Source organism: Lissotriton vulgaris, chromosome 10 (genome assembly GCF_964263255.1).
Source record: "Lissotriton vulgaris chromosome 10, aLisVul1.2, whole genome shotgun sequence".
NCBI classification, from domain to species: Eukaryota; Metazoa; Chordata; class Amphibia; order Caudata; family Salamandridae; genus Lissotriton; species Lissotriton vulgaris.
Window position 1 is genome coordinate 820,179,703 of NC_141698.1, and position 72,089 is coordinate 820,251,791.

Genomic DNA, 72,089 nt, shown 5'->3' on the forward strand with positions numbered 1-72,089 from the left:
TCTGGGGAGACTGGTGTTCTCGAGTCGGAGTTCTTTCCCTCTGTCGAGGAGACCTTCCTCTGGGCTGGAAAGCTTTTTCCTTGGGAGTGGATTGTTTATTTCCATCCCAGCTCATTTTAGGAGTGTTTGAATTATTTTTAATAAATAATTTTACGAACTCTCTATATGCTTTTGTTAATTCTCTTATGTTAACTAAGAGTTCTTCACTTGACATTTTTTCAATGTCCGGATGTGGTGTGTAGCTGGATAGAACCGGCCACGTTGCTCCTGGTCTACCTAGTGGACCGAGCCTGGTAATATGATCATTATGTTTTAGGGCGCCTTTAAACCAAAGTAAATGTTCTTGGTATTTTAATGGGATTTCAATCTCCTCGAAAGGAGCGTATTCATCCGGTGGAACTCCTACTACATAGTAGTGGAACTCATTTGTTGCGGCGTTTGCCGCTGGAAATTTTATCCATGAATAGAATACCTCTGTCTGCCGATATTCGTGTGCCTCTATCACGAAGACGACTGTGCCACCTTGTGTGGTCAGTCCATTTTCTATAAGTTTTAACGTTATAGATTTTCTTAACTGTGCCGGGATAATTATTGCACCCGGTTCAGTAGTCCCATCGGGACCTTGCTGAGTCGCATCTGCTGCGGCATCAGTTCCGTTTTCTAACACTGACATTTTATAAATGCAGGTTTTGCAGAGTAGGTCTCCAAGGAGACAAAGATTAGGTGCACAATATTTTGGAACACTGTATCCTTCAACGTTGAATAAACCAGAGCTTTACATAGGAATCTCTTCCTACTGAGTTTGGGCGGATTTTAACCTTTCACCCACTCCAGACGTCTATTGGAGTATTTTATGGGAGAAAGGGGTCTGTGTGAAAAATGCACAACTGAGTGACTCTAACGTCGTGCGTTAGTTTATCGCCTTACCAAACGTTTGGGCGCCATGTAGTGTAGTTCCTATTTTCCCAATAGGCCTTGCGCATTGGAATAACATAAACAGTAGTATCGACGCAGAAGTGCGGATCTTCCAGGCCTCCACTGACTATGCTAAACTTAATTGGGTTTGTTACCAACTAGCTCAGAGGCCACTGGAAACTTTCTTGACTGAATAGGAAGTGATCAGCTTCCCTGGCACAGACAAGAAGGGATTCAGTTTTCCAACAACTGTGCAACATGACAACTTTGCTCCTCAGATAAGAGTTAATCTCTAGAGTTGTGTGAACAATAGACAGTTATTTTACTCAGTCAGTTGTTGTGCAGATTACTTTCACAATATGTAGAGAATAGAGAGACGGGCGTTTTTTCAATAAATGGTAACATTTATTGAACATTCTTTCTTCTCGTACAAGAGAAATGAATTGCCACAATTGCAAGACTTGTTATTATAAAAAGTACGTACAGTTAGATGAGTATTGCGAAATAATACTGTAAAAGCATTGATATGGTTTCTTATTATTTATTTATTTTTTTAATATATTTTTTATTGTTAGCAGGCTGACGAAGAGAACAACAAACAAAGAGCAAATCCAGAAAAAAGAAATGATAGTACGTAAAACACAATACATATGTATAATGACTATCATACACAACGTATACACGATTAGGTTGGTACTGCAATTGAAAGCAAAAGAAGGGCGAAAAGGAAATAAGGGCAGAAACAATGAAGAAAGGAGAAATTTCTTGTTAACAATCTCAAAACACAATAGTAGTTATCAGATAACATAGTTTTTCATAAGTATAACATCAACGTTCGATGAAAGTTCCACATTTTTTTCATATTTTTTCATTGCCTTTATGCCCCTAATGTTTGCTAAAGCAAGCTCCATTGAGTGTACTTCAGTTACCAATGGCCACCAATCCCAAATTTTTGGTGTTTCTGGACTGATCCAGGCTCTTGCCACAGTTAGTTTAACACAAGATATTAATATTGTAATCAAGGCGGCATGTGGGAGTGGAGCTGGATAGATATCTAATAAAACAGACGCGGCTGTTAGCGCTGGTATCTGAATCTGCTTCATATACAAGACTTTTTCAATTTCGCACCAGAAAGTTTTCAAATTCGGGCATGAGAACAGCATATGTATCAGGTCTGCTGCTTCAGTAGAACATTTAGGGCATTTAGTACGATCACTATAGGTATTGTTGGAGGACCATTTAGAGATTCTTTCGGGGGTGTAGTATAGCATACATGTTGTTCTGAATTGTTGAAGTCTTAAGCTGGATGATCGTACTCGTTTGTTAACATTCGTCAAGGAGCTTGTTATCTGTTTAGAAGTTATATTTGATCCCAATATTCTGCTCCATTTATCAGCAAGCTTACTGCAATCGTTAGATTTGACAGCAGTAAGAGTTCTATATGTCTCACTTATAACAGATTTGTTTTTTGATGAATGTAAGCAAATCCAGATGTCACATTCAGGAGCTTCCAAAACTTGTTTTTTGTTAATCAGATAATCATGTATCTGTAGGAATTTGTATCTCATATTTTCAGATAGATTGTATAATTGCTTAAGGGTGTTGAAATCCATGAAGCCCTGTGTGTTGTATAAGTCCCCTAGAGTAATAATGCCTAATCTGGACCATCCGTGGACAGTGTTATCATTGAAGATATTTGGGAGACCAGGATTTCCCCATAGTGGTAAATTTGAATGGAAAAAGTTAGTATCACAAAAAGATAAAATATTTCCCCATATCTTTGTTATATCTCTAGCTGTCTTAAATTTGACTCTTTTGTAATAATTGGGATCATTAGTTCTAAATAAAAATACATTTGAATCAGATTTTAACATAAAATAATGAAAAAATAAAACCCTTCCTTCGTTGAGTAGGGAACGTAAACGGTTAATGAAAGCAGACCAAAAGTATAGTTTAAAATCCGGAAAATTAGGCCCACCTTCATGTGTATCATTTTTCATAAGGTTTAATGATCTTCTCGCCTTTTTATACCCCCATATAAAACTGCTAAATATTCCATTCAGTTTCTTAAAAAATTGATTGTTTAATGCTAATGGTATAGATCGAAATAGGTAACATATTTAGGTAATACCTTCATTTTTATCAGATTAATTCTGCCAATTATATTAAGAGGTAGCCTATGCCATTTTTTAATAGTAAACTGGTAGATTTGAATAATTCATCATAATTTATTTTGTTAATGTCTTGTACTTTGGCTGTTATTCTTATTCCCAGATAAGTGGCTATTTTGCATATCTCAGGCACTATCACAGGTGGGGCATAGTTAACTATTATTTGCGTTTTTTGTAGATTTAATTTATAGCCCGCTACCTTGCCGTATTTCTCTGCTTCTAAAATTATTCCTTTTTGGGCCTCTACAACATCTTCCGTGTAAACCGCTATGTCATCAGCGTATGCTGTTATTTTTAATTCTTGGTGTCCTGATTTAAACGGTATGATCTGGGTTTGAGATTGAAGGGCTAATAAAAAAGGTTCTAAAGAAAGTGCAAATAAAAGAGGTAAAAGAGGGCAGCCCTGTCGAGTTCCTCGTAAAATCCTGAAATCTGAAGATACCAGCCCCCCATAGCTAGTAAAAGCAGTTGGTTTGTCATACAATGCTTTAATACATTTCAGAAATTCCCCCCAAACCCTAATTTGGACAGTACGCACCAAAGAAAATCCCACCCCACTCGGTCAAAAGCTTTTTCAGCATCTAACAAGATCATACTGAGTGGGGTGGCATCCGTCTCTGCAACGTCGAATGCTGTTATGGCCGTATTAACATGCGTGGTGGTGTCTCTCCCAGTAATGAAGCCATGTTGCTGTGGATGGGTAATCATGGGCATAATGGGGGCCAGTCTTAGAGCTAGAATTTTGGCAAAAATTTTCACATCAGTATTTATCAGCGAGATGGGGCGATAAGACCCTCTTTTTTTTCGGTTTGTCCTTCTTCAGAAAAATTATTATTTTAGCCCTCTTCCAAGATTGTGGTGTTTTTCCTTCAAGGCCTACAGATTGGATTACTTTCAGCAAGGGTTGTTCAAGCTCTTTTAAACATATTTTATATATTTCTAATGGTATAGTGTCTTCCCCTGCTGCTTTTCCTGAGGGTAATGAAGCAATAGCTTGATGTAGTTCTAGCATTGTTATCTCATCAGACAACGAGTCTATCTCTATGATATTTTGAGTATCTATGGTGTAATTTTCAATATATTTCTGTATGTCATCTATGCCAGGGGTCGTTTCTGGGGTGTATAAATTCTTATAATATTCAGCAAATTGTTCTAAAATGTCTTGAGGTTTATTGTAGATTTTGTTCCCTCTCCCCCGTATATTTGTGATTGTAGCATTTGCTCTGTCTTCAGCAGTTTTATAGGCCAGAATTTTCCCAATTTTATCCCCACCTTCGTATTGATTTATTTTAAATTTATGTAGGCTGTTTATGCTTTTTTTGATAAATTTGGACTTTATTTCATTTTTCAGTGACGTGAGTTTAAGTCCTATTTCTATGCTCGTTGGCAAGTTAGACTGGAGAGATGATGACAATAGTTCCTCTTGGATAGTTATTTTTGACTCAAAGTATCATTCTTTTTTTTTATTCTATGTTTTGTCTAATCACGTAAGTTTGAGTATAGCCTCTAATACTAGCTTTACAAGCATCCCAAACTATTGCTGGTGATGCTGAGTTTGAGTTTATATTTATGAATTCTGTAAGATGTAATTTTAGCTGTGTTATATAATCTGTATCCGATATTAAATGTCTTGGGAAAGAAAAAGGCCTAGGCGTGGTTCTAATATTTGTTGTTTTAAATGATAAAATTATAGCATTGTGGTGAGAAGAAATGCATGGACATAGGATCATAGAGCTTGTATTCAATAAGTTGTCGCTTATAAGTGCCATATCAATCCTTGAGCATAATTTATGGGGTGCAGAGTAGTAGGTATATCCTGGCTTACTAGTATATAGATTTCGCCAAGCATCTTTTAAATTATGTATACGGCATATGTCAGATATAGAAGCCCTTGTCTTATGCATTCTTTGATGTCCCCAGATCTAGTTGTATCTATTCTATAATCCATGATGCAATTAAAATCACCCATAATAATAAGTTCTCCAGTCCAATCTAATAGCTTAATATTCAATTCGTCAAAGATAGTAGGGTCATCTATATTGCATCCATATACCACGCATAAAACATAATTGGCATTCTCAAACCGTATCTGAGCAATAGCCCATCTACCATTTTTATCACAAGATGTTTGTATTATCTCAGCCTTAAATCGTTTATCTTTAAGTATAGCAACTCCCCTAACAGATTGACCATAGGTTGAGCTGATGATGACATCGTATCCTAGATGATTGAGAAGTTTTCTATCCTTCCCTGCGATATGTGTTTCAGATAGAAGAACAACATGAGAGTTATGCACTTTTAGTTCTTCTTTTATCAAAATTCGTTTATTCTTGCTATTTAGCCCAGCAACATTCCAGGCTAGGCATTTTATTTCATACATCTATAAAGCAGTTTAAAAAAGTAAAAAAGGGACAGAATTAAAGCTGTGCTCTCGAAGCTTATCTTATATTGATCAGAGTATTGCCCGTAATAGTAACTTAATCTCATGTATTGCGTTCTACGAGTACGTTTAATGTACAAAAAAATTCCAATATCATTGTTTAAGTCCACCACCTCAGCCTGCAAACTGTTTTCTTTATTTTTACCTCCCCCACCCTCAACCCCCCAGAGTGCGGAGAACACCCTCCCACCACCCCCCTCCCCCCTAGCTCTCACCCCAGCCGGAGTAGAGCCATCCCTCCGCATCTGCTGCCGCTGGATGGGCAGCTGGTTGGCAGGTCAGCACTGGAGCCCCCCACCCTCTCTTCCATTAAGCAGTCCATAGATCCATAAGTCCACTGAAAAGAAGATAAGTTTGATATTGGTCTAGCATATTATGATGCACATAACCTAAATGAAATTAAAGAGTTAGACAGTTGAAACTAGATTTGTTTATGAATAAGTTCTTAATAGAGAACAAAAGATTCTTTTTACAATGTCTCCGTTTATGTTAGTTCTTAATTCTTAATTTTTGGAGTTAGTCTTGCTCGAGCCAGCAGTGGTGTCGGCTAAATATGCTTCTGCTTCTTTTATGTCCGTAAAAAAATAGGTACGGCCCCCTTTTATTACCTTTAGGCGTGCTGGTTCTTGGAGAAAAACTTGTGCGCCACTTGATTTAATTGGATCTATCAGCTTACGTAGCAACCACCGTCTGTCCATAGTTTCCTTACTAAGGTCAGAGCGGGCAAAAATCGAGATCGCATCAATGATTACCGGGGTGTTAGGGCGGGCTCTCTGCCAGATAGCCTGACGAAGTAAACAATTGCCAAAAAAAACCAAGAAGGGACGCGGAAACTGGCCCCCTCTGTTTCTCTGTGTTAGAGGAAGGCGGTGTGCTCTCTGAATTTGTGAGTCCCAATCCCAGTCCGCTAAATCAGGGTAAGGTTTCTGAAGTAGCCCCACTAAGTAGGCCCTCGGATCAGATCCTTCTCAGTCAGTTGTTGTGCAGATTACTTTCACAATATGTAGAGAATAGAGAGACGGGCGTTTTCAATAAAAGGTAACATTTATTGAACAGTCTTTCTTCTCGTACAAGAGAAATGAATTGCCACAATTGCAAGACTTGTTAATATAAAAAGTACGTACAGTAAGATGAGTATTGCGAAATAATACTGTAAAAGCATTGATATGGTTTCTTAGCCATACAATGGTTTAAAATGAATAAAACATATATACATTCATATATACATTAGGCTAAAATACTCAACTGGTGCTTCTAACTACGCCTACCCCAGTGTACCTGACCTAAGCCTAATACTTGGGAGGGGAGTAAGTAAGTAGCTTTAAGTTAAGTTGGTTTTGCCAAGGTTTGCTTCAAGAATTCTCTGTAAGGGTTTAGTCAACACCATACCTCTGGAATAGAATGATGGAGGTCTGGTATCTCCTTCAGGGAACTCGATATCCCAGTCACTCGCAAGAGTAGGCCGGAAACGCCGGAGCTGGATTTCTTTGCAGGAGAAAAGACAGCGTCTCTCTCAGCGTGTCGAGGAGAAGGAGGAGGGGCAGCGTCCGCGGGCAGCTTGCATCTGCTGGGCTCTTGCAGGGGGATGGCTGTTCAGCTCCTAAGTTCACCACACCATCGTTCGCTCGTTAGCAGCGATAGCAGTAGCAATAGTGTCAGCATTAGCTTGACAGCGATAGCTTCAGCATAACAGCAGCAACTTCAGCGTTTGCTTAAGGCAACGTTGGTAATATTTATACCTGAAAGGTGCCTTGTTTGACGTAAGTTTTTGGACATAAGACGTCAATAAAGATGTCACTAGGAAGTGATCGTCTATCAGTGCTCATTAGAGTTCTATTACTAATCAAAACATAGCAAGCGGGGCTTTCCAAGGTTGCTGAGTTTTTATCTTGTTGAAGAACTCGGAGTGTTAATCTAGGAATCTTAGATAGTAACTTCTGCTATGTCATTGCACTAATTAGGTGCAAAGGAAGTTGCAGAGGAAGCGATTCTGAAATGTGGCTCTGTTCGTGTGAGGCAGGAGACGAGTTTCTGAATATTGCATTTGATCGGTTATGCCAATATAGGGAATAAATGGATTTATAGCCGTATAGGGGCATAAGGTCACAGTATCGATCAGGGTCCTAGATTAGAACGCGACAGGACCGGGTGCTAAAGCGGAGAAAAGAAGAGCAGTGACGGTGGGTGCTGGAGAGTTGCAACAGCGCTGGTCAAGGGCCATGCTGGAGATTCGCAAAGGACGGCGGATGACGTCAAGGATTCCCTTCTGGGGAGAGGAGGTGGAGACTACCTCGGCAAGCAAAAGGAGTTGAAAGGTAACCTGCGAGCATTGTCTGCTTAGCAACAGGCTACAAAGGAAACAGGCATGAATACAAGTGGGGGCGGAGAGACCGCAAAGACCGGTTCAAGGAAGTGCTGAAGCCGAGAAGAGCAGGAGGAAAAGTGAGGTTAGTCAGGCTGGTTTGGGGAGAGCGGAGATAAAGGCTTCTGCAGATATTCATTGAAGAGTACAAAGAGGGGAAAATACTTGTTGGGACAGGGAACGGAATGGGAGAAGCTGCTGAAATGAGGAGTTGGGGAGGAGGGAGCAGAAAAAATAGTCCCCACAGTGAAAAAACTACTAAAAAATGCAGCGAGAAAAGAATAGACAAAAGTAAGAGCAAGGCGGATCAGAAAATTAAGTTTAAGCCTTCTCCTAGAAACTTCTTCAAAGTGCTTCCAAGAACCTTGGTTTTAAGTAAAGTAGACATGTCGGGCAAGGGAGAATAGAGGAAGGTGGATGATTAGGTACAGTCATAACACCTAGGAGAGATAGGTGTAACCGGCTGGGAGAAAGATTGCAGTCCTAACAGATTCCAGGCGCTGCCAATGGATGAGCTGGCTGTATCAGAAGCAGGTTCAGACAAGCAGCTGTCAGCAAGGTTAGGTGCTGGTGAGGCCCCCTCAGAGTGGACTAGGAGAAGAAGTTACTCTCACGCCTAAATTGGTATCTGGGAGGCAGCAGCCCATAGAGAGGAGAGATTTTGAACCACTAGAAAGAAGGGATAACACCATGAGTAATGAGGGACCATCAGTAAAGGAGTTAATCATAGCTTTCTCCTTAGAGAATAAGGGTAGGTTCGGAACCCCAGAAGGTAATCAGAGGACGGTCTGTGAGAGCTTAGAAAAAAAGATTGATGATCTCGCAGACAGAACCACTGTGTTGGAGGAAACTGTAGAAGAGCTCAGGAATACGGTGCAAACTGATAAAGAAGATATCAAGGTCCTAAGAATGAAAGATCAGGGACAACTGGAGTGGGTGGAGAGAATGGAAAATATTCAGAGAGTGCACAGAGACCCTTATAGACCAAATTAAAATAGAAGCAAGCCAAGGAAAATTCTGATAAACTTTCAAAATACTTACAAAATACTAATAAAAGCTCTAAGAACAAAAACAGTGAAGGTTGATGGGGTCTCATACGATATCAGGTCAGATATCTCTCACATCGCGTCCAACAGGCAATGTGAATAGGGAAAGAGGACTGACCCGCTAAAGAAACTGGGTTCAACAGTTCAGATGAAGTTCCCAGCATTACTGAAAGTAATGTTGAATAATAAAATGCTTAGTGTCCGATTGGCAAGTGAAGTGAATGATTTCATAGATAATTTGGAGAGGGCATTATGGGTCGGTGACGTGACAAAATAAAATTTTAGGCATAGTCCTTTTATGAAACATATGTTATTCAAGATAGACACAATAGGAGAGCCAACCATAAGGCTGAAGCCAAGGTGAGAAGGGGCAGGGGGGGGGGGGGCTCCGGGTGGGGAGCATGTGGGAAACAAAAAAAGAACGAAACCTCAGGCACTTCAGATTCTCTGGATACAAAAGAGAATGGCTGAAGATCAGAGGACTGAGTTAAGATCCTGTCTTGAAATGTAAATGGGTGAAGAGTAAGAGGAAGGAGGCAACGGCTATTGCAGTATATTCAGGATTATGCAGCCCAGGTTATAATACTACAGGAGACACACTTAGCGGAAAAAGAGTGTATGGAAGTATTCAAGTCAAGAAGATGGGTGAAGCAAATGGTGTGCCCAAAACAGATATCAGTGACAAAGGGAGTAGCTATCCTGCTAAAACAGGTTGCTAAGATCATGATCACAGATAGCATCTCAGACAGTTCAGGAAGGTGGATTATTGCAAAATAGAGGGTGGGTGGTCAAGGATTTACATTGGCAGGGTATTATGGGCCTAATAAATATGAAATAACTGCTCTAAAGGAAATGTTAGCAGAACTACCAAATTTCCCTGATCCTATCATTATCGCTGGAGATTGCAATGCATTTTTAGATAGTGTCTTAGACAGATCAACCCAAACCAGAACAGTAGTTAATCTAAAGATGGCGGCACAGAAAAAGCAGATAATGGAACAAATGGGTGTGTGTGATATATGGAGACAGAGACCGGGGGCTAGAAGAGGTTACATCTACAATAATAATAAATATATAAATATCGACACCGGTCCAGGATTGACTACTTCTTAATAGATATAGGCTTAAAAGATCGCGCACATGATATTAAACATATTGGGGCCTACTTATCAGATCATTAAGCCAATCTATTACATATAGCCCTATCAGAGAAGAACACACAAAACAGGTGAACAATGGACCGGACTCTGCTATTAGACCAAAATTTGGTGGAAGGCGGACACAGTACAATTATTACAGTTTAAGCAAAGTTTTCCCTCAGTAGGACCAGTGTGGGATTCATTCAATGCGTACGTTAGGGAAAAGATAGGTAGCTTGTCAGCTGCTAGGAGAAGAGCATATCGGAAGGAAGTTTTGAACTTAGAAAAAAGGATGAGGATAATGGAAGAAGAAATAGTTTTACTAAATCCAAGACAGAAAGAGATAGAGCCCCTACATTCAGAGTTTTCGGATCTGAAAAGAAAGCTAATTTCCATTATCGAGGATAGGGTTAGAAAAGGATGGGAGGTTAGCAAGTTAGCACATTTCGAATATGGGGAAAACTGCTGCAAATTATTAGCGTGGCAAACTAAAAAAGATCAGGTTAGGAACTTCTTGAAAGAAATTAAATGTAAGGACACCTCGGAGCAGGAAGGAGATCGAGGGAGCTTTCTGCAGCTATTTCGGAAGTTTTTATAAAGAAGATTTCAAGATTTCAGAAGAAGAGCTGGAAAGCTGGCTGAGTCTGGATCATGTAGATGTGTTAAGTGAAGAAAAAAGGTTTGCCCTAAATGGGCAAATAGCCACCTGGGAAGTGGAACAAATGCTTAAGACTGGGAAGCAGGGGAAATCCCCTGGCCTGGATGGATTGCCGCATGAAATCCACAGAGCCTTAGATGGTGTTCTAGCCCCAATCCTAACAGATTTATTCAATGACGTTTTTGTAAACAGAGCACCCATACCAGAGTCTTGAAGGAAGGCCACCATTACTCAAAATTTGAAACCTGGGAAGGATGCAAGGAGTTGTGACTCATAGAAGCCGGCGTCACTCTTAAATTGTGATTACAAGATTTTTGCTAGAGTCTTGACGGAGAGACTTTATGGGGTTATGGGTGATCTTGTTCACGAAGACCAGAAAGGTTTTATATGAGGGCATTCACTAGATGAGCTCACATATGCTCTAAAAGGTTTGATAGATCTGGCAACGGTTCATAACTCCCCTTTGGCAGTCATAGCTCTGGATGTGACAAAAGCATTTGACTAGGTAAGTTGAATATTTCTGCAGACAGCAATGAAATATCTAAACATAGGGGGTAGGTTCTGCAAGGTACTTGCCGGAATTTACAATTCACCAAGGGCAAAAGTACTTGTGAATGGAATACTGACAACATCCTTTATATGGCTGAGATACCCGCCACCCCCTCTCAACACAAATCCCCAAGGATGGGAAGACGGAAACGGTTCTGAACTTTTGGAAGGCGGGAGGGAGTTACCCTTCCCGGCCGTATTTATTAAAATATGAAACAAAATTAAAACATTAAAATAACAGTTTCATATCATGTACAATTTCATTTATACATTACGATGTTCTTGGCTGACCTTAACACATCTCTAATACAAAGGTTCTCCTAGCCGATACTAAACATCCTACAAATGCATTTCTGAACATTGAAATTGTACATCCTAACGTTACGGGCCAACGGCAAGGTCGTAACCGGTGTCAGATCCCCAATACCAATTCCCCCCTCACTTGTGAGGGGCGGTCGCACAGGGTCTGTACCTCTGTGCCTACTTCCAATTTCCCTTGTCTTAGCGGGGGCCCCCTGTTAACTCGACGCCACCTTAGTGGTCGTCCGAGGACTCGTGTGAGGTGTCTAGAAGGTAGCGTAGACCCCCCTCCCACCCCACACAACTTACCACACCTGCCGTCGCAGATGTCCGGGCCCCGGGAAATTCCGAGGAGGGGTCCGTAGCCCCTCCTCCCCAGGGAGGGGCCTATGGCCGCCTTCCCTTTCGGCGTCCCCATCCTTAGAGGGGACCGCCTCCCGTTTGAGGGGCCAATGGCCGCCTCCCCCCGGGCGCTCCCATCCGTAATGGGTGACGCCCAAACCTCTAGGGATCTTCCAATTACTGCTCACCGATCATGACCTTACCGCCACAGGCCCGGATAGTTGACCGGCTATCCGGACCCCCCACAAAACTCCTACTTAAGGGTCATGTCTACAAATTCCTCAACCAGGCTAAGAAGTCTCCTATGAGTAAAGCATTCCCCACCCGGGACAAATGAACCCCGTCCTCCAGATACATCTGATCCCCCCTGATACACCCATGCGGAATAGAATGCAATGTATTTGTACGAAACAATCTACCAAGTTTGTTATTCACTTTCTTCACAGACTGATTTAAAGCAGACACAGAATTCGCCCCCCGCCACACCTTCCGTGGGATCATGTGGGACCATGCAATTGTGCACCCCGGGACCCTTTTCGCCAACCAACTTACAGTGGATAATATCACCTCGAGAAGTACTCGCCGACCAATGGTCACCAAATCATTGCCCCCAAGATGCACTATGAGTATAGATGGCAGTGACCTCGTCCGCCCTAACAAACCCTCCATAAAATCATGAAACTGGTCAATACAGAGCCCGCCCCTTCCGTAGAAGGTCACCCTGTACCCGTATTCCCCAGCCATGTGAATCATGTCACCTGCTTTGAATACGTCTGCGGCACGCCTCACGTATGAGTGTCCCACGACCCACACCACTCTTTCCACAGCCGGTGTCCTTTGACCGCTGGTCCCCAGGTGTCGGGTCAACTGCACAGTCTGCCCCGCCTCGTAAGCTTGCGAAACTGTAAACCAAACAAAAAACAAGAATCGTGAGTTCATGACATTAGCTTCACAACATGTGCAACCGCACGTACCGTTTATAACAGTTCGAGGACCAACGCCCCAACTGTTTTACTTTATCGACACTCAGACCCCTGGCTGTGGCCTCAGTAGCAGCCCCTATCCGGAAGGAATGGGTCCCAAACTCGCACGGGTTCAAGCCTGCGGCTGCAATTGCCATCGCAAGCACCCGTTGGAACTGAAACCTCGTCAGTGGGGTGGCGTCGGCGTGCCTCAGTAAGCTTCCCCCCCATGTTGCTGCCCTCTGCGCCAAATATTCCTCAACGCATGCCACCGGGCACATGGGCGATCCGGGAATCCGGTGGACTACTACACAGTCCCCGTTCGCTCCCTGATCAGTCTTGGACCTAGCAAATGAGACTACCATTGTCTCCCCTTTAATCTGGATGTGCTCTCGGCACAGTCCTTCCCCCGTATCCTGCTTGTTCCTTGCCACCAGCTCGCTTACCCGCATAGCCCCATGAAATGCTAATGAAAAAGCGGCTCTAAATAGTACTGTCTCAGATTGAGATGAACATGTTGCAGGGAGTACGGACATCAACAGGGCCAACCTTTCCAGACCTATCGGGTGCCTGTCGTCCACTCTGCGACCCTCAAGGCGTTGCCACCCTCGCAGCGCCTTCTGTACCACAAAAGACACTGTGGGGTCCTGGATACCATGCGCCCGTGCCATTAAAGAAATGGCGGCCCGGTGCCTCTGTGCCGTGGCTACTGACTTCCCTGCCTGATGTAAGGATAACAGAAACTTCAGGACATACTCCTCCTGTCCCCAAAGCTCCCCCCCAGCAGAACCCAAAAAGGACCAATAGGAACGGAACGCCCCTTCGTATGCCTTCCTTGTCCTGGGCGCTAAACTCTCTCCCACGAGGTCTTGTAGTCCGGGGCACCGAGAGACCAGAGAGCTTCGGGAAATGGTGCCGCCACTGGGTCCGCTGAGGGTAGGAAACCCCAGAAGGCCTGCATACGGGAACGAGAAAGTGCGTCAGCTGCCTGATTCAACACCCCTGGCACATGTCTTGCCCTAAAGTGGACGTTCAGCCTCATACACAGCAGTACAATTTCCTTCAGCAATCTCAAGATCCATCTGCAGCGGGCAGCCTGATTATTGATACACTCAACAACGGTCATATTATCCGACCAAAATACTACAGAGCGATCACGAAACCCCTCAGGCCATGTAGTCAGGGCCACCAGAATAGGGAACAGCTCTAGAAACCCAATGTTCCCTGTGAGCCCATTCACGTGCCACCATACCGGCCAGGTTTGTGCTGACCAATGATTACCAAAAATCGCGCCAAATCCCACACTTCCTGCCGAGTCCGTCCACAACCCCAGTTCCTCAGAGGAAACCGCGGGTTTGCTCCACACCACTCGACCGTTGAAATCCGCCAGGAATGCCAACCATATCGCCATGTCCTGACAAACCTCTGCCGAGAGCCTTGTGCGGTGGTGGCCTTCCTTAAGGCCAACCATGGCCTGAGCAATAGAGCGGGAAAATGGGCGCGCCATTGGGATCACTCTCAGGGCAAAATTTAGTTGACCCACAACCTGCTGTAACTGATGTAATCTCACTTTCGTCTCGCTAATACATGTTTTAAGCGATGCCTCAAATTTCGTCACCTTTTCCTTGGGCAAGCGGAAGCATCCCTCTTCGGAATCAAGCTCTATTCCAAGAAACTCGAGCGAAGTAGACGGCCCCACTGTCTTACCGGGTGCCAATGGCACGCCAAAGCGTCTCATGAGATCACAAAATTTGTTCAAAGCTTGTGCACACTCTATGTCCCCGGCTGCCCCCAGGAACAGAAAATCATCAAGATAATGCATCACATGTGTAAACCCTGTTGTTCTTGTGAAAGCCCATTGCAAAAAACAACTGAATCTCTCAAAATATGCACAAGAGATGGAGCAACCCATTGGCATACATTTATCCATGTAATAGCGACCCTGAAACATGAAACCAAGGAGACGCTGATCCTCTGGGTGTACCGGGAGCAACCGGAACGCTGACTCAATATCTGATTTAGCCATCAGCGCTCCGGGCCCTAGGCGATTCAAAATGGCAACGGCCTCATCGAAAGATGCGTAGCGCACAGAACAAACTCCCGGGTAAATCGCCTCGTTCACCGAAAGACCCCTAGGAGCTGACAAGTTATGTATCAACCTGAACTCCCCCGGGTCTTTTTTGGGGACTACACCCAGGGGTGAACAAACAAAATTAGCAACCGGCGGGATGTCATATGGTCCAGCAACCCGACCTCGGGCCACCTCTTTACCAATCTTTTCTTGTACCACCGCCGCGTTCTGCTGCACCGATAGTTGATTCTTACAATGTGCTGCACCCTGAAAATCCCCCGCCGGGATGCGGAAACCATATGAGAAACCATCTCGCAACACCCCAGCGGAGACATGATCTGGGTATTCGTTTAGCCAAGGGATCATTGCCATGATATCAACCGGGGTCGGTAGAGGCGCCCCCTGGACTATTTCAGACCTGTTTGGCGCTTCCTCTACTCCCCGTATCACTAGCCTTGGCTCTGCACATATTCTCAGGATGGGAGGACTGCCCACACCCCGAACATTCGTGCCTGAACTTACAAGAACCCTGTGGCCTAGTACATTTCCCTCTGTTAAAGCCCCAACAGACCCCTTTTTTCCCTGCGCTGCCACTATTCCGTGAGTTCCGGTCATTGCTGGAACCTGCCCGAAAGGGCGCCCCTGACGAATGGCGGGAATACTCGGCCACCTCACCCCCCAATGCTGGTGACCTCCCCACGCCTGGCTTTTCCATGTTTTGCCATGAAATGGAGTCAAAACAATCCCATGTCAGGGATGAATCATGTTCCTTGGATTTACGAAATGTATTATCATAAGCAAACCATTGATTCCCCCCATGAGTTTCATAAAACCCCATGATACGTGTCTGATATACGGCCAATTCCCCCAACAAATCGGGCCTACGTTCCCCCATAATTGCACTGAACATTCCGAACGCTCTGCCCCAATTTCCTATCGATTCATCGACTCTAAAACCGGCCATCCTGGCTCGCCATACACTTGGATGTAGAAACTCTTTTTGATTTTTTACATGCTCGATTTCGTAGTGATCGGTCAACAAGGAAAACATGTTTACATATTTGTCTGCCCATATCCTCTCTTTCACCTCCATCGGGATATGCTGCACAATTTTTTCCCTCCTTGAAGGTACCGATCCCTCCCCAACCATCGGCAATGGCTGCTTACCTGCACCTGCCGCCGTAACTGTCGACCCCGCTGTACCAACGCCCGATCCTGGTTGACCCACGGGAGCCTGCGGGGAAACAAAAGGACAAGGTGCTTTTGCGGCATCTCGGGATTGCCGCAACTGCCTTATTAATTGCTTGGCCTCCTCGGCCGTGTCCCCTGGAGCAACGGAACCCTTATTGTTTCTGCCCAACCATGCCGCCAGCTGGGCGGCCAACTCCGGGGGCATATCCCCCTCGTCCACAGGGGTAACTACAACAGGGATCGGCTGCCCTGCGTCAGGAACCGGCACAGGAGCCTCCACCGGTCTGGGAGGGCTCGCCGGGGGAGCCTCTGGAACTGGAACCTCGTCTCCATTTGCCCCGTTCCTGGCCCTCTTTCCTCTCCCGGCAGGGACCGCCCCTGGGATGATTCTTTTAGGCCGTCCTGTACCGTCCCTGGCCGCCATTTTCCTCTTCATCTCCGCCATGTCTTTCACCAGCATACGGAGCATTTGGTTGGTGCTAACCTTCTTTGCGACCCTTTTGCCCGGCATTTTCTCACGTAGATGAAAGGTCCTGGACAAGACTTGTAGCGCTAGAAGAGAAAAAAGAGAAATTACAAATTTCAAAATTGGCTCTTCGTTCCGTCTCGAGCTCACGTGCAACGAGGAGGTGCAGCTTCAGAGCACAGGAACAAGAGGATGCTTCCTTGGCTTGTCGCTCCTTTTATCCTTCTTCAGGCGGGCGTAGACCCTCCTCCAATCCGCCTCCCGGGCGTGGCTGGCGGTGTCGGTGTCTAGGACAACCCCATCTTGGGCGGGAAAAGGCGCGCCCCCAGCTACGCCGCTACGGGCATACCAGCCGGGACACGCCCCCGCCCAAAATGGTTTCCCGGGGAGATCGGGGTACTCCACCATACGTTCGGGGGACCGAGTGGTCGCCCCTTTCCAGGATCACTAGAGGGACGAGAAAAGGGAGTCCTTTGTCACCACAATTTTTGATCTGTATATCGAACCGTTGGCCAGAAGATTTAGGAGGGAACCAGGGATCCCCCCTCTTAAAATCAATGGTTGGGAGAAAAAGCTAGCATTGTATGCTGACAACCTCATGATTTATACGGCTGATCTGCAAGCCACAATGCTGCATGTTGTTAAAATGGCCAAAGACTTTAGTAAGATTTCAGGTTACCAGATAAATAGAGGGAAGTGGGAGATAATGGTTTGGGATGTAGAAAGGCGAACTGAGAAGATTAAAAAAGAGATGAGATACTTGGGAGTCAGGATAACACGGGACATTACGAAACTCCCGGAAGTACATTTCAACAGAGTCAAGAAAGAGATGTGCTATCTGATGGCAAGCTGAGCACATCTACTGTTGACCATTTTTGGAAGGGGTAATCTGGTAAAAATGGTTAGTCTTCTGAAACGCACCTTTTTTATTCAATACAATACTTTTACCTTTTAAGGGTGAAAGGTTTGAAAAGTTGCAGGGCCAATTTAGTAGTTTTATTTGGGCATCTAAAGGGTGTCAAATCACATGGAAGAAATTAAGGAGAAAAAAGGAGAGGGGGGGTTTAGCCCTTCCGGACTTACAATTTTACCCTTGGTTGTTTTTGCTTAAGAATGGGAAAATACGCCTACAGAGACCCCTCAGAATTAGGTAGGCTATTTTAAGTAATGTCAAAGTAAGTGAAAGGAGGTAATATTGGATATATGCAAATGTTTGCGTATCCCAAATATTTTAAAAAGTGAGGCTGAAAATCCTACAGGGCATGGCGGAAACATGGTACTGTATTAAAAAGAACATAAAGCTACCATATCACAGTAATTTGGCTCTGAGTTAGGACTCTCCTGACTCCCCTGAATGGGCAAAAGACAAGCTTGCATTTCCTTTGTAAGAAGCTGGTATTTTGAGATGGGAAGATCATATGGACGGAGGACAATTGATAACATGGGAGGACTGTCGAGAGAGAACAAACAACACAGTGTCAAGATTTTAATTTTAACAATGTCAAAGTTGGCAACAGTCCCCTAACATGAAGGTTGGTGGTCACAACAAACTGGAGGAGAAACTGATACTGGACACACCAAAGAAATCTCAAGTTGTATTGGTTGATGATTGAGCAGTCAGATGGGAAGTTTACGTTGTCGCAAGAGCTGTTAGGAGGACTCTTGCTGGAGCCCTCGCTGGAAAGTTTATGGCAAGTATCTCTGTCTATGCTAGATCAAGTGATTACTTTCCAGGCCCTGGATGCCTGTAGTGCCACTTTACTAGGGACTTACAAGTATATTAAACATGCCATTTGGGTGTAAGCCAATTTTACCACTTCTTAGTAGTGATAAATTGTGCAGAGTCTGTAGTGTAGTTCCTAGTTTCCCACTAGGCCCTGCGCATTGGAATAACATAAACAGTAGTATCGACGTGGAACTGGCTATATTCCAGGCCTCCACTGACTATGCTAAACTTAATTGGGTTGTGTTACCAACTAGCTCAGAGGTCACTGGAAACTTTCTTCTCTGCATAGGAAGTGATCAGCTTCCTTGGCACAGACAAGAAGGGATTCAGTTTTCCAACAACCGTGCAACATGACAACTTTGCTCCTCAGATCAAGAGTCGATCTCTAGGGTCGTGTGAAACAATAGACATAGATTTCACTCAGTCAGTCTGGTGCAGTTTACTTTCACGAGATGTAGAGAATAGAGAGACGGGCGTGTATCAATAAAGGTTAACATTTATTGAACAGTCTTTCTTCTCATACAAGAGAAATGTATTGCCACAATTGCAATAACTGTTATTATAAAAAGTACGTACAGTAAGATAAGAATTGCGAAATAGAACTGTAAAAGCATTGATATGGTTTCTTAGCCATACAATGGTTTAAAAGTAATAAAACATATATACAGTCATATATACATTTAGGCTAACATACTCAACTGGTGCTTCTAACTAAGCCTACCCCAGTGTGCCTGACCTAAGCCTAACACGTGAAAAGGGGAGTAAGTAAGTAGCTTAAGTTAAGTTGGTTTTGCCAAGGTTTGTTTCAAGAATTCTCGTCTAAGGGTTTAGTCAACACCATACCTCTGAATAGAATGATGGAGGATTGGTATCTCCTTCAGGGGTCTCTCTCGATATCCCAGTCACCCGCGAGGGTAAACCGGAAGCGCCGGGACTGGATTTCTCTGCACGAGAAAGGCAGCGGCTTCTCTCAGCGCGTCGAGGAAGGAGGGGTGACAGCGTCCGCGGGCAGCTGGGCTGGATGTCTTCGCAGAGGACGGCTGCACGGCTCCTCAAGCGTACTGCACCATAGGTCGCGCTTTAGCGGCGATAATGGTAATCAGTAGCTTCACCACCACAGGATAGCAGGCTGCAGCGACAGAGTGCTAGTTTTTACCAACACGGGGTCATGCAGGCAGCTGGCATCAGCAACATGTTCGCTCATTGCTTAAGGCAACGTTGGTAATAGTTATACCTGACAGGTGCCGGGTTTGACGCAAGTTTGCTGGACATAAGACGTCAATTAAAGATGTCACTAGGAAGTGACAGTTATCAGTTGCTCATTAGAGTTCCATTACTAATCAAAACATAGCAAGCGGGGATTTCCAGGTTTGCTAAGTTTTTATCTTGTTGAAGAACTCGGAGTGTTATCTAGGAATATCAGATAGTGACTGCTGCTCTGTCATTGCACTAATTGGTTGCAAAGGAAGTAGCAGAGAGTCATGCTGGAATGTGGCTCTGTTCGTGTGAGGCCAGAGATGACTTTACAGAAAATCGCACTTGAACGGTTATGCCAATATAGGGAATAAAGTGATTTATAGCCGAATAGGGGCATAAGGTCACAGTATCGATCAGGAACCTAGATAAGCACGCAACACCCACTCCACGGGTAATGTCCATCCAAATTACTAAAACTAAGCAATTAGATGCATGTGTAACATTGTGTAACATAGCCCACCCCAAAATACATAAATGCATTCGAAAATAGGCGTACTTGTAATACATGGAATTTAGGTACTGTACGTTTTTAAAGCATAGTAATCATTCAAAACTTATTGCATATGAAATCAATGAACGATTATGCAAAAAGAATTACACATGAAGTATCTCTGACAGAAGAAATGCGAGATAAATCATCACATAAAAATGCATTGTAATTATATGTGTGCTAGAGGCTGGTGTTATGTTGTTATGTCTCTAGATGTGTTTAGAAATAGAAGTGTGAAGCTTCTGTTCTCTAAGAATAGTTTTTACGTTAAGCAAAGAATTGTTCGTGCCAAAAAAGGTCAATATTGGAAAAAATTGTCCAATTCAAAGAAAATAGATTCTCAAAGCTCCTGGCAGTTTTTGTTGATCAAAACTGAAGGCCGAATTCAGAGTTCATGGGAACGCTGTGTGTCGGAAAGCTTCTCAAAAGTTTAAAAAGTTATTGTTTCTCTATGGGAGAGAACATCGTATCAGACAGGCTCGCAAAGAATTGGTCTACAAAATCAGGTGATAGTTCAACCAAATTAGATAGCGCTGTAACTTGGCAGGTGTGAGAATGATTGCTGTCATCGAAGGCAGGACCAGCAATGCTCACAGCACGTTGTACCTGGGTGATGTTGCTTTTGTCACTCGCTCCACTGTTACCACTTGGCTGTAGTACAGGAGTCTCCACGAATGCCGTCATCAGGATTGGTAGCCGCTGGGGACAACACAATGCGTGAGCCGTTATTGGACTGAGCAAAGTATCGACGTCCATTGGTACTGCTGATGGAAGTGAAAGACAGATGTCCAACACGCATTCCTCGCCGCAAAGCATACACCTTAGCACAGGTAAAATGCAATTTTGCCATATTGGTCTGAATGAAAGGAACCAGGTCATGTTTAGATCTCTCAGCCTGGCCAATCCAAGGACGTTAGTTATCCTGTCCCTGTAGCGCATTGCTAGGATTGTCTCTTCCATTCCCATGGGAGCTATGTCTGAGCCGAGGCTTGCCATAACGTAGCAGGATGGTCAAAAATAGAATCCCTGCGATGAGTCCCAAAAATAGTGGAATACCACCAAAAATGGAGTGCACAAAATTAGGAAAGATTCCCAAAATTGCCTGGAAGGGTGTTAGCAGTCCCGTAAAGACTGTCTTAAATATGCCTGGGATGCTTGTTGCACTAGACATGTTAAGGAGTTGACTGCACATTTCTACGAAATGCACGGGGCAATTTGTTGATAAAAGGTCATGGACCTCAGTAGCCGTCCTTGCGACTAGAAGATCATACGTCTCTTTAGATGAAGTTATAGGCACTGTTGTCTGTAAAAGCACAGATTTCACTTTGCTTAATGTATCAATTCGTATAGAATAGAGATTCAGACGAGGCCAGAGGGGAGTCACTATGTCTGGAGGCCTGCTCGGGAACAATGCTTGCATACAGCATTTGACCGTGGATGTTACTTGTACTAGATAACTTGTCCCTGGAGCGAGGCCACAGCACCTGTGATCCGTTCTTAGAATGTAACTCCCGTTTGCGAGTTGCATAAAGAAGGGCTCTATCTGAGTTGCAGGTGTGACTAGCTGGTGGCATGAAAGGTTGTTTGAATTCCCATCACATGCTCCGTGTAAATTAATACCCTGACACAAAAGTATACCACTTAGTGAGTGTTTACAGTTGTCACCACTAAGAAATACATTTTTGTCGCTGTCACTATAGCAAGAATGAGTGTATGGTAATTTCCATTCGGATTTTAAGTATCCTTTACCCAATTGTTCATATTGGCCAGCAGGTATGTACTCAAGGCACTTTTTAAATCGGAAAGTTGTTATCGGAATTGTGATAATTCCGTGTATTATCCATTCAATGACAGGACTCTCTGACATTGTCAATGGTAATCTCTCGAGTTTTTCGATGCTCAGGATTGTATAGTCTGCTCCTTTCTGTGCCAAACTGATCTGTTTATCAGTAAGGTTAAAACTGGAAAATAATGACGTTGTGTTGATTAAACGCCAAGGCACATAGCCTGAACGAAGATTTTGCAGCGTCCAGCCTAGTTCTATAATAGAGCGTAATTGAGACTGGCCCTGTTGTAACATAAGCAAATCTCTGTCTATCACATCAAAGGCAGAGGATACAATATTGTCCAACGAATATATTCTGGAAGACAGAGTCATTAACCCATTGTCTACTACAGAAAGTGTTTTTTCCAAATTAATACGATCAATTTCTCGTATCTTTTCAGCAGTTTCAATTTGCTTTACTTTCCAAGCCTCGTTGTAAGCAGCATAGATGCTGGTCGCTATGAAACGCTTTTGACGCTGTTTGCGTGGTCCAAGAATGAAATCGCGCAAATCAGCACCATCTTTTAATAAAGACAAGTGTTGCTTAATTTCAGCCAGTGTGGATGTAGTTAGCCATTCAAGGCAGAGTTTCCCTACACTGTATGTTGTTATTATTCCTGGATGTTGTCTCTGGGAATATCTTGGGTCTAATCTGGTCATTTTTAAACCCTGTGTTTTATTCAGGAACCTATCTTGACAGCTATTTGTGTCTGTAGGCCAGATTAACCACTTTTTCCAATCAGGATGTGTTCTGTTGAAATGTAAAATGTGTGACACGTCTAACTCATTATCTGCAGTTGCATTCTCAGCTATTGGCTTTGGTATAGACGGTGTTTTAAGGTCTTTGTTCTTAGCTAGGCCAAGACAAGATGTTTGGTGTACAGTGTCATTTAAAAATAACATTTGTTCTGGTATCATGCAGGTTCTAAATAGTGCTTCAATGCCTTGCACCTGCCAATCTTTTGTACCCCAAATTGTTTTCGTTTCAATATTATTTTTCCAATAATCAAAACCAAATGTCATCATTTTGTCATAAAATGCTTCTGAATATATCAATTTAGAATTTGTCAGCATTGTTTTCATTCCTGTTTTATCTAACAGTTTGTAATAAAACGTTTCTGCATCACTGGTGTTAAACCCTGAAAAATATTTGAATTTCTCAAAAAATGCTTTAGAACTGCTTTTAGGTGGTGTAGAACAATGTTCCCATTGATTATACATAAAAACATTTCTAGGCTGTGCAGATTTATGCAAGTAATGATCCCCATAGTGGGTGTAACAGAATAACTGCTCATAACTAGATGAACCTTGTAAATAATCATGATCTGTGAATCTAGCTGACATCACTAAATCAGACATCATGTCATTAATACTGTTAAAGTCCCAATCATCAGAGAATGTACTAGGTGTAACAAAGTCACTTAAGGAAACCTTTAGTTGATGAGGATACTTCAGGATTTCGACCGGACCATAGATCTCATAGTCTGTTTTCTCCCATTCTACCCCACCAGGTATTGGAATTGCTGTGACATTTACTGCTGACAGTTCTCTTTTCTTCACGTGGGATGATCTGTGTGGTTTCAGGACTAGGTTGATGTTCTGACTTGCTGTGTCCATTGTAATATATTTTCCTTCAATGAATTTTCCCAAACACAGTACCATGATGAGCCAAAGCAGGAGGAAAAATACACCTAGACCGAACCAGAACTCTAGCCAAGGGGAAACAAGGTAGATTTCCTTCAGCTGATGAAAGAGTTCTGTTGCTTTTTCTTTAAAAGACTTTTTTGTTTCTGGCATCACTTCGGGGTCGTTTAAATCTTCAGAGAAGTTATCGAAGTTGATGAAATAACCAGAGGCAGTTCTGTCAATTGATGGGATTGTTCTTTCAATCTGTCTCTCGGTAGCACTTTCTGATGCCACATTAGTGTAGACTGGTGTTGTTTCTTGACGAACTGTTTCAATCTGTGTTTCAAGAGGCACGAGTTCCATGGCATTATTGCATAGTCCTTCATTGTGCACTGCAGGCTGATCGAATGTGATGAGTCTTTCAGTTTGAACCTCTTGGATTGTTGCAAGTTTGGGTATTCTGTTGTTTCTTGGGAGTCCACTGGGCCTACTGTTGATTATAGGCCACATGCTTGTGGTTTTACCAGATCGATGGACACGATTCTGTTCTCCTTTTTACCAGCAAGGGGCGGTAGCACAACTGATCTTGTTCCGGTGACTGCTAAGACAGGTACTGCTTTTCTGTAAGAAGGCCCAAATTCCTTCTTAACCGCGAACTTTTCTCTGACTAGATCCCCAATCTTTGGAATCCAGACAGGCCTTGCTGGGGCTGTTGCGGGTGGTGCCTCGTCAGTGGTACTTGGCTGTTGCTTTAACTTTATGTTGCTTAATGATTTTCTTGTTTCATTCAGTTCCTGTAAAACAGCCAAACGGTCTTTTACATCAAAGTGCTTTGTTTCTTCTTGTACCACTGACATCTGACTATCGAGGTCCTGAACGTTCATTCTAATTCCGAACAATAGTTCGTATGGGCTGAAACCTTTTAGAGAATTTCTTGGCATGTTGTTAAGACTAGTCTGGACACTTATTAAATGTTTGACCCACCCAGCGCCTGAACCTAATACCTTCGCTGTTATAGATTGCTTTATGCCCCGGTTTTTTCTTTCTATCACACTATTGTATGACTGACAAGAATACCACAACCCAATTCCCATGCTAGCCATGGCCTCCTTATAAGCTCGAGAGCCGAAAGCAGGACCCTGGTCAGAATGGAACGTGGTAATTGCGTATATGCCGATATGGACTCGCTAATCTTTTATAACCGCTCTAGCGTCAGCCGAGCGCAGGTGGCCTCATTATTTAAGTGCTTTTCGTCTTAACTAATTAATAGGACGCAGGTTGGGGTGCAGGCAGCGTTACGCTCTTTCTGACTGGTAGCCGGTAGCAAGGTTCGCTACTGCGATCCCTATTGCAGTTTTCACAGTTGTTTGCATATATTTGGTGTTCTACACTCATTCCCGGCCACCAGAATACTGATTGTAATTCAGTCAGTGATTCCTTGATCTTTCTGTGCCTAAGACCCAAACCCATATGTGCGTCTGCTATTAAAAATATTCTCCTGTTCATGTTTGGAATTACTCTATCCCCCACTCCAGGGATTCGAGCAAAAGGAACGGAGTTTGCATCGATTATGTATGCATAATTGAGTGGATAGTTTACGGGTAGTGCTGCACAGTCGCCTTTTACGGTCGTTTTTACTGCCAGCATGGTTTCCCTGTCTATATACTTATCTGTACGCTTTTTTGTGGCTACGGAAGCCGGGTTAGTTGCTTCCGCGGTGGCTGTATTAGCCAATGAATTCCCTGCAACGTGAACGCCATCACGTTGAAGACTCTGTGCGTGAATCACGTGAGTCTTTTGTAGTTCTTTGTGTAAAAGAGCTACCTCGTTCCAGAGCTTTTTATGCTTTATTGTGGCACCTGTGTCATCTTTGTAGTCGTTTTCGATCCAACTCTGCAGTTTGTTATTGTAAGAATTGACGCAAAAATGAGAATCGCACACGATAAGTGTGGGGAATTCGCGTTCTGCATTTTCGAGCGCCATCTTTAAAGATCTGATTTCAGTTCTTTGTACCGAACAGTACTTTACTGATTCGGTTTTTGTTATTTTCGGTCTGAATTTACCGCACAGCCAACGACCTTTAATGATCGCACATGCTGCATCGTAGGATTTTCTCTCTACGTTGAAATGCTGTACAAAGCTATCTGTATAGATTATACAGGCGTATTGTGGGAGAGGCAGGATTTCGATTGGCAGATATTCTTCTTCATATTCTAAATCATTCAGTTCTTCGTATTGAGGGGCAAAATAGTATTTCACATCTTCCGCTCCTAGAGAATCTATACACTGTATCCATTTCGGATCCAATGACACTGTAGGCAGGTTTACTGGGCTGAATAGTGCCTCGAAGGCGGATTCCGCTGTAAGGATATTAATCCTTTTGCCGTGTGCTAGTTCTCGTTCATTTGCTAATGCGATTTGCACTGCGTTCACAGTTCTCTCTGTGTGACTGAATGTTTTTTCTGCTTGTGTGTACAAGTGAGATTTAATTGAAATTGGTACCTTTTCTCCCTCATTAGAGGTTAGGTACGTGAATCCGCATCTTCCTGGGATGACTCGGATTACAAGATCACGTGTGTTGTCACGTGTATCTAATTTTGTTTTTGCTAACATGTCTGTTTGCAGTGATCTCAAAATTTCTGTGTGTTTTTGAGTCCAATTGATTTGTTTTAAATCAGGTTTAATTAGTTCGTAGAGAGGTTTAACCCTCTCTGCGTAATTTAGAATGTAAGTTCTTCCGAAATTCAGAAAACCTAGAATGGATTGTAAATTCTTCAGCGTTTTTGGAGCTTGGAGAACAGCGCACTTCTCTAAGAAGTTGTCCGCTAGGCTTTTCCCTTCACTTGATAATTCGTACCCTAAAAATAGTACTGTCAGATGGGCAATTCGGGACTTTTTAAAGTTGAATTTGTAACCCTCTGCTGCGAACCCAAGTATAATGGTGTTCACCCTTTTCAAGTGAGTATCCAAGTCATCGTCTGTGAGATAAATATCATCTACGTAAGATAATGCTTCATCATCATAGATTTGTAGTAACTCTGTTACCCTGGCTGAGAATAGTCCTGGGCTGTTCTTGAACCCCTGTGGGAGTCGACAGAATTTTTTCTGCGACCCAAATGCGGAGAAAGCGGTCAAGTATCTGCTTTCTGGTGCAATGTTTTGACAAAAGAAACCATTAGAAATGTCTAATGTCGTTTTGTATTTTTTCCTAACTATGTTATTCATTAGGGCTGCACTATGCGAGTTTTGTACTGCAAAAGTTTTACAACATATATTAAGATGTCTATAGTCCAAAACTAGACGATATGAATTGTCTGGCTTGGAGACAGGAAACAAAGGATTGTTCATCTGAGAGGTGCATGTTTCAATCACCCCCTGGTACTCAAGTTGATCTAAGATCTCCCTGACCTGTTTTTTAGCTTCTTGCTTTATGGGATACTGCCGTTGGGCAGTTGGTTCATTTTTTAATTGGATTTTGTGAGGAGGAGAGTCCTCATCCCATCCTACATGATTTTTATACAATGCAGGTGCCTGGGCTACTGCCCATTTCCTTGCATATGTGTATTTTTTGTGAATCGGTATGTGATTCGAGAAGGCAGGCATAATCACTTCTTCGCCACGAGGGCACTCCCTGACAAAATCCGGGGGCCAATCTTTTTCAGCTAACAGAATATCATTGCCTCTTGAGAGCTTATCCCAAAATAGACCCTTAATTTTCCTAGTCTTATCACCCTCCATACGCAATGTTATTTCGTATATTTTATGGGGCTCGCTAAGTCTGGCGTCGGCAGTTTCAACCTGAATGTATTCATTCGTGTCCACTGTCTCCAGATGACTCATCAAGTTCTTGCGCGCTATACTGATTTCTGCTGCACTGTCCAACATTGTCAATGCCCACTCCCCGTTTTTCAACTGTGTCCTCAGTATTCTCGGCATGGTTGATTACTCTAATACTGGCTACCTTCTTTTTAGGAAATTGAGATTTCTTATTTTGAGCAGGTTCCTTGTCTTTGGACTTGGTGTGCTCTCCTGGGTCTGACCGTCCTCTTCTTTCCGAATTCTGTGGAAGAGATCGAGAGGGACGTGTATCAATACTTTGATATCTATCAGGTTTTTTTTTAGATTATCCCTATTTCTAAGGTTATATCTTTTCTCAGAGGACTCCCTCTGGGGAGACTGGCGTTCTCGAGTCGGAGTTCTTTCCCTCCGTCGAGGAGACCTTCCTCTGGTCTGGAAAACTTTTTCCTTGGGAGTGGATTGTTTATTTCCATCCCAGCTCTTTTTAGGAGTGTTTAAATTATTTTTAATAAATAATTTTTCAGGATTTTCGAGCAGTTGGGGCTTAACTGGTTTTCCACCCAAGCTGTCTCTACCTAATTCTTCATAGCACTTTTCTATGATTTTTGCTAGCTCAACAGGATCTTTTATATCTGTTTCCCTCAACCTCTGGCGAATCGCCACAGATGCTGCTTCTCCCTTTACGTTGGCTAATAATATAGCCGTGACCTGCTTGAAATCTTTCAGTAATTTCATACCTAGATTTAAAGCGGGCTCTGGACCGAATTCATTTTGAATTTGTTTTAGCACTTCTGGTATTACCGCCATAGACGGAACACCGTGTGTTTTTGTGTAAATGGAAGCAAAGACTGTACCCCAAGTGTCGCAGTCCTCCACGTGTGGTGCGATTCCCATAGGAAGGCAGATGGTCAAGATTCTGTGTTTCTCAATAGGGGTAGTATCAGGAAATACTGCCTCTATTTGAGTGATTTTCTGGGCTAACCAGAAAGGAATTTGTTCCCGTTTTACGGGTGTTTTACCAAGACATGACTGTATGTTCTGTGGTGTAATTTTATTAGTGTTCCCCTGATGAGGGGTCAGCTGTGGTGTATTAACAGCTGGCTGGATTGTAGCAATCCGCATTACATATTGGACTAATTGCCTATGTATTTTTATTAATGTGTTTAGCTGTGCTAACAGCTCTTCCTTGGACATTTTTGCAATGTCAGGATGTGGTGTGTAGCTGGCTAGAACCGGCCACGTGGCTCCTGGTCTACCTAGTGGACCGAGCCTGGTAATGTGATCATTGTGTTTTAGGGCGCCATTAAACCAGAGCAGGTGCTCTTGAAATTTAAGTGGAATTTCAACCTCCTCGAAAGGGGCGTACTCATCCGGAGGTTCCTCTATTTTATAATAGTGAAACTCTTTTGTTATTGCGTTTACCGCTGGAAAGTTTATCCATGAATAGAATACCTCTGTCTGCCGATACTCGTGAGCCTCTATCACGAAGACTACTGTACCACCTTGTGGTGTCAGTCCGTTATCTATAAGTTTTAAAGTTATAGATCTTCTTAAGTGGACCGGGATGATTATTGCATCCGGGTCTGTGTGTAGGAGACTCGTGTCTTCCTCCATTAGCTGGGATGCCAGTCTAACTGCTTCCCTTTCTTCTTCACTGTCTGTCATTTAAAAAATGCAGGCTTTTCAGAGTAGGTCTCCAAGGGGACAAAGATTAGGTGCACAATATTTTGGAACACTGTATCCTTCAACGTTGAATAAACCGGAGCTTTACATAGGAATCTCTTCCTACTAAGGTCGGGCGGATTTTAACCTTTCACCCACTCCAGACGTCTATTGGAGTTTTTACGGGAGAAAAGGGGTGTGAAATATGCACGACTGAGTTACTCTACAAGTCTTGCGTTAGTTTATCGCCTTACCAAACGTTGGGCGCCATGTAGTGTAGTTCCTAGTTTCCCACTAGGCCCTGCGCATTGGAATAACATAAACAGTAGTATCGACGTGGAACTGGCTATATTCCAGGCCTCCACTGACTATGCTAAACTTAATTGGGTTGTGTTACCAACTAGCTCAGAGGTCACTGGAAACTTTCTTCTCTGCATAGGAAGTGATCAGCTTCCTTGGCACAGACAAGAAGGGATTCAGTTTTCCAACAACCGTGCAACATGACAACTTTGCTCCTCAGATCAAGAGTCGATCTCTAGGGTCGTGTGAAACAATAGACATAGATTTCACTCAGTCAGTCTGGTGCAGTTTACTTTCACGAGATGTAGAGAATAGAGAGACGGGCGTGTATCAATAAAGGTTAACATTTATTGAACAGTCTTTCTTCTCATACAAGAGAAAAGTATTGCCACAATTGCAATAACTGTTATTATAAAAAGTACGTACAGTAAGATAAGAATTGCGAAATAGAACTGTAAAAGCATTGATATGGTTTCTTAGCCATACAATGGTTTAAAAGTAATAAAACATATATACAGTCATATATACATTTAGGCTAACATACTCAACTGGTGCTTCTAACTAAGCCTACCCCAGTGTGCCTGACCTAAGCCTAACACGTGAAAAGGGGAGTAAGTAAGTAGCTTAAGTTAAGTTGGTTTTGCCAAGGTTTGTTTCAAGAATTCTCGTCTAAGGGTTTAGTCAACACCATACCTCTGAATAGAATGATGGAGGATTGGTATCTCCTTCAGGGGTCTCTCTCGATATCCCAGTCACCCGCGAGGGTAAACCGGAAGCGCCGGGACTGGATTTCTCTGCACGAGAAAGGCAGCGGCTTCTCTCAGCGCGTCGAGGAAGGAGGGGTGACAGCGTCCGCGGGCAGCTGGGCTGGATGTCTTCGCAGAGGACGGCTGCACGGCTCCTCAAGCGTACTGCCCCATAGGTCGCGCTTTAGCGGCGATAATGGTAATCAGTAGCTTCACCACCACAGGATAGCAGGCTGCAGCGACAGAGTGCTAGTTTTTACCAACACGGGGTCATGCAGGCAGCTGGCATCAGCAACATGTTCGCTCATTGCTTAAGGCAACGTTGGTAATAGTTATACCTGACAGGTGCCGGGTTTGACGCAAGTTTGCTGGACATAAGACGTCAATTAAAGATGTCACTAGGAAGTGACAGTTATCAGTTGCTCATTAGAGTTCCATTACTAATCAAAACATAGCAAGCGGGGATTTCCAGGTTTGCTAAGTTTTTATCTTGTTGAAGAACTCGGAGTGTTATCTAGGAATATCAGATAGTGACTGCTGCTCTGTCATTGCACTAATTGGTTGCAAAGGAAGTAGCAGAGAGTCATGCTGGAATGTGGCTCTGTTCGTGTGAGGCCAGAGATGACTTTACAGAAAATCGCACTTGAACGGTTATGCCAATATAGGGAATAAAGTGATTTATAGCCGAATAGGGGCATAAGGTCACAGTATCGATCAGGAACCTAGATAAGCACGCAACAAGTCCTAAGGGTAACAAATACATTAGCAAAACAAGAGGATTGAGAGTAAAATGTTTAGGGTGGTGGAGACGACCCTAAGACTGACAGATCTAACACCTCTGTTTTGTGCCTGAATTAAGGCCTTAACCCTAGAGTCAGCCTATTAGTTATGCCCATTGACTAGCTATTGTCAGAATTACATATTTGACACAATTGTATGCTTATCTAGGATACAGTAAATTCCGTATCAGAGGTTTACTGTTTAGAATATGGCTATTGGTTAGTCTTTAGGCCTGCTCTGGAATGAGTAACACCTTTTGATTTTGTTATTGCATTATTTGGCCCTGATGAAATGAGCCATTATCAGTCATGCCTGCCATCCCAAGTTCAAATACTGATATCCTTGTTTATGTCTGCCAAGAGGCCTGTTGTTCATTGTTATACGGTTCCTACAAATATAGCAGGACTGTGTATTAGACCAACACAGGCTTTAGAGTATAGAGACCTATAGACAGATGTATGAAATTGCGTGTTCGCGATGTCCTAACAACAAATTCTAGCGATTCACTATTAGGAAATTGCAAACTGGGATGTACAACAATGTGTTTGACACTGTTAGCGATTCCCCATGGGTCTCAAATGGGCCTCCCTCATCAATATTCCTGAGGAAGATCGCAATATCCAACCCATTGAGAAAGGCTACAATCACAGGGATGGTAGCCTGCTGAGGTCAGCAGACCACAATGTCTGTGATTTTAAATAAACCTATTATTTTTTGTAATGCAACCCCTGTTCCTTAAAGGAAAACAGGGTGCATTTAAAAAATAAAATGAAAAGCTATCTTTTCATTTTTAAAAGAGTAAGCAGTGGTGGATCACTGTCTGCTCTTAAAAAATGTTGACACCCGCATTCACAAAGGAAAGGAGTCCAAAGGATTACAACCAACTTGAAGTTGGTGGTAACTGTGAATGTTTGGTGACTGCATTCCCAGTCGCACAATATTCCTACATACCGGTACGAACCGCTATTAGGAAGGGATGCTCTTAACATGCTCCTTCCTAATAGCGACTCGCAAACCCTATTTTGCGAGTTGGTAATAGGTTACCGACTCACAAAATAGGGTTGGTACATGCCAAAAATAATTTTACCAGTCGAAAATGGCCCACTGGGCCATTTACAACCAGTAAAATGCTGTTCCATCTGGCCCCGAGTCCACATATACCATCAGTAAGTGTTGGTGAGTTCCTGACCAGCTTATAGTACCACATCTAACCCCTAAACCTACCAAGGTAACACATGTTGTTGGCAACCTCAAATATGACACTGATTCTCAATAAATCCATAGATTCAGATCTAACCTTTTCATTTGGTTACTCTTTCATGTCCAAGGTAAACACAAGAAAGAGACGACAAAATATTTTCAAAAATGTTTTGAAATGATCGTATTCTTACATAAAAAGCAAGAGCTGCTATAATAAAGATGCAACATGTTACTGTAATCAGTATTACTAGAATGGTAAACAAGATGAACAATTCAACCATGTTAATTGTTACCAATGTTTGCCTACTCACTCCCATCTGTATCTAATAATATACTAAAGAGAGCATAGCCGGAGTGCCCTTTGCCAGATCAGTTGGATAGCCTAACTCCCATACCTGGATCTTAGGTGTCAGGAAGCCGATCGCAGTGCACAGGTTATCTTCGTCAGCAGGATGGATGTCGTGGTCAGCAGGTTTGCATCTCAGTCACAGTTTGTAGCATTTCCATGATAACCCAACATGGAAATGCTCCTCAGAAAGAGTTCTAGCATGGAAGTTGTTTATATATTGAACCGCTGTTCTTATTCTCTGTGGCTGATGCGCAGACCAGCTTGTTCGGTTTTGCCTAGCTAAAATGACGCGTCTCTTAATGAGCACAGAAAAAAAGAAAACAATGATATTGTGTTATACATGTACAACCCTGGAACTAACTGTACAGACCACAGGGCATCCGTGTCTAACAAAGATGCCCATAAAGCACATTTATACATTAGCTGAAAGTGTGGCAAAGGCTCCACAAGAAAGAGATGTCAACCTAAGGAGTTGGATCTCAAATGGAAAATACATGTGAGCCACAGCATCACCTAGTGTAGCATCAGAACTCATAAAGCCTTTGGTGGTTTCATCAGCAGTCAAAATAATAAACTGTGATGAGCTTATGATGGTCCGTTGGCTCAGTGGCTAAAGTATCCACTATATGGATCTCTGTTTAGCCGCATGACAGTTCCAAATCTTGAGATTGATAAAATGAGTACAATTTAGTTGGATAACAATACACATCTGTTATCTGTCAAATGTGCCAAGAGGCCTTCTTGGCTGTGAATGTTGAGCTTTGCACGTGCAATGTGTGCTGGATGTAGCAATGCTGGCCTCAGCAGCAGATAGAGCTGTCCTGGACCAAGGCTTTATCCCATCAGCCACAGCCAGGCGCGCAACACCCATTCAACTCATCGGGCTTCAGCACCTCCCACACCTCCCCCCTCCCCACCCCCTCCCCCGTCGTGTGTGGCAGCCTGGGATGAGACAGATCCCGGGCACACAGAGCCGCACCCGAACGTTTCACAGGTCTTTAAAAGGCCATTTGAATGTTAATTAGGCCTTGCAGTTGTTTCACCCCTTCTAAGAGCCCCTGTAGCGCCACTCTGCCTACTGATTAAAGGTTCAGCCCCCCCCCCCCGAAATTTTTTCTTAGCGCTCCCCGCCCCCCGAAATTTGGCTTTAGTTGCCCCTCTGCCCACAGCCTCTCCAAACCTGGCACAGAACACTGGTATGCACTGACATGGCGTTAGGCCTTCGGCAACTGAGCTGGAAATACCATTCAGATAAAAGTGCCACATGGAAGCTGGTGCTCCATTTAGCATGTGGCTACTAGAGTAGACGTTCATGACAAGGCACTGGGCAAAGGCAAGATTAAGAATTCTCTCTCACTTTGAGTTCATTGTTTCGATGTCCAAGCTTTCAGCCCTTAGTGCTGAAGCGCCAAACACCATGTTCTGTACAGAATCTATACTATTTGTGGCAATTAACTGACATACTTGAGCTGTTAAGCAGCCACACATTTCCTGTTATTTGCAATCAGTTTTCAATCTCAAAGTGTACGGTTGTGCCCATAGGTGCTAGCTGACGGCTGCCAGTCTTGAGATGCTTGCCAGCCTTTTAACTATGTTTTCGTATGTGTCAGCTATCTACTGACAATGTAATCTACAGCTTCAAGATTGGTTAGGCGAAATGTATGTTTTGTATTTGTGTTAGAAATAAAAGATAGCTCTGCTGCCTGGACGGCTTGTTTAACCATATCCAGGGAAAAAACTGAGTGGGTGCTTTCTTTGCATTGTTTTTTGTTGGAGGCCTTGGAAGTAGAAAGTCTTTATGGGAAGATGGGACAATAACAGTGGCCCCTTTATAGTTAATTAGCTAGGAATACAATGCCACTTTTGCTTCTTGGCACCCTACTTTTCTCTTTTTATGTGCCAAGCAGGTGCTTTTTACAGAAGAAATCCTAATCTGCCAGGAGAGTGATCATGTTTTACTAGTTGACCTCAATAATGTGATTTCTCTTTTGGTGACTGGCAATTGTTTGCATCCAGCGCAGATATAAAGTTGTGAGCCTTATGATGGTGTTATCTAAGAGCTGATGCTCTTTAAAAATCAACCTCTTTTGATGAGAAAGGTCTGTACGCAGGATCGTTTTTCAGAGCAACACAGACATTTTTTTTGTGAGAAGTCTAAACGGGTGAGCAAAGCCTGCTCTAAAATGTCACCATTACATCTGGTAAGAGGCAAATGCTGCCAACACTTCTATGTCAAGCCATCACATATTAGTGTATCCTGTTTTATATTTAACAAGTATTTCATTAAGATGAACTAATCTATGAGTGGAGCTAACATTTTATATGAAACGTGTAGTATTTAAATTACTCATCTGTAAGGTGCTGTCTGGCATATTTGGGAGACTTTAGACCCGGGCTATCACCATTCAGCACATTTGCTACACTGTGCTGGATGCTACTTTCTTCTTTTTGTAATGGTCGTGTTACCATCAAGTCTCAAAACGTATATCTCATTCTTACTTTTTTTGGCTGTGGCCATTGATGACCCAGTAACTGTGAGCAATGCCAGCCACGCTACAAGACCCAACGTACCATTCTATGCACACAACTGAGATCCCTACAGAAAATGAGCATATTTGACCATTTACTCCTAACACTGTTTTGAAATTGAAAGAGGAAAAGAAGCATATCAAAGATGTAGTACCTGATGAAAGTCCATTGGATGACATTTTTAACTATGGGCAACTAAGGCACAAAAAGTGACTGTTTTGAGTTCAACTCCAGAATCAGGAATAGTGTCATTGATTAGTGGGAATGGATTAATTGTTGCTGTCTTTATGATAAGCCTGAGCACCTAGCAGTTTCTGTAGGAAGAATGAGTAAACAGCCAAGACTTGACTAGCCTTGGGTATTCTCATAAACCAGAGAATGTCTGTCTCTTACACAATGGTGCCCAGGAATTTCACAAGATAGGTTAGGGCAATTGCATGGCCAGTATATGGATGGCAAAAGCTATCATGGTAGCCGTGCAAGAAGTTCATCCAATGGTCTGCCTTAAAGGAATCATTGAATTGGGCTTATTGAAGGCAAACCTTCACCTATGGGAGTGACTTGTAGGAGAATTACTTAGAGCAGATGTTTGCAAGAGCAAAAACAGCAGGATGCAGGTTGGACCTGGTACTTTAGATTCCGTCAAGGCAATTGAGTCACTTTACATCCTAAGGAGCACACATCTGTTATGTGTATTTCCTCTTGTGTGAATGTGACCTTTCCCCAGAGGGAAGCGTCCTGCACCAGAGATGGAGAAAGGCATTGACTTCCCTGAATGTTCTGTGTCAGTGCACCTGTAGATAGACTTGTCTGAGAAAGAGAGATCACTTACAGTGGTCTATCTAGATTAAAAGCTCTTGATTTTCTAGGTGGGACAACAGATCCAAGGATGAAAGGTTTTTTGGCTCCTCAGTGGACGGAAAGAGGAGTGCCCAAAAGGTATCCAGTTTTAAAGTGAAGACTTATGATAGTAGCATTGTTTTTCTCCTGTTAAAGGCAACAAGGAGCACAGATCCTAATAGCTTTATTTGACGTCAGAGGGACCTTTTATTTACAGAGTTTTATATAGCACAAACTTGACCCAAAGGTATTGGGAATCAGAGCACTTTGCACAAGCACCAGTTGCATTTCACTAGGACACATAAATATTTTTGCCAGGCACGGGGATATTAAGTGATTTGCCCAGAATTACAGAATGTTCAGCGTCGTTGTCGAGGCTTGAACCCGGTTCCCCAGAGTCAAGGTCGACCGCCCTAGACATTAGGTCAAATCCTCTCCCCTACTTTGAATGCTTTCATGCCTCTGTTCTTTTATAAGGTTCGCCAGTAACAGCAAAGATTCAGGATTTAGGCTCAAGACTTGTCACTTGGACCAGAAGTGTGGGGTATGGAGTATGTTTCCTTCCATTTAATGCTGACAGCTGGATCAAGTCCACCCAAAATTAACCCTGTCATACAGGATTTGTAATTAGGGGTTGAGTGGACACAATACATTTCTTCCACCTCCTACAGTTTGGAGTGGGTACCTGTGTGGGTAGAGCTGTCCACTCTAATTGCAGTTGGAGCAGCACTCTAGGGCCTTTAATACTCAAGAGTGTATGAGTGGAAATGTGCCTTCTGTGGCTAATCTGCAAACTAACAAAGGTAATACTCAGGTCTCTTGGCTCTGTTTTAACACATTCACCCCCTCTGTTTAATTGGGGAGCCCAGATATTGGAGGCCAGATGTCAAACCTGTAATAATCCCTCAGATGATAAGGAACAACTTGGTTCTATTTTCTTTCCAGCACCTCTTGAAGTTCTGATTGTCATGGTTCAGCATCTTGAGTTAGATGCTGAATGTTCCTTGCTTTGTAATGAACAAAATGCTACAACAACCTCCCAAAATTCCAGAATCTCTGGATTTACAGTCACTGCGAGAGACTGAAAAAGCATAATATGGGTGGGTTCACATACTCTGGTAAATATTTTCTCAGATTATAGAGGAGATGGCAAATTTCTCCGTCTAAAATAACAACAAGGGGATTAGCTAACTTGCACTAGTCTGCCTTATGTGGGTGATTTTGACTGGTTGCATTTAACTAGAAACCAATAGGAACCATTGCAATTTGAAGATCCTACGAACACCAAAGCCTATACTTAGGTGCCAAATTGTCTCAGCCAGCTTGTTCAATAAATGTCCTAGGATCAGTTTGTGCACCTAACATCAGGAGCTTATGAACTCAATTCACATTACTGTTTTATAGGCCTCTTGAGATGTGTCATTCTTGAGTGTAACCTGCATATTACACTTATGTGTGTTCTCAATCTTTGAAATTTGTGTGTAAACAGGAACAGCCTATTCAGCTATAAGTTAGATTGTGCCCAGCTTCTCCCTCCCATCCTGCCAGAGATGGCCCATTGAGACACACCTAAGCGCCAATTGTATGTGGCTGTCTAGGAGGAATACACAAAGCCCAGCTGTCACCCACTCCAGACATGTGAGTAAGAAAATGGCAATGTTCTAAAAGTGGCATTTTCAGAATATCAATTTTAAATATGACTTCACCAGGAGTTTTTGTTTTATATTGTGATTCCAGAGACACCAGACCTGAAGGGTTTATCTCTTGCCAATTTAAAATTACACTTAACAAATGTAATAAGGCAATCTCAGTGTTATCCCGTGGGAGAGAAAGGCCTTGCAGTAGTGAAAATGACTTTGAGAGTTTTTCACGACCAGGACATGTAAAACTAAAAGTACATGTCCAGCCTTATAAATAAGGTACACCCGGCCCTCTGGGTTGTCCAGGACCTACTTTAGGGGTGGCTTATATGTACAAAAGCATGGTTTGGGCCTGGCAAAAGATTTATGTTATCATTTCGACATGGCAATATAAACTGCACACATTGGCTCTGCAATAGCAGACCTGAGACATGGTTAAAGGGCTACTTAAGTGGGTGTCACAATCAGTGTTGTATGCCTATTAATAGCATTTAATTTACAGACCCTGGTCACATGTAGTGCACTTTCATAGGGTCTTATAAGTAAATTAAATATACCAATTGAATATGAGCCAACATTACCCTGTTTAGAGGAGAGAGTACATGCTATTTAACACTGCTTAACAGCGAAAGGTGCTCAGAGTTTTAAGGCCAGCAAAAACAAATTCAGCAAAAAGTAGGGGGAGAAATGCAAAAGATTTTTGAATTTCGGTCTAGATAACAGCCTTTACCCAACCCACTGGCTCATGATATTAACACCATCAAAATCAATCAGGGGGTTTAGAGCGCACTACTCACCCATGAGGGTCCCAATGAGCTGGTGGGAGGGGGCTCAGCTCCGGGTCAGCTGAAGGGCCAGGTCTTAAGGCTCTTCCTGAAGGTGTGCAGCATCAGGGAGCATCTGATGTTGACTGGGAGCTCGTTCCAGACTTTGGCTGCTCTGGTTCTGCAGATGTGCGGGGTTACTGCTAGGTCTAGGTCGTCAGGGCGGGGTTTCCTTTTGGGTATGTGGAAGGAGACTCTTTCATAGAGATAATTTTGATCTGATGTTGTGGAGGGATTTGTAGGCATGGGTAAGTAGCTTGAAGGTTACTCTCTTCTACACAGGGAGCCAGTGGAGGTCTCACAGGTGTTGGGGGATGTGCTCATGTCATAGGGGGCCAAGGAAGAGTCTGGCTGCGGTGTTCTGGATGGTCTGGAGTCTGTGTAGCAGGGACTTTTTGATTCCTGTGTAGAGGGAGTTCCCGTAGTCCAGTCTGCTTGTTATGAGTGTGTGGGTGACTGTCTTTCTGGCTTCGGGGGGATGCACCTGAAGGTCTTGTGGAAGATGCAGAGGGTGTTGAAGCAGGTGGAGGTGACGGCATTGATCTGTCAGGTCATGGTGATTGAGGAGCCGAGTATGATGCAGGACTTTCCGGTGAGGTCCGTGGGGGTAGGAGGGGCCGAAGGCAGAGGGCCACCAGGAGTGGTCCCAAGCTGAAGGGGTGCAAGGACGAGTACCTCTGTATTCTCTGAGTTGAGTTTCAGACAGTTGCTGCTCATCCAGCTTCTTGGAAGCTGAGTCTGGTGGTTTTGAGGTCCTTCATGAGGGAGAGGATGAGCTAAGTGTCGTCGGCGTAGGATAGAATGCTGAGTCCATGCTGTCAGACGGAGGCAGCGAGGGGGGCCATGTAGATGTTGAATAGAGTGCGACTGAGTGATGATCCTTGTGGTTCTCTGCAGTGTATCTCTGTGGGTTCGGAGAGGAAAGGCGGTAGTGACTGGGGGTGAGTGTTTTGAGTGAGTGAGTGTCTTGCCATTGTGCAACATTCCGTCCATCATCTTGTGTGTTTTGCTATACACCCTATGTGGGAAGGGTATGCCCAGACATGGGTCCCGTGTTCACTAAGCCACTGGAGTCAAGCTATCCTGGCTGAAGACAGCTGATATCCAGAAACCGGTCCAAGGATGCTTGATTCCGGTCCAGGAAAGACATTGCTTGGCAGTTTATTTATTTATTTTATTTTTTAAACTTGTAAGGCGCAACAGCTACCCAAAAAGGGTTTCCCGGCACCGAGACACAGCACAGAAGAGCGGCATAGGGTTCGCAGGCTCGTTCTTGTTATTGCTCGAACAACCAGGTTTTGATGTTTTTTCTGAACCTGGCGTAGTTATCCTCTTGGCGAATATAGGGAGGGAGTGCGTTCTAAAGAGTTGGTCCTAGGTATGAAAAGGATCTGCCTCCCATTCTTGAGAGTTTGAACCTAGGCACATAAAAGTTGGCTGCTGATTGTGACCGTAGGTTGCGTTTGGGAGTGTGGGGATGGGGGTAGTGCAAGTAGGTATTTTGGTGCAGTGCCCACTTTTATCCTGAACAGGGCTTTAAATCTGATCCGGTTTTCTACCCTGAGCCAATGCAGGTCACGTAAGTGATTCGAGACCCTGGGGGTTTTAGGAATTCTACACAGCAGCCTGGCAGCTGAGTTCTGGACAAGCTGCAGCCGCCATACTACAGCTTTATTCGAGCCCAGGTACAGGATGTTACCGTAGTCAAGCCCAGATGTAATCAGGGCATTGACTACGGTTTTTTGGGTGGAGATGGGCAGCATCCAGAGGATTTTTCTAAGCCACTTCATGATGGTGAAACATAGGCCAACTACTTTGCTGGCCAATTGTTTCATGGAGAGGGAGCTATCCACAATGACCCCCAGGTTGCGTACCTGGGTGGCTGGTACTAGGAGGTTTCCCATCTGGGAAGGTCAGTGGGAGGGGTTCTACAGGTCCTGTTGTTTCCCCAGAAGGAGGATCTACGTTTTTTCTCCGTTAAGTTTCAACTGGTTTCTAGTCATCCAGCTGAAAATGTTGCGGAGACCTTGTTTGATGGGGAGATGAAGATGATGGGCTGGATTCTGACAGAGAGATGATGATCTGTGAGTGATCAGCGTAGGTCATGAGGGTGAGTCCTGATCTGTCCGCTAGTTCGGCCAGAGGTCTAAGATATAAATTAAAGAACGGTGGACTCAAAATAGAGCCCTGGGGCACTCCATGTGCGGCTGGACTGTTCACATGAGGCAGAGGGTCAAGACTGATTTGCATATGGCCATGTCTGAACTGGGGTGGCTTGGTGAGCAAAATAACAATGGATTAAACCCAGATCTGTGACTGGGGTGAGTGTTTTGCCATTGTGCAACATTCCGTCCATCATCTTGTGTGTTTTGCTATACACCCTATGTGGGAAGGGTATGCCCAGACGTGGGTCCTGTGCTCACTAAGCCACTGGATTCAAACTATCCTGGCTGAAGATGGCTGATAGCCAGAAACCGGTGCTAGGATGCTTGATTCAGGTCCAGGGAAGATATGGCTTGGCAGTTCGGGCTGGACTGTTCCCATGAGGCACAGGGTCAAGACTGATTTGCATATGGCCATGTCTGAACTGGGGTGGCCTGGTGAGCAAAACAACGATGGATTAAACCCAGATCTGTGACTCAGGGTGAGTGTTCTGCCATTGCGCAACATTCAGTCCATCATCTTGTGTGTTTTGCTGTTCACCCTATGTGGGAAGAGTATGCCAATATGTGGGTCAAGTGCTCACTAAGACACTGGAGTCAAGCTATCCTGGCTGAAGATGGCTGATAGCCAGAAACCGGTCCTAGGATGCTTGATTCCAGTCCAGTTAAGACATGGCTTGGCAGTTCGGGCTGGACTGTTCCCATGAGGCACAGGGTCAAGACTGATTTGCATATGGCCATGTCTGAACTGGGGTGGCTTGGTGAGCAAAATAACGATGGATTAAACCCAGATCTGTGACTGGGGGTGAGTGTTTTGCCATTGTGCAACATTCCGTCCATCATCTTGTGTGTTTTGCTGTTCACCCTATGTGGGAAGGGTATGCCCAGACGTGGGTCCCGTTCTCACTAAGCCACTGGAGTCAAGATATCCTGGCTGAAGACGGCTGAAAGCCAGAAACCAGTCCTAGGATGCTTGATTCCGGTCCAGGGAAGACATGGCTTGGCAGTTCGTGCTGGACTGTTCCCATGAGTGACAGGGTCAAGACTGATTATGGCATGTCTGAACTGGGGTGGCTTGGTGAGCAAAATAACGATGGATTAAACCCAGATCTGTGACTGGGGGTGAGTGTTTGCCATTGTGCAACATTCGGTCCATCATCTTGTGTGTTTTGCTGTTCACCCTATGTGGGAAGAGTATGCCCAGACGTGGGTCCTGTGCTCACTAAGCCACTGGAGTCAAGCTATCCTGGCTGAAGATGGCTGATAGCGAGAAACCGGTCCTAGGATGCTTGATTCCAGTCCAGGGAAGACATGGCTTGGCAGTTCGGGCTGGACTGTTCCCATGAGGCACAGGGTCAAGACTGATATGCATATGGCCATGTCTGAACTGGGGTGGCTTTGGTGAGCAAAATAACGATGGATTAAACCCAGATCTGTGACTGGGGCTGAGTGTTTTGCCATTGTGCATTCCGTCCATCATCTTGCTTGTTTTGCTGTTCACCCTATTTGGGAAGGGTATGCCCAGACGTGGGTCCTGTGCTCACTAAGCCACTGGAGTCAAGCTATCCTGGCTGAAGATGGCTGATAGCCAGAAACCGGTCCTAGGATGCTTGATTCCAGTCCAGGGAAGACATGGCTTGGCAGTTCGGGCTGGACTGTTCCCATGAGGCACAGGGTCAAGACTGATTTACATATGGCCATGTCTGAACTGGGGTGGCTTGGAGAGCAAAATAATGATGGATTAAACCCAGATCTGTGCCTGGGGGTGAGTGTTTTGCCATTGTGCAACATTCCGTTCATCATCTTGTGTGTTTTGCTGTTCACCCTATGTGGGAAGTGTATGCCAAGATGTGGTTTCCGTGCTCACTAAGCCACTGTAGTCAAGCTATCCTGGCTGAAGACGGCTGATAGCCAGAAACCGGGAGGGAGTGACGTCCGAGGCTTTGCTGGGGGTTTGTTGAATTCCTGGAAGATGTTGAAGAGTTCCTTAGAGTTTCTGGAGTGGGTGACGATTTTATTCCGGATGAAGGTCTTTTTTGTGGATCTTATCCTTTTGTGGTAATCTGTCATGGCGTTTCTGTAGGTGGTCAGGTCTTCCAAGTTTTGCTGATTCTCCATCGTTTTTTGAGTCATCTGCAGGAGCGTCTAGCTTTTTAGGGGTAGAAGGTCAACCAGGTGGCTTCAGGGGGCGTTGTCAGTTGGTGGTGCAGAGGGGTGCGAGCTTTTCTGAGCAGTTGGTGACCCAGTGGTGTAGTTCCTTGGCTGCAGAGTTGGCGTCGGTCGAGGCGGAGGAGGGTCGTTGAAGAGGGTGGAGTTGAGGTGCTCCTCTGTGACCTTGCTCCAGTTCCTTTATGGAGGGCGGGAAGTGGGTTTGAGGGCAGTGGCGGTGATGAAAAAGAAGTGTACGCAGTGGTATCCAGAGGAGCTGCGTGGTGTGGCTGAAGCGGATGTTATTCCGACCTGTGAAGATGGGGTCAAGGGTGTGTCCTGCTTTATGCTTAGGGGTGTTGATGAGCTGTTTTAGTCCAATGTTGGCAAGGTTGTCCAGGAGGGTGGTGGAGTTTGGGTCGCTGAGGTTGTCGAGGTAGAAGTTCAGGTCTCCGATGAGTAAGTAGTCCATGGAGGCGATGGTGTGGGGTGCAACGAGGTAAGCAATGGTAGTGGTAAACAGAGCGAGATGTCCTAGGCGTCAGTAGGCGAGGGTGCTGCTAAGAGTGGTTTTATGGCTCGTCTGGATCTGGAAGTGAAGGTGTTCGGTTGTGGCAGAGGGGTCGCTTGTGGTGGAGGTGGAAAGTCAGAGGGAGCTCTTGTGTGCAAGGGCGAGTCCTCTTGGGCAGTTGGGGCAGTCCTTCCTCTGGATCTTGTAGCAGTTGGGAATGGCGGAGGAGGTTTTGGTCCGGGTTTCCGCGAAGAAGGCGACTTCCGGCGAGAGGGTGTCAAGGAGGTCCCAGATTTTTACTGCATGTTTGTGCAGGGAGCGAATGTTGAGGAGGATGCACTTCAGGGTTTCTGTGGTGTTGAGGTCCGGTGTGGGGGCGGTGGCCCGGGTAGTCTGGAGGGTGTTGAAAGTTAGTGAGACTAGCGGCAGGAGAACAGGCCATGGGTGGTGTTCAGTTTTTGTTCCTTCCGGGGTTGAGTGCGAAGAGGGCAGCTGAGCCGTAGCGTTTGAAGGTGAGAGAACCAGGGTCATTGGCACTGATCACATACAAGCGCATACGGGCTTTCCTTTGGTGCATCCATCTTTGGCATGCTAGAGCCCCCCAGTGGCGTGCCCACTGCGTGGCTGTTTTTAAAAATAAATAGGGAAGGGGGAGAGAAGCGCAGATGGGAGGCGGGAGCGGGAATCGACAGGTGGGAGGGGCTGCAAGAGCAGCAGCAGCGGGAAAGGGAAACGGGAAAGGGGCAGAAAATTAACAATCAATACAGAGAAGGCACAGTAGTGACCATGCAACAAATAACTAAAAATGCAGGGCACATTAAAGACAAGGCAACAAGTAACAAAAAATACAGGGCGCAATAAAGACAAGGCAACACATAACAACTCAAAATACAGGGCACAATAACAGTAGGACAGAAAAATGGGCACAACAGAATACATATAGTGGCTCAAACACCTTCCTGCACAGAACACTGCACAGGGCAGCGGCACAGCAGCGGAGATGCAGAGGGAGAGAGCAGGTCTCTGGCCAGGAGGTCAGAGGTCTTGCTCGCATACCCTCGCAGGGGTCGCCATTAAATAGGGAAGGGGGAGGGAAGCACAGCTGGATGGAGGGAGCTGGAATCGGCATGGGGAAGGGGCCGCGGAGGTTGCAGCGGCGGTAAAGAGAAACCTGAAATGGGCAGGAAATCAATAAGTAATACAAAGAATGGCACAAAAGTGACAATGTAACAAATAACAACTAAAAATACTAGGCACAATAAAGACAAGGCAACAATAAAACAACTAAAAATACTGGTCACCATAAAGACAAGATAACAAATAACAAGTAAAAATAAAAGGCACAATAACTGTACGACAGAAAAAGGGGCACAACACAATGCAAGCAGTGGCTTTGACACCTACCTGCACATAGCACTGCACAGGTCAGCGGCAGCGGGACACCAGCGGAGCTGAAGAGGGAGAGAGCAGGTCTCTGGCCAGGAGGTCAGAGGTCTTGCTCGCACACCCTCTCAGAGGCTGCCATTAAATAGGGAAGGGGGAGGGAAGCACAGCTGGGAGGCAGGAGCGAGAATCAGCAGGGGCCGCATGGGCAGCAGCGGCGGTAAAGTGAAACGGGCCGAAAATGAACAAACAATACAGAGAATGGCACAATAGTGACCAGGCAACAAATACAAATTTAAAATACAGTGCACAATAAAGACAAGGCAACAAATACCAACTAAAAATAAAAGGCACAATAACAGTAGGACAGAAAAACGGGCACAACATGATGCAGACAGTGGCTCGAACACCTACCTGCACAGAGCAACGCACAGGGCAGCGGCAGTGGCACAGCAGCGGAGCTTCAGAGGGAGAGAGCAGGTCTCTGACCAGGAGGTCAGGGGTCTTGCTCTTGTAAAATTCACACCTCTTTCTATAAGGAATAAAGTACACCTCGACGTACATTATAATGATATTGCATGTCACAGAGGAGTCCCATAACTATATAGAGGAACAAGGCAAAAGGCTGAGTTCCTTTATAAGGTTATGGAACTCTGAGGTGACTTGCAATATTCTCATAATTTATGCCATATAATACATGGGCACACATCACCTTTTCACAAACCATTTAAAACCTTGGTCCATAGCTCTTTCATATGAAAGGGCGAGCATGTTTAAAACATGAAGAATAAACATAAAACCTCTAGTACATATTTAAACACACCAAAAACCTGCTAGATATAAACAGATATAGGAAATTTTTTATTTTTTCCCCCAAAGATGCTGCAGTAGCTCTGGATGTGTTGAAACATACAGAAAGATTCCAGCTTTTCTCTAAATATCGAAGGAGTGCCAAAAATAAAGAGGTTCTCTCTGAATGTCATTGCAAGCTAGAGCAAGCATTGGCATAACCAATAGGTCTCGCCTTTGGGATCTTTAATGGTGTTTAGCCAGAGCTATTGTCTTTGTCAAGCTATGCTGTAGAGCATTGCAGCTGCTGTGCAGCATTTTGAAAAGTCATAATAAAAAAGTGTTATAAGCATATTTGTTGCCTTATATATAAGCAAGACGACATTACGTACAACTTACGAACCCTATTAAAAACATATATAAAAAATGTCTTTTCCGTGCAATGCTGACAGTTTTTTCTTGTCTGTTCCAATACTTGTAAACACCAATCATTATGTTTAAAAACAGCAAAGCAATTTATCAGAAGACATAGCCTGACATTTGACCTCTGTTTTGAAGTGATTCAGACGATTCTCCCAACTATTAATGACTATGGAGTGACCTCATCCACAGCAGGATCCAGCAGTGATAAACTGCATACGTCATTAGAAGCTAAAATGGCCCCAGCCCTCCTCAGGGCACTACCTTGCGACCAGAACCACCAGTAGAACAGCAAGTGGAGCCTCACACAACAGTCTCAGCGAGACATTCCCTCCTTTGTCTAGAGTGGCAAGGTTCCACGTGACCCATTCTAACTCAAACATGTTTGCTGTTAACAACCAGCAGAGGTGTGCTGCATACACTTTCAATTCAACGAACGGACCCTATTTTCGATCCGCTTACATGATGGCCCTTTTATGGCTCTCTACTCCCAGAGCACATTTAATAAAGACTACACATGACCCTGAAGTGACCAGGTCTGGAACATTTAAATAAACATGGATGTTCAATGATGCAAGACTTCTGAAGAAAGCTTCATATGAACTAACTGACGCCGCTAACAGTGACATTGTTGAAAACTGTAGGATGGGGAGGTACCTGGCCATTAGTACATTCTGTATAGCGGTGGGGGGGGCAGGGCGGTGCCTATTCGTGCATGTAGCGCAGGGGCCAAGAGCTGTACAATTTTAATACAGAGCAACAATGGTTCATTGTACATGCCATTCTGGGGTAAGAGGAAAGGTATTGTGTGTATGGATTTGCGCTAAGAAGCTGTATGAGGCTTTGAGATTTTTCATGGACGGTGGCCATATTTCATTTTTAGGACTGTGTACAGTGCACAATTGGTTATAGAGGTGCCCCAAGTGAGCGAAAGTGGTATGTAATGTGTTAGAACTGGGATTTCTGGTTGGCTAAGGCTTACGCCAAAGCCAGGCAGAAACCACCATTCTAGTCAGGGCAAGGGAGTCACACGCCAAGATAACCCCAGCTCACCCCCTTGGTAGCTTGGCACGAGCAGACAGGCTTATCCCGGAGGCAATGTGTAAAGTATTTGCGCACGCACACAACAGCAACAACATCCTAGGCACACCACAAAAGGAACTCCACACAAGGTTATTTAAAAATAACTTTTGTGTTGTAAAAACACATCAGATAGGAATCACACAATACACATTGTGCCAACTGGCACGGGCAATATTCACAAGGGATTATTTACACAGGACAGGGCCACGTGGGCCACTGTCAGGATCAACACTTAGCAGAAATAGCACTTCTAGAACATAGAATAAGTGTAACACAAAATAACAATTATAGACCACAACCAGTAACCACTGGTAGAAGGTAGGTACACACTACGCAATACTAATAAGCACAGGCCTAGATCACGCATGGACACATAACCTCTCTAGTATAAATTATACTAGGCAAAACAACCGCCTAAGCATGAAAGCACATCTAGAGGTATCACATGCATAATGGCATTGCACATTACGCATAACTCACATTTAGGCCTAACCAGTAAAAATACAGTAGGCAATCTCCTCACTAGTCTAAACACATTAGACCATATCCCCTAAGTATAACGCACCTTTAGGGGCGTAAATCACACGGTGAAACATAATCTCACTAACATAAACCTCCATAGGTAAAACCATCTCTAGAGGTATCAACACAGGGTGCGTAAAACATACTAGATGCATGACATTTCCTAGCACCACATTTAAAGAACATATCACCTTTAGCACATAAATCACACTAGGCAATTATCAACACAAACATAGCAATCACATTGCGCAAAAATCACATTAGGGCCTTGCGCCCTATCCACATACCAGACCCCTGGCAAACTGGCCATCCAAGAAGGGCTCAAATGCCCTGTGTCCAGAATGTCAGGGCGCGCTGCCATCGCAGTGCCAGTCAGGGGTGCGCCACCGGCGTAAAACCTAAACGTTGCAGCTGCCCACTACTTGCTGGGCAGCTGATGACAATCACAAGGGCCTAAACGCTGCAGCTGGCACTCAGTGCTGTGCAGCTGTGAAAGGCCAAGTTAGTGGTGAAGGGAGTGCGTCTCACTCCGGGATTCACAAAGAACAGGCCCCCCTAAAAGAAACAAAAAGCCTAAACGGTGTAGCTGCCTACTACTTGCTGGGCAGCTGGAAACTCAAAACTGCGACTGGGAATCTTACTAGCCCCTCTGGGCAAAACTGCGCCAAACATGGGGACCCCTGGGCTCTAGGAACTTATCACCAGGCAACACGTTGGAGCCACCTAGGCTCTGTAAATAAACCTGCCCATCCTTGGGAGCCCGCTTGCTCTGGAAGGTCAAATAGGACCAACTGGGGGTATCACTGACCCCTGAGGACTCCACTGGGTCCTTTAAGTAAATATGTCCCCAAACACTAGTGCCTAAAATAAGGCCAGGGGATAGCCACACAGGCTTTCTAAACAACAATGCCCCCGTGGTTGTGGGAGCCTCGACACGCTCTATACAACGTTGGGGCGGCCCACTGTGGCGGCTGCCCTAAATGCACCACAATGAAATATGCCCCTAATCAATCAGGCATGGGCCTCTCTGGGCCTGGGTAAACAATTATCGCCACGGTGCAGCTCACGGGGAGCTGTGAACAAATCAGACCCCCATTAAGGAAATATGCGCCTGAACTCGGGGGAGAGGCGTAGGCTCTGAGAATACTTAGCCCAATGTCGTTGGAGCGGCCCTCTGCCATGTGTGGCCGCTCGGACTGTGCACTACATCGGAGAGTGCAGAGAAAGGCCCCTAAGCCCCCACACTGGGACTTTTAAAACAAATACGTGCTGTCGTTGGAGCCTTTGTGGCTCTAGGCTAAACAATCAGCAAAACGGAGGAGTGGCCCGCTCAGATACTGCCTCCAATGGTGCTGTGCCTGGATCTGGCAGCACCGATAGTCCCCACGGAGCCCCCCAGCCCTTTTGTACTCACCAGGCCACTCATCGGGGCTCCTCCTCTTGCAACCGCGGGGCTCTCTCTCAATCAAGCCCCTAGGGACGTTTAATTTCCTCGTTCCACAGCGCGGTGACACAGACACAAGCCTCTGGCTCTCTCCAGCGCGAGCTTGGCGGTGACGCGATGACGCGGGGAATAATCCCAGTGCGGTGCCGCCGGGCCAAGCCTCGGAGTCACTGAGGGGGCTCGCCTCCTTGAGCCAATCAGTGCGCGGCCTTCACGATGACGATGCGGACCCCTCGGCCAGCGGCGGTGATGCCGGTAAGGGGTTTGCACGTCTCTTGCTCCTTAGTGATCCCGGCCTCGGGCGTGCAGCTCGAGGTGCAGCTGGGGTTAACTATTGCAGGCATAAATCAGGGGCCGGTGAGAAAGAGATACCGGCACTCACCACTTCGTTTTACTCCCGGGTTGGCGGCAGTGACAAACGCGTGCTCTCAGTCCTGTTAGAGTGCTGCCAGCACGCTCTCAGGCCGTTTTGTCCTGGGGGGCACACAATCAGCCCCCAGTCCCAGCAGCACACAGCAAAAGACCTTTGATTATCAAGCAGGAGAGGGGACACAGCACACAGCAAAGTCCTTCAGCCTCACCCTCAGCAGAATCAGCAAACTGCAGGCCAGCGGCAGAACACACAGCAAGGGCAGTACTTCCTCAGTTTCTTCTCTTGTTCTCCTTGGGCAGAGGTTCCTCTTGATTGTAGAAGTCTGCAAGCAGGGGAACACTGGCAAAGGTTCCCAGTGAAAGTCCATCAGTCATCCAGGGGCCGGGCAGGGCCCAGGGAGGCAAGCCCCTGGTTGATTCCAGTCAGAAACAAGAACCTTTTAAATGAGGTCACAGCCTCTTCTTATACACCATTTCCCTTTGTTTCCAAAGGTGCAGGCAAGGGGGGAACCAGATGCAACTGGTTCCTGTGCACCTTGTTTTGCTCAGCCCCTCTGCCTATTCACAGAGTGGGTCAGGAACATCAGACACACCACAGGGGGCGGAGCCAGCATTGTGGAGGGAAAACCCAGCCCTATTCAGGTCCCAGGTGTACCCCTCCCTCACATCAGCATGCTAATCTCTCCACTCACTACCGGGGCAGACCCATCCTGACTCCTGGAGCCAGGCTTACCAGCCAGCTCCAGTCAATCATACACCAGACATAAATTACACTAACATGCCAACTTCTAGAAGTGGCACTTCCACACTAGACACAATCATGCCGCATACATCACTACGCAGCATTCAATCTCACGAGTTTGCACATGCCAAACTCGACCTTGCACTCCCCACACATCAGGAACTACCATGGTCACACATATTCCCCATGCATTCCTATGGGAGGGCAGGTCACTCTCACCACACACACAGGGAGCGCACGCACTTTACACTGGACCACAGTAAAAAAGTGTGCATAGACCTAAAATCACCAACACCAGGTTACAGAAACAGGCTAGGCAAAAGCAAAAAAGTTTCAGGGTGAACCTGCCAAAAGGGCTGGGTCCAACATAATGCATGTAGGGGGACAATCATAACTGATTGACTGCTTAACAGTATCAAGTTTCCATAGACACGGGGGAGGGGTGGTAACAACACTGTGTTGATATGTACTGAACTAGTTGTGCCACAAAATGAGTTTCTATGGCCAAGGATCCACAGAGAGTCATGTAATAAGGTGTCAGTTCCACACCTTTTTAGGAGTGTAGACCTGTCAGACAAGGGTCGCTGCGGGATGAATATCTCAGCGGAGACAGAGTACAAAGCAAGGATGAAGATTCAGTTCTCACCTGCTAGCGCTTTGGTCATATCCCCTCCAAAGCCCCACTCAACCCGAAGCAATGAGGACAGGAAGCTGCCGGCAGCAGTGATCCCTGGGCGCCTAGGGGACAGAAGGGTGGAGGACTGAATAGAAGAGGCGACGGCAGGGTCCTGCAGCATGACAGGGTCTCTTGTAGATCTGTGGGGGCAGAATGTCAGCCAATTTGCACCTTTTCTGGTTCTTTTGGATTGTTAGGGACAATAGGGTGACTGTGAGCTGAGTAAGTTGAAGTTAACATGAAACGCAAACGCAATCGTGTTTGATTACTTTGTAACAGGAGTCGAGATCCTGATAAGGAAAGTATGCACAATGCGTGCCCCTGCTCGCTCCCGAGCTCCCTTGGCCAGGGGAGTTAACGTGAAAAGAAAAGGCGGGGCATGCTACCTTTTTTGCCCATTTGCATGCTTTCATTACTGAAAGCTACACGCAAAGGACAATAAAATATGTGGGAGTTAACTAACTCCCACGGAAAAGTTTACGAACAGTGTGGAGTGCTCACAAAAAGCCTCCCATAGAGTAGCACATGTGCACTGCGCTAGGCTCGACCTAAAATGGAGCAGAAGAAAGAAAAGCAACATTCAGTTTTCATTGCTTAACAGCTGCTTCAATTATACTCTGTGACCTGACCTGCATTTCAGCTTGGCTGCTGGCAGCAGGCATTGTGATGTACCAATTTGACTGTAATAATTTATATTAGAACATTGGAATGTTGAGCGCTCCATTGAAAACAATGGAATGCTCCGGGCTTCTAATGAGCGGTACAAGCCCAGAGCATCAACATTTCAATATTTAACAAAGGCCTCATGGAGCCCGAGGGGATTTCAACCCCCTCGGGTTTCGTGAGGCCTTTGTTTTACAAATCAGAACATTCTGCCCTCTAGGGGCGGAATGTTCTAAAAACCTTAGAGCCCTTCGTAGGGGGCTCTACTGGCCATTAGAGGCCCTCTCTCTTATTGAAGGCCCATTAATGGCCGGTAGAGCCTGCTATGGTGGACTATACGACTATAACAGTCGTCTTCTGATGTAATCTGTCACTAGGTGCGTCACAAGTCACTGATTACAAAAAAACTAGAGTCAGGCAACTATACAGGGATAACAGACTTCCATGTATTATAGTGTGATTGCAAGTGTCTGGCACTGTGCTGCCCTCATTGTACAGTGTTTTTGTAGCATTTGATATTTTTGGTCTAGAACCATTTTTTATGCATTTCATATTATGTAATGAATTATGACTTATGTAAGAAGTGTGTAACATGTTGCAATAATTGTGAAATTTCAGTGACCCTGTCCATGTAATATCTTTGCCAATAAACTGTCATGATTGGAGTGTGACACCCTATGTACTGCATTGATGCTATATGCATATTTGGAGCTTTTGTGTCAAACATAAATGGTTCTAAGACTTACTGACATCTTTGGTTGCACCTTAGTTTAAGTGCTCTTAATATATTTTTATGTCAAATACATCTATATTATTTAAAGATACAGCTCTCACTGGGCTTTGAATTTATTGCATGGAATTGTTTTGTACTACAGTATCTGAGTTATAACCGTATTAAAACTTCCATGGCAAGCCATGACAGTTCAATGTGCTACCTCCAGAGAGTCAAGTATACTAAGTGAGTCTTGGGTATTCAGTTGGAATGCAACCTCGCGGTGGTAAATGGCAAATCACTCCACAGGTATTTGCCATTAAAAAATGACAGACAAAAGTCTTACTCAGTAACTGTTCCAGTGGATAAAACCTTAAAATAAGATAATTGTTGAATAATCATTATTGATTCCAGTCAATTTTATGCAAGATTTTCTTCTATAATGCCTCGGTGAAAACACATTTGTGGAAGCTTTATAATGGCTGTCATTATGGCTGAATATTAAAAAAATCATCTTACACGCAATGTGATATCAATAGTCTACTAAGCACAGAACCGGAGTTATTTTGTTCAATTATCATGGACCTCTGAGGTAGACCAGAAGAAATAGCGGTTATCTTGGTGACTAAAATGCCAGGACATGTTAAAGTGCTTTAAACTAACTGATATAATTGAGCTGTGTAGCAGGGTGGGTTTTAATTGCAAAACCCCCACAATTGTTTTCACATTTGGAATTCTAGTGTTAGTGGGATATGACCCTATAACAGAGTCTCACCTACTGTAAGTTACTGTGAAAAATGATGTTGAGCTGCAACTTTCGGTGCCCACCATTTAAAATGAGATTAGATGCTGTGGACATCTGGGCAAAGGGGTACGATATGCTGGCACTTGTGCAAGCATGTGTGTACACATGACGGCTGCCTATTGAGGACGGTTGTCTGACTGGTATCTAAACACAGGTAGCACAGGTGGAAGATGGGACCCAGAATAAATTCTTGTGCTACAAATGCAGACCAAAAAAGAAAGACATTTCGTTTCAGATAATGTGCACAAACGAAATGCCTCACTGTTCATGTTATGATTACATTGTTTTTAAATTGAAACTTCACATTACACCATGATATAAGGATCATACTTCCAGCCTTGTATATATATTTTTGGGGTTTGAACCCAGATATGAGGGGATTGTTTACATTTGTGAATCTTTAGAATACTTTATGAAATGTCAAATTATTCTAAGCCAGCCCTGCATGAGTTTTGCCATTTGAGCTGCCGTGTTGTGTCAGTTGTATACTCTACTGCACCATCTGGCGGATTAAAGAGACTAGTAAGCAGCATGCCCTTCCAGGAAGATGAAGAATCTACTTCTGAAGGAAGGGGGCATGGTTAGATTTTCCATAGCCATTCTTCTTCAACTACTTTGATAATAATGAAGAGAGATGCTGACAGGAGTTGACAATGGAAGGGTCCAGGCTGCTCTCTCTGCTTCTCTCTAGTAGGTAACTTTGAAATATTTAAGAGGGAACATACAAGCCTTGAAGGCTGGAGATTGACTCAGAGATAGATGTGCCTCAGTTTTGGTTTGCGCTGCGATTCATGGTCCTATCCAGAATGCAGCATATGATAGGGTAGGAAGTGGGCAAGTTCATTTTAATGATAGGAAGGGGTGGAGGGATGTCGCAGGCCTTCTACGTTGACTGGGTGCTTCACCCATCACAAGGAGCTCCATGTTCCTTTTTAAGTCCCTGTAAAGGCAAAGAATTTTGAGGAGTTAAGAAAGACAGAGAAATGACCAGTCAAGTTAGGGAACCCCTGTGTGCGGTTTTTGCGACACCCACTGCTGACTGGATTCTCCCCAGGGTTGGTCATACCAGCTCATTCACTCTCTGCCACACCCTGTGGAGAGATAACCTTCTTGGGGCATTAAAGAAGGGGGGTTGCCTGGACTTTGGTTAGACTGGCCCTGTTATAGTGCCTCAGGCCTGTGCTCTGCAGACTTTTGTTTGTGCAAGGCATGAGTGTCTAATGAGTGCAGGCAAGGTGTATGGTCTGCAATGAAGAACTTTGGGGTTGCTGTGATAAAATTCTCAGGTCAGAAAGATCACCAGGGTTGGGAAGGTGCTAGCCCAGTACGTGCAGCTAAGCTTCTTCTACGGAAACGCATCACTAGTACCAAAGGCTGCCAGGAGTATCCAAAAATTCTTCATTCTTTATTCTAGAAGTCATGAGGTCACTGGAGGGTGGCTGGAGCCTGCCACCAGGAGCAGAATACTACCAGTCATGTCAAAAATGGTACATCGGGGTCCGAGATATAATTTGTAATTGCTATTTGTGCTGGCTCTGATTGTTTGGTGTAAAAATAAGGCCCGTTTGAAGAGGGCTGGTGAAATAAAATTTTCAACCACATTCAGTGTTTTTCTCAATCTTGACCTTTTGTACCAAGATTGGTTTAGTTCCCAGGCCTTGGTGAATGAAGCTGACTGTGGCGGTGTGGACCTCGGCAAAGAGCTTGGACTCCTGCTCCAGTGGATCCCAGGCTTTTCCCTGTGCATGTGGCTCCCCGAGGGCATGAGCAGTGCTTTGTTGCCGCCCTACCCTTGTTCTTCTGGAGCAAATGGGTCAGCAGAGAAGCAAAGCAGGAAGAAACCAGCTTTTCTCGCCCAACTTAAGTAGTGAGTGTCTAGTGGTGAGGGAGCTGCTGAGTCTGTGGAACTATTGTGAGTGCAGTGCAGTCCAAAGAAAAAGTGTGTGAAGGTTTAGCAACAGATGATGGAGATCTGGATTTAATTAGCCTGACTACTAGGATGGTACTAATTTGCATCAAGGTGCTATCTAGCAGAATAAAACACATTATATCGTTACTTACCTTCGCAGAGTTTCATTGTTATATTTTTGAGAAGCCACAAAAATTTTAAAAAACAAACACCAATACTAAAAATTAACCTAAACATGAACTAGAATGAGACACTCAATGGCCTATCAGCCATATTATATGGGCGTGCTATGCCCTCTTACCCCCGCATTTAGCTTTGTAGCTGTAAGCGAAAGCTATTTACTATTTCAGTCGGAGACAAAAACATGTGTGGGTGGTTAACTCAACTCCGCCAGTGGAGTTCACAGAGTTTTGAGTTAAAGAAACTCTGCAATGAGCGCGCGACGCGGCGAAACAAAATGGCCGCACCCTGCTGAGCCCCGCAATGTCGAGCAGCGCTCGCTGAAGAAGGGATTATTTCACGTTGGCGTTTCTTTGCCAAAACAATGGATTCTGCTTTCGGAAGCACCCCTCTACATTTGGGTATGCTTTCGTGGCACATCATGCCGTTTTTCATCTAGTTTTTCGATGAAATGCTCCTCACTCGATAACGGCCACTATTTTTTTTCCTTTTTTTTTTCAAGCAGCGTTTTGTTTTTTTCACTCTCTTTGCTGCTGTTGTTATCCATGGCAAGCCCTATTGCAGTTATTCCTGAGAGAATTTTCATCTTTTGCCTGCTGGGACCATTTTTTATGTGAACCTTTATTCACTTCATTGGATTTCTCCAACCACCTGTTACTGGATACTGGTGCATACTCTCCTGACTAAATAGAGGTACTGTCATTTTATCGAGTAATGCTTCATTCTTGAGTAATTTTTATTGGCTCCTCACTTAATTGCTACTGCCTCACTTGCTAGTTCATTATTTTCCCGCGGTTCGGTGGCCTTCTCATAACTCCTTTTGTCATCACAATTTGGTTCTCCTGGTGTTCTTTGTATAATGGAACCCTCACATACTTCTAAGACTCATGGTGCTGCCTCTGCTACTCATAAAGACTCTACGGCTACTGGTAAGCGACTCAAAAACGACCCTCCATCTCCTTCAAAATCTCCACTTCCTGTTACGTTGGAGGATATTATGGAGGAATTACCTCTTATACGCCCTTTTCTGACTGATACCACTATTACTCTTCAGAGACTTGATGATAAATGGTCCAGTCTGGATAAGAGGGTATCTGACGTAGAGCAAAAAGTCAGTGATGTTGTAGCCAAGGTTGCCAGTCTTGCCAAGGAAGTTGACCAGCTCAAGAAAACCTCAGAGGATTTGAAAAATCGCAATCGGCATAATAATTTGCGCATTTATGGTATTCCGGAAAATTCGGAGGGGTCTGATATCATTCAATTTTTAAAGACTCAAGTTCTACCTATTACTGGCCTTCCTAAGCACTTGGATGTCAATATTCAAAGGGCTCACCGTCTTGGACCGAAGAACTCCTCTTCTGCTTCTAAACCCAGAAGCATCATTGCTTATTTCCTTCTCTATTCAGACCTAATGTCTATTCTTCACTCTGCCAAGCAGCGCAAGCAGTTACTTTGGTCTGGCCATAAAACTTTTCTCACTCAAGACGTTTCTAAACCAACCGCTGCACGGCGAAAGGAGTTTTTGGACTTGAGGCCTGCTCTTCGATCTATGAATGCCCGATATGGTCTTATCCATCCTTGTTTTTTCAAAGTGACACACAAAGAAAGAACTTTCAGTTTTGACGATTCGACCGACCTTCGGAAGTGCATTAATACCCATAAGGAGGAATCCATGGAACTCAGCAGACCTTATTTTTTTCTGTTTTCATGCTTGTCGTCTTATATTTTTTGGTATCTTGTTCCCTATGGTAATGCCGTTCCTGTTCTTCTCATCTTGTTTTTCAGGTTCCCTCCTAGTTGTTCTCGTTGTTTATTCCATTTTCTGTGCTGCCCGATGTCTATAATGTGCATTTCGTTACGCTGCCCTTCCTTCCCAATTGTTTGGTAAGTTCCCTTCATTTGTCTTACTTGGTCGTGTTTAGTCTCTAGACCTATTTATTTTTTCTCAGTTTTCTCTGTATCTGTTGTTTTAGAGACCATGCATTTGATTTTCCTTTTTGCTTGTGCGGTTGTCTTGTTCTTCGCTGCTCCCTCTCTCACTTCATTATCTTTCGTGTCTTTGACCTCAATGGCTAAAGCTACTCAGCTTGTTGCCATCTTTTTTTTCTCCACTTTATCTCCTGGGAGTTTTGGTCTCCCACTCCCTTCTTTTACCTTCATTTCCTTTCCTCTGTTCTTTATTTCTAATCCTTCTTTCCCTACCTCTTTCCTTCTTCTCTTCTGGATTTTCCTTTTCCTATCACGCTCTTCTCTTTTTCCAAGGCAATTTGCATTTGTTCCTGCTCTTTTCATATCCTTTTCTCTTTGCCACTCATATCCTGACTTTCCTTTGTCCTCTCAACTATTCTACAAGTTGCTTATTCCTTTTTTTTTTCTACGGTTGTTATGGGTTCCAATGTCTCCTTCACTACTTTCCTTCCTGTAACCTTTCTTCTTTCCTCTCTATTTTTTATTTCTTGCTTATTCCTACTATGCTACACTCCTTATTTCCTATCTTCTTTCCTATTTTTCTATGACTTCCAGAAAGGAATGGTCTTCGTGTCATTTCCTAGAATGTTAAAGGTCTTCGCAACCCGGTTAAGAAACAACAGGTTCTATCTCATTTAGCAAGACTGAAATGGCAAGTTACTCTATTACAAGAAACCCACCTCTCCCTTAAAGACTTGTCCTCACTACGCAAACAATGGGTGGGAGAAGTTTTTTTCTACCCCTTCAGTTAGCAACAAAAATGGTGGTATCATTTTGTTTCATAAATCACTATCTATTCAGTTAAAAATGAGTTCTCAGATGCTAATGGAAAAGGGGGACCACTCGGTCCCCCCGAACGTATGGATGGGTGCCCTGATCCCCGGGAAACCATTGTGGGCGGGGGGCGTGTCCCGGCTGGTATGCCCAAAGCGGCGTGGCCGGAACACACTTCTCCCGCCCAAAAAAGGTTGTCCTAAACACCTGCTCGGAAGTCCGTGCACTGATGGGCGTGCTAGAGGCGGGGCCCCACCATCCCGCACCTGGATAAAAGGTGCGGAATCCAATGAAGCTTCCTCTTGTTCCGGCGCTCTGAAGGCTGCACCACTCGTCGCTCGTGAGCCCTCAAGGAAAAAAGCTGCACTTTTTCGAGAACTTGTAATCTTTGTTTTCCCCTTTCAGTCATCAAGGCGTAGCTGGAAATCGCGTCGCTTCCGTGAGGCAAGTCGTGCGGATCAAACACAGACATGCCTGGCAAGAAGTCCGGAAAGAGCTCCGAGATGGAAAGGATGCTGCGCACGTTGGTGAACCAAGTGGCGGTGATGGACCGAAAATTCGGTAAAGTAGACCGGCTAGACCGTGGCTTGGCGGCCCTCAGGAAACAGTGGAAGCCCCAAATGCCCCCTCGGGACGACCTAAGAGGGTCATAGGACCGGCTTTGCCGAACGTCACCCCAGGGGATAAGGATAAGAAGAGGAAGGGGAAGACGGGTCCTAGCGAAGCCCCATTTCCGGTAGAGACTCTACCAATTCCAGTAGTGCCAGCGGCCAGCCCGGTACCGGGACCGGATGGGGGGTTGCCTATCCCCGTGGTTATCACACCACTGGGGGATGACCAGATGCCCCCGGAATTAGCACTTCAGTTAGCGGCAGTTTTACCGTGGCTAAAAAAGGGAGCGGGGGATCCGCGGCTGGGGGAGACCCGGCCGAAGAGGCCAGAATAATTATCGAGCAGTTGCGGCAGGCAAGGGATGCCGGGACAGCGAATGTGCCTTCTATTTCCCCGCAGGTGGTGAAGGTGGTCACGGCTGACAAACGGGAGAAAGCAACGGACGTGGCGGAAGCCGGTAAGAGATCGTTACCAATGGTGGGGGAGGGCTCGGTACCCTCAAGGCGGGAAAGTTTGGCTCAACATGTTCCTATGGTTACGAAAGAGATGGTGTGGGCCAACAAGTACATAAACATGTTTTCACTGTTGACTGATCACCAAGAGTTAGAGTATGCAAAGACCCAGAAGGATTTATGGCACCCCAGTGTATGGCGGGCCAAGATGGCGGAATTCAGGGTCGATGAGACAATGATGAACTGGATCAGGGCCTTTTCTATCTTTGTGGCGATTATCGCAGAACGTACGCCAGATGTGTTGAGTGACTTGGCATGTTATCAGAGCAGGATCACGAACTTCCATGCGAAGTATGGAGGTGATGAATGGAAAGGATATGATATGGCTTTTAGAAAAGCGAAGGAGTTTAACGAGGCCTTGACATGGAATTGTCTGGATACAGTATCATGGCATGCACAGCTCTTGTCAGGATCAGCGAGTGGTTCAGGGTCGAGCACAAACGGCTCCGGGGTATTCCCTCACAGGCAGTCACAGCCCTTTCGTGCAAACCCCGGGGCGGAGTCCCAGCCTAGATCGGGCGGGAACGGAAGCAGGCGAGGGGTGTGTTGGGGCTTCAATAAAGGCACATGTAACAGGCCCCAGGGAACGTGTAGGTTCTGGCACGCGTGCTCGGGCTGTGGAAACCCCTCACACCCGGAAACCAGTTGCCGATCTAAGGCCAATGGCACAGGAGGGAAGGGGGGACCCAAGCAGGATTGATACGGTGCCTCGGAAGCAAACATCTTCGCCTGTAGATATCTTGGCTTTGACCCCTTGGCTAAATAGATACCCTGATCATGCGTCCGCCGGGACTCTGAGGGATGGCTTCTCATTTGGCTTCAGGATCCCGGCGGGCAATTTTCGTGGGAACACTTCCTGTAAAAACCAGTTGTCCATACAACACAACCCAACGGTTGCTGCCAAAAAGATAGCAAAAGAGGTTAGCTTGGGGCGAGTGGCAGGCCCATTTGGCGCCCCACCAGTGGCGAATTTTGTGTGTTCCCCATTAGGAGTGGTTCCGAAGAAGGACCCGGGGGAGTATAGACTCATTCACAATCTATCGGCCCGAGGGGGGCTTCAGTAAACGAGGCAATTGACCCCGAGGTATGCTCAGTAAAGTATGCATCCTTTGATGACGCAGTAGTACTGTTGAATCGCCTGGGCCCCGGTGCATTGTTAGCTAAATCAGACATTGAATCTGCATTCAGGTTGCTCCCAGTACATCCTCAAGACCAGCGCCTGCATGGTTTCACGTTTCAGGGGAAATACTATATGGATATGTGCAGGCCAATGGGTTGTTCAATTTCGTGTGCCTATTTTGAAATGTTTAGTTCGTTTCTGGAATGGGTGTTCATGAAGGCCACAGGGCACAAACATGTGATGCATTATCTTGATGATTTCCTCTTTATTGGCCCAGGGGGCACTCAGGACTGCGCGCGGGCATTGCAGGAATTCTGCGTGCTCATGCGGGGTTTCGGGGTTCCGTTGGCGCGGGGTAAGACGGTAGGGCCGACTACCTCCCTCGAGTTTCTGGGTATAGAACTAGACTCGGAGGAGGGGTGCTACCGTTTGCCGACGGAGAAGGTTGCCAAGTTTAGGGCTTACCTGCTACAGTGTCTCCGGACGGAGAAGGTGACCCTGCACCAGTTACAACAGACAGTGGGTCAGCTTAACTTTGCATTGAAAGTGATACCGATGGCTCGCCCTTTCTCTCGATCCATTGCGCAGTCCATGATCGGTCTTAGGGAAGGGCACCACCGCACAAGACTGTCGGCAGAGGTTCGCCAGGCCATGCTCATTTGGCTGGCATTCCTGGCGGACTTCAACAGCCGAGTAGTCTGGAGCAAACCCCCAGCCTCGTTGGTGGAACTCGGCTTATGGACTGACTCGGCGGGCAGCGTGGGATTTGGTGCGATCTTCAGAAACCGGTGGTCGGCACAAGAATGGCCGGCGTGGTGGCGAACGAGCGGCCTGACGAGTAACATTGGTTTCCTGGAACTATTCCCCATCTGGGTGGCTCTGGTGGCATGGCCGGAAGACTTCAGGGATCGCTCGGTGGTGTTTTGGTCAGATAACATGACAGTGGTTGAGTGCATTAACCAGCAGGCAGCATGCTGCAAATGGATCTTACGACTGTTGAAAGAGATTGTATTGCGATGCATGAGATTGAACGTACAGTTCAGGGCAAAACATGTGCCGGGTGTACTAAATATTGCAGCTGATGCGCTCTCTTGTTCCAAAATGCAGGCTTTCAGGGATTGTCTACCCTCAGCGGAGCTAGTGGCGGCACCTTTCCCCGAAGCACTATGGCGGATCGGTGCCCCGGACTACAAGACCTCGTGGCAGCCAGTTTAGCGCCCAGGACGAGGAAAGCGTATGAAGGGGCGTTCCGTTCGTACTGCGCCTTTCTGGGGCCGGTAGGGGAGCATAGATGGGGACAGGAGGAGTCCTTGCTCCAATTTTTGGTGGCACTTCATAAGGAAGGCCGGTTGGCGGCAACCGCCAATAGGTATAAGGCCGCCATATCATTTATGGCACAGCTCCACAGGATAAGGGACCCGACGAACTCCTTCTTAGTCAGGAAGGCTCTCCGGGGCTGGCGGCGCATGGAGGGTCACAGACAGGATAGCAGGCACCCGATTGGGTTTGATAGATTGAACGCCTTACTGGCGAAACTAGACGAGACATGCTCCTCGCCCAGCGAGGTAATACTATTCCGAGCAGCTTTCACATTGGCATTCTATGGGGCCCTGCGGGTGAGTGAACTTGTGGCAGGGAATAAGAAAGATGTGGAAGGAGGTCTACGCAGGGATCACATCCAAGTAAGGCGGATTCTCTGCTGATCTCGATAGCCAGGTCAAAAACGGACCAGGAGGCCCTGGGGAATAGTGTGGTGTTGCAGCGCGCCCTGGGTAATCCCAGTTGTCCAGTGAGGTATGTGGAGGCCTACCTGAAACAAAGGTCGACAGCATGGGGGGGGGCCTGCTTAGGCATATGGACGGCACCCCATTGACAAGATTTCAATTTCAGAGGGTGCTGGCTATTACGCTTGCAGCAGCGGGTTTGGACCCGTGTGATTTTGGGACCCATTCATTTAGAATAGGGGCCGCTACAGAAGCTACGGCTCGGGGTCTGCAAGCAGACGAGGTGAAACAATTAGGCCGTTGGTCATCGAATTGTTTCAAGAGATATGTGCGACTGCACATTTTGTAAAAGACTGATGAAATGCACTCACGCTTGTTGTCTTTTGTTTGGATTACAGTTTCGCAAGCCTGTGACGCAGGGCGAAAATTGGGATCCGCCCAGCATCTGCTGACCAGCGAGAATGGATCACGGAATGGAGATCAAGTGGTCTGGGTCATGGGCCACTCATACGTGAGGCGTGCCGGGGACATATTTAATGCAGGTGATGCGATACACACATCTGAGGAATATGGGTTCAGAGTGACCTTCCATGGGAAGGGCGGCCTCTGTATTGACCGATTGCAAAGTTTTGTGGAGGAACTATTAGGGCGGCACAAGGTCACCGCCATCTGTAGTCATAGTGCACGTAGGGGGCAATGACTTGGTGAGACTGGGAAGACGGGTGTTAGTTGAGCACATACTGTCTGTAGTTAGCTGGTTAGCCAAAAGGCTCCCGGGGTGTACGATTGCCTGGTCCCACATGATTCCCAGGAGGATATGGCGGGGAGGTTTGTCTATGACAGCGTTGAACCACTCGGTAAAGAGGGTCAACAATAAAATTGAGAAACTGTTTCGCTCTGCTCATCTCCAAAGCATTTCTCATGGGTGTATCAGGGGCGATCGCTGTTATTTGAATGATGGGGTGCACTTGTCCAGGACTGGTAATGACTTACTGATAGGGGACATCGTAGCTTGGCTAGTGGGCTTGAGGAGACATGACCTATAGGAGTTGTGGGGGGGCCAGATAGTCGGTCAACTATCTGGCCTGTGGCGGTAAGGTCATGATCGGTGAGCAGTGATTTCAAGGTCCCTAGGGGGGGCGCCACCCATTATGGATGGGAGCGTTCGGGTGGAGGCGGCCATTGGCCCCTCCCACAGGGGGGGCGGCACCCACTACGGATGGGTCGCCCAGGGGGAGACGGCCATAGGCCCCTCCCAGTGGGACACGGCTATATGCCCCTCCCACGAATTTCCCGGGGGCCGGATATGCGCTCCGGCGGAAGAGAGTGTGGGGAAGGGGGGGAGTCCACGCTGTCCTTCTTACGGATACCTCGCACACGAACTCAGACGACCTTAAGATGGCGTCGAGTGAAAAGGGGGCCCCGACGACAAGGGAAGTTACAATTGGCGGCGAGGGTAAAGTCCTCTGCGCATGCGCCACTCACACCGTGAGGGCGGGAAGTTGGTGATAGGGATCATTTTGTTTCATAAATCACTATCTATTCAGTTAAAAATTGAGTTCTCAGATGCTAATGGTAGATGGTTGTTTTTGGATGTAATTGTTAACAACACAGATTTATCCTTTTGTAATGTTTATGGTCCTACTGGTGTTGATTTAACTTTCTGGAATGATTTGTCGATGCTTCTTTCCTTGCATGCTACTGCTGATTTAATTGTTGGTGGTGATTGCAATCAACTAATGGACCATTTCCTGGGTCGCAAGTCTCAAACTAGATTTATTCCCAACAAGATGCAAAAGTCTTTTTACAAAGCTATATCCTCCAGAGGCCTAATTGACTCCTGGGGATTATCCCACCGATACTTTGGAATTTTCCTTTTTTTCTCCCATCCATGCATCACATTCCCGCTTTGATTACATTTTTCTCACTCAATACACCTTCCAATTTATGACTAATGTTGAAATTGGCTCTATCCTTATTTCAGATCATGGCCCTGTCATTCTTGACATTGACCTACCCTCTCCTACTCCCAGTTACCGTTGTTGGCGTTTCAATAACTCTCTTCTTCTTGACCCCCAATTTAATGACCAATTTACTCTTTTTATGGAGGAATTTTTTCGAAATAACCTCAATTCGACCTCTCAATTCCATTTTGTCTGGGATGCTTTTAAGGCGGCAGCTAGAGGTTATATTATTGATTTTGTCTCCCGCAAGAATAAACAAGCCCTTTCTAAATCTTCCCTTATTCTCAAACAGATAAAGGACTTAGAGCATCTTTTTTATACCTCCAACTCTGCAGAAGCTCTTTCCTCCCTTGTCAAAGCTAAAAATCAATTTAATAAGCATTCTTGGGATTCGGCCTGCAATAATCTTCTTAAATTCAATTAAAAAATGTATGGTGGGCATAACAAAACTGGTAAATCACTTGCGAATTATCCCAAAATTAAGAAACAGAAGTCCAAAATAGCCGTCATTACAGATGTTCATGGAAACCGTCATTCTACTGATGATAAGATCCTTGAATGCTTTGTTCAGTATTACTCCTCTTTATATACACCTGAATCAACACCGTCCTCTGCTCAAATAGATTGACTTTTCCAAACTATTCCCAAAACTCCAAACACTGATGTTGATTTCTCCTCCCTTGATGCTCCCATTTCCGAAAAAGAGATTCTTCAGGCCATTACTCTCTTACCTAAAGATAAATCACCTGGCCCTGACGGCTTTACTGTCTGTTCTATTTTCATTTCAAGAACTTCTTCTTACCATATCTATCCTCATTGATCACCAATTTTCTTTCCATGGGGGAATCCAAAGGTTCTTTCACTCAAGCCATGTTATGCTTACTCCCAAAAAAAGATAAAGATCCCTCTCTTTGTAAAAATTACCGGCCAATTTCCTTAATTAATACAGATTGCAAAAAATACGCCAACATTTTAGCTTCTCGATTAAACATTGCTATTCCCGACCTCATCAACATTTACCAATATGGTTTTGTTAATGGCAGATCTATCACAGATAACTCCTGAACGCTCCTTAATATTATCCACCTTGCCTCTAAAATTGAATTCCCCACTCGCTGCTATTACCCTTGATGCTAAAAAAGCATTTGATAGGGTCAGTTGGGATTTTATGTTTGGCGCTCACAGTTGGCATGGTTTTAGTCCCCACATTATTAAACTTATTCACCTATTATACTCAGCTCCCTCTGCCTCCATTTGGGTTAACGGTGTTCAATCTTCTTAATTTCCCCTGCATAGAGGCACCAGGCAAGGTTGTCCCTTGTCGCCCCTTCTTTTTATATTGGCTTTAGAACCCTTTCTTGAAAAAATACGGCGCTCCGCATCTTATTCTGGTTTCATATATAAGAATTTAGATGTTAAATTCACTGCTTATGCTGACGATATTTTACTTTATATCTCTAAACCTAATACTTCTTTACCTGCTCTTTTTTCCTTATTACAGGAATATTCCTTAGTCTCTTGATATAAGTTGAATATTGATAAATCTGAAGTGTTACCCCTTAACAAATTCTGTCTCCCCATATGTTTCAAGGTTCTGGTTTTGAATGGAACCCTACAATATCAAATGTTTAGGTATCCTCCATGCTAACAATGTTAAAGAAATCATTAAAATTAATCGCAAAGACATTCTCTCTAAGCTTTCGGCTCTTATAGATCGTTGGTCTCCATTATTCTTATCTTGGTGGGGAAGATTATCAACCATTAAAATGATGCTTCTCCCCATTGTTAATTTCTATCTCTCAATGCTTCCCATCTCCCTTCCCGCTTACTTTTTTACGCTCATCAATCGCATTCTTACTCGGTTCTTATGGAACAACCGCAAATCTAGGATTTCTCTCTTCAGCAACCAAAGAACTTGGGAGGGGTCAACTTTCCCAACCTCATCCGTTTTCACTCCTCCTTTACTTTAAAACAAATATGGCCCTTTTTAGCTGATTCATCTCCTGTCCCTGTCACAGCCTGGAGTGCACTAGACCTGGCTCAGTTTTCACCTTTCTCTTTTCTTACTGCTACCCATTTGTCTCAATCCCCTAAGCGATTTCTCTCACCCATCTTCAAGCATTCCAGGGCGCTCCATTCTCTCAAGCTCGTCTTTATTACCTCACCCCGTTATGGTACAATCAATCCCTAAAGATCAATAATAAAGCACTTTTTTTGAAGGAATTGATTGACAAAGGCATTATCTATGCGGATAAGCTCTTTGTTCGTGATTCCTTGTTGGATTTTTCTGATATTCGCACATCCTTTCACGTATCTAACACATATTCTTCCCAATACCCCAAGCTTAAATTAGCTCTAACCACCTTCATCTCTCATCTTAACTCCCTACCTGATACCGCTCTGTCGGACTCTCTTCCACCAGATTTCACTACTCCTCACAAAGCTGCTGTTATTTATAAGATTCTTTCCCGTTCTGCCCCAGACCGTTTCAAATCCAAACCTCAGCTTGCATGGGAAAGAGATTTGTCACAGGACTTTTCATTCCCTGTCTGGGATTCCATTTGGTCTAAAATTCACACTGTTTCTCGTTCAGCTAGTACCACTCAGACTTTATATTTTTTTTATAATCGTCTTTTCCTTACACCCTCGGATTTATTTAAGTTCAAATCTTCAGAATCTAGTCAATGTTGGTCATGCCCTCACGCTGACAGTGATCTTTTCCACATGTATTCCACTGCCCATTGGTCAAATCCCTCTGGTATCAAATATGGTCCAAGTTGAATTATATTTTAAGCTCTAATTACACTTTTGATATTGTTCATATTTTTCTAGGTGGTTCTTCCCCCATTTGGAATGTTTCATACAATGTTAGTAAATTTATAGATTTGTTTCCAACAATTTCTTTGCAGGTAATCACTACGAACTGAAAAGATACCTCAAAAATTTCTTACAATGCTTGGTGGAATTTGATATGTCACCATCATAGACTTGATCGTGCCTATGCTACTACTACAACTCTTTTGATCAAAAGGGATTTGTTATGGTCACCTTTAACTGATTTTCTTTCCAGACATATGCCTTAATATGCCTTAATTTATGTTTTACTTAATGTTTTTGAACTGCTTGCTTTTTATTTTCCTTCCCCTCTCTTTCTTTCTCTCCCCCTCTCTTCTCTTCTTTTCTTTTCCCTTTTCCTATTTTCACAAAAACCTTTAAAAGGCATTTTCTCTTAGTATAAATAATGATTACTCCCTTTTTGGGGATTTTCTTTCTTGATTTCACCTCTATATTGCATATTTTCATTTGCTTATTTTTACTGATGGTGGAGTTGTACTGATGTTTTACATGGTATGCTTAATTCAGTAAAGTTTTCTAAACTGAAAAAAATAAACACTGCAAACCCCTGTGTGTTGGAGTTTTTCTCATGCACAGCTCACCAACATTAAGTTGGTGAGAGAAAGCGAGAAAAATTGAGTGCTAGGACGAGACCCGGAGGAATTTCTCAATAAGGGCATTGTTAGCAGGAGGCAAGATGGCGGCCGCTTAGGACGGCCGGGAAGCAGAGAGGCCGAGGAGATGCGGTTCTGGATCTGAGACAGGGAATCAGGGCGCCGCCGGCCATACGCACACCAAATCACACCGACGAGGATTGAGAAAGCTGTCAGAAAATATTTTGTAATACGGCAGAGTAGTCAACAGCTTCAGCAGGCACACCAGCGGCAAAAGACACGGAGCATTCTGGATTCTGCGGAGGCGGAAAAGAAGAGGGGCAATACTCAACTGGATTCCGGTGAGCAATTTGGCGATAAAGATCGGAGAAGGGAGATTATGGCCCCCAAAGCGAGTGCAAGTGCTAAGGCAGCTTCAAGAAGGAAAGCTGCAGCGGAGTTGGCGGAAACAGCCCAGGAGAAGGAACATGAAGGCAATAAAAATAAAAAACAAACGTCCCCCGCGAGGAAGACGGTGCAGCAACAAGCAGCAATCAAGGGCAAACAAGGTACTACCCCTATCTCCGATATCTTTATAAAAGTGACTAAGGAAAAAGATTCCAAAAATGAGGCCGCAGCTGAAGTGTCTGAGGTGGATAGTTGGCCGAAAGACTGTGGAGGGGTCACGGAAGATGTAGTTGACACCCCAGTTCAGTCAAGTGTTCTAACGAACTCGCAAGAGAATGTTGGCCTCCTGGGGGAAGCTGATAATAATACCCCTGTGACCCAGGACATAGACTCAGGCCCCCCAGTGTTGGAGGAGGAGGCGGGCGATAAGAAGGAAGCTCCAAGCAAGATCTTTTTCTCGGTCTCGGAGGGGGGGAATGGTCTGAGGAAGACGACAGCCTGGAGCAAGAAGCCAGTGGCTCGGTTACGGATAGTGACCTGGACCAGGAGGATTTCAACCCCCCAACAACGGCAGTGAAGTCCACTACAGGAGCAAAAACACAGGGACGCAGATGGCATTATCCGACAACTAACCCCCTACTCGAGAGCCCGGGAGGGGAAGCGACACAGATGTCACTTCTGGAGGTGATACACCAGGAGATAATCGCGCACAGGGAAGAGGCTCGCCAAGAGAGTCGCAAATCACAGGCGGCGGTGAGAAAAATGCAAGGGGTGGTGAGGAAACTGACTAAAGTATGTGTGAATCTGGGAGATTGGGTTACAAATTTGGAGGAGAGAGTGGTATCGACCGAAGCGGAAACAGCGGCCACCTCAAGCAGGGTAGATCTCCAGGGTGAACAGATGACAGATGTACAATGGAAGCTAGAGGCGTTGGAGAACAGGTCTCAACAGAATAATCTACGCATACTGGGGATTCCGGAGGGATCAGAGGGGTCGGACATGAGAGCTTTTGTGACCAAACTGTTCGATCATGCCTTCACGGAGCTGAAGGGATGGGACTGGGCAAGGGAGATCCAAAGGGCCCATCGCACCCCTTTTAAATCCATAAAACGCCAAGGAGGGGGATAAGCCCAGAGTTGAGAAGTGTGGCTCACTGGTTAGAGCAGGCAGACCCTGAAGCAGAGGTCAGACCCGGGACCAGGGTTCAATTCCCGACGCGGCAGGGTGTTGAGCTCAAATGTCCACGGACTCGATAATTCTCGCTTCGGTGCCTGACCTAATCATGGAACTCTCTGCAACTCTGGGCATTAAGCTTGCTTAATCTCCACAACGGCCCCCCCTGCGACGGGATGCCTGGCTTTCACCTTGGGGATGCCCTGTAGGGGCTATCTCACAGGGAAAAACCAGGACGGGTTCCCAAGGCAAGCGCGGAGATACCCCTTCGGGGGTCGATTCTGGCGCTATATAAGAAATATAATAATAATAATAATTCTTATCTCTCTGGGTAACTATAATCTGAGGCAGGCAATATCAGAAAGGCCAAGACCGGACTTGAAAAAGGTTGTGGATGGCTTCACTTTTTTTGTTTGTCCGGATTTCTGCCACGTTACCGTGGAGAGACGCTGGAGACTAAGACAGATGATAAAACCCTTCCAGGACAAGGGTATGCAGGCATATCTGATCAACCCAGCTCAGCTAAAAATAATTAACGGTGGTAGAACCTTGTACTTCTCTTCTGAGGTTAAAGCCAAGGAGTATTTTGACACACAAAGAGTTTAGCAACACGCTGAAGAGCAGAGGTGACCAGGGATCTAATGGTTAAAGATGAGTTCGAAACCCAACGTGTTGATAGACTAGAATAAGGAAACTGGTTTAAGAAAAAAAGAAAAAAAAAGGGAAATAATTTAAAGAGGACTAAAGATGACTTTTTGATAGACAATGATTGTGAGGGGAAAAGGGGAAAAAAAAGAAAAAAAAAAGAGGGGGATGGTTATCAGGAGTGGTGTGTGGGGTGTGGTGTGTAGGGTGGTGGGGACATGGGCGCAACAGATGGGGGTTCTAACGTAAAAGGGTTAGGTTTTGTTTTTCTCTTTGTAGGTTATCGGAAATCTCCTCGGTCTCAACTGCGAGCCATCACGTGCACAGACCGGCCGGTCTGAGCGCCTCTGACAAGAGGGGGTGGGGGGGGCTGGAGGGGTTAGAGGGGGTGAAGGGAGGGAAGGGGAGGGGGGGAAGGGGGGGAAGGAGAGGGGGGGAGAAAAGCAAAAAGAATTGAGATGGTAATGGGCAAGGAGTCGGTATTTAGCAGAATAATGGATAAGAGCAGGCAGATTGGATGCAGCAGTAACACCAGCGATGTCGCACATTAAGATCTGCACTATTAATGCAGGGGGGCTAAATGACTGGAAGAAACGGCAGAGATTGAGCTATTTCGCTAAGTTTAATAATATAGATATATTGTGTATACAGGAGACCTATCTGCCTTGGGCAAAAAGGAATTTATTGAATATGAATGGGTATGCCCTATTAGGTTGTTCGTCGCAATCGTCAATGACAAGGGGGGTCGCCATCATGGGAAAATGGAATGTGAGGGGTGTGAGACGCACCAAGTCTGACGGGACTGGCAGATTGGTTCTAGTAGAACTGAATGTAGGTATTACATTATCTGTGGTTTATGGCTCGAATGAGGATGATCCAACAGTATTTGATGTTCTGGAGGAGGAGTTGGTAGATTGGGGGACCCCCATTGTTATGTGTGAAGATATGAACATCTCGGTCGATTGGAGGCAGGGAGTTAAATATACGGGACGTAAACCCAAGGTATTTCGGGCATTAGGTTCCTTACTGAAGTCGCATGGGCTAGCTGATGTTTGGGGGGGGAAAAGAGCCCGCTGATCCAGGCTTTACTTATTTCTCGCATCCTTGCCAGAAATACTCTAAGTTGGATTACTTTTTTGTCTCGGTAGGGGAGCTATGTAATGTTAAAGTTGCCAAGCTACCCAGAACAGTATCTGACCATAATCCCTTGATACTACTATACCAAGTGGACAATATCTCGAGGAAAGCAACAAGGTGGACATTCGAAAGGAAACTGTTAAATGATGATACGTTTGTAAGACACCTTAAACAATGGGCGAAAGAGTTCTTTGACACCAACAGATATAGCTTATCCCGTAATGGGGTGTGGGAAGCCTTCAAGGCCTCCTTAAGGAGGGAAACGATAAGCTGTTCTGCCAGGTTAAGGAAGGAGGATAAAAATATAGTAGAGAAGCTCATTTTGGAGTTGGCGATGTCAGAGAAACGGCATATTGAGGAAATAGGGCTAGGCCAAGATGGTAGGGTAACGGCGAGAACTATGGCTGTGATCAAGGGAGATATTCAGAGGGTGGTTGCAAAAAGGAAACCCGAGAGTATCAGGCATCAAGGGCAAGGCGTTACGAGACAGGGGAACAAGCTGGAAGAGCGCTAGCACTACGGATTAGGCAAGAAAATAATAAAAATAATATCCCCAGAATAGAGGATAATGGGACAGAGTATTCAGACCCGAAAGAGATAGTAGGAGTGTTCCAGAAATTTTATCAAAAATTATATGACCAGGAGGCCTCATGTCAGGGGCTTGGGGCTGCATGCCCTGTACTAGATGATAGAAGCAGGGAGGAGCTGGACAAGGATATAACCATTGATGAGATAAGGAATGCAATACAGGATCTAGCAGCAGGGAAAGCGGCGGGCCCAGATGGGATCCCGCTGGAAGTTTATAAGAGTTTAGAGGAGGAAATTGCTCCACTACGGCTTGACTTATTTAATGGCATAATCTTCTCCGGGGAGATTCCTGATTCCTGGAAAGAGACCAACATAGTGGTGTTTCATAAAAAGGGGAAACCAGAGAAGAACCCGGGTTCCTATCGGCCAATATCGCTGATTAATGCTGACACAAAACTGTACTCTAAGGTTTGGGCAAAGAGATTGGGGGGGATCATTGGCCAGCTCGTCTCCCCGTGGCAGCATGGATTCGTTCCAGGTAGAGGTACCACCGATCGCACCTCGCATGCGATCTCGCTATTTGATGCTATGGCCGCCACGGGGGGAGAAATGGCCATGATCCTCCTCGACGCGGAAAAAGCCTTCGACCGCGTGGTATGGGAATTTTTATGGGATGTCCTCGTCAGAAGAGGCTTTGGGGAAAAGTGTCTGAAAGCAATCAAGGCAATGTACTCAGATCCGGTTGCTAGGATTACAGCTATAGGCATGTGTTCGGAGGAGGTGGTAATTAGGAGAGGTACTCGTCAGGGATGCCCTTGTTCCCCAATACTGTTCCCACTTTATATAGATCCCCTGATTAGGGAAATCTTAGCCTCACACAAAATCTCCCCAGTAATAGTAAATGGTCATACTACTAAATTATTGGCATATGCAGATGACCTGGCAATTGTTACCACTAATCCGTAGACAGCAATGGTGGAATTGTGTCAACTGGCTAAGGCATATGGGGCCTGTTCCGGTTATAAGTTGAATGAAGAAAAAACATTAATAATCAGTACAAACAATATCTATAAGGCTGATCAGAGGTTTGTGGAGTCTGCAGTATATCTCGGGGTGAGGATTAATGCGAATGTTGATAAAATTATACAGGAGAACTATGTACCCTTGATTGCGGCAATTGAAAAAGAACTAAAAAGAATAGATGTATTACATTTATCCTTGATCGGTAGGGTGAATGTACTGAAAATGTCAATGTTCCCTAAACTACTGTATTTATTCTGCGCTATCCCCTTATTAGTGGAAGAGAGCTTGTTGAAGAAAATGGAAGCTGTTTTCTCCCAATTCGTGTGGCAATATGGTAAAATTCGTATG